The 72,089-nt window shown below is 26.5% G+C and overlaps 3 protein-coding genes across 3 annotated transcripts in view; 2 read left to right on the top strand and 1 right to left on the bottom strand.

The window, feature by feature from the left end:
- Nucleotides 1-3,512, top strand: part of LOC135923682 (cleavage and polyadenylation specificity factor subunit 5-like) — an 11,626-nt gene extending 8,114 nt beyond the window's left edge. Inside the window, exon 7 of the mRNA XM_065458570.1 lies at nt 3,406-3,512. Within this exon, the coding sequence (XP_065314642.1) occupies nt 3,406-3,427 (22 nt within the window). The 3' untranslated portion in view covers nt 3,428-3,512. The remainder of the gene's footprint in view (nt 1-3,405) is intronic.
- A 21,477-nt stretch (nt 3,513-24,989) lies between these two features.
- LOC135924670 (BCL7-like protein) lies at nt 24,990-25,833 on the top strand. Its single transcript, XM_065459764.1, has 2 exons — nt 24,990-25,443; nt 25,483-25,833. The coding sequence occupies exons 1-2, from the start codon at nt 25,080-25,082 to the stop codon at nt 25,794-25,796; spliced, it is 678 nt and encodes a 225-aa protein (XP_065315836.1). The 5' UTR covers nt 24,990-25,079; the 3' UTR covers nt 25,797-25,833.
- Nucleotides 25,834-45,400: 19,567 nt separating this feature from the next.
- On the bottom strand, nt 45,401-63,305 carry LOC135923260 (uncharacterized). The gene is made up of 5 exons (XM_065457915.1): nt 62,134-63,305; nt 61,976-62,089; nt 61,135-61,329; nt 56,989-57,157; nt 45,401-46,547 (listed from the first exon to the last, which is right to left on the bottom strand). Exons 1-5 carry the CDS (start codon nt 63,236-63,238, stop codon nt 46,010-46,012), a joined length of 2,121 nt encoding a protein of 706 aa, XP_065313987.1. The 5' UTR covers nt 63,239-63,305; the 3' UTR covers nt 45,401-46,009.
- Nucleotides 63,306-72,089: the final 8,784 nt, after the last annotated feature.

The following is a 72,089-nucleotide window of genomic DNA, read 5'->3' as shown; positions in this document are numbered from 1 at the left end:
CGATATTAACTTCGCTATAAAATTTTCGCGATTATTGATTCGCGATAAAAATTTCGCTCTAATGTATTCGCTTTAAAAGATTCGCGATAAGAGTTTCGCTATAAAAAATTCACGATATTTGTTTCGCTATATTGTTTTCGCGGAAAAATATTTGTTAATGTGGATTCGCGATAAAAGTTACGCTATAAAATTCATTCGCGATAAAAGTTTCGCTGAATTGACATGGAACCCCATATAATAACTATATATATGTATGAAATTTTGACCTATATACAAATTTTATTTTTATTTATTAAATTAAAAATATTCATCCCTGCAACTCTTTTAATTCGAGTTAAATTCAGTTTACAACTATCATTTCCATGACAATTGTCTTTTTTATTACAAATATTTCAATGGTTTTTATTGAATATCATCATGGAAGCGATAGATCCGTCACCCCATTGGAGCCAGCCCTACTGAACATATATTTATGACTAAACTAAACCAATCTATTATGAAACCAAAATTAAGAGTTATACAATGTTACTATTAATTATACAACCCTGAATTTTATGATTGCAATTTATTAAATAGGATATTTTATCCAAAATAAAATGCATTAAAATTTCGTTCATACATACGAGTTGGATTAGCGATTTTAATATTAAGTTCATTTACGATTTTTTCTATTAACATTCAACTATTTGGATTAGTTTAAGCTCACTAGCATGTTGATGCCTTTTACAAATATTTATTAAAGAATATATATTAGGAGGTGCATATAGTTTGATGGTATGATGATATCCCTCTAAGTGATTGTTTGTCCTGGGGCCATCATATTGATATCTAAATTCTAAAATTATTTTGTATATATATACATTATTTTTTAATACTTAGTCCATATGCTATGGATAAGGCATTAATGGAAAGTCATAAGATTTTTGAGCTAAGGATTTTTAAATGACATGGCAAAGGCACGATAATCTAGCTTGTGACACATCTTCCTCTCGGCAAAAGGGTAAAGTGGTCATTGTTTGACCACTTTGCCACCAAGAATTGCCTCTATTGTTTATTGTTAACCCTAACATCTGACATTTTCGCTATATGGCTTAAGAATAGTGAGAAACTATAAAACTTACAATACCATTGCAGAGAAAACAAATTTTAGAGCTTATTTTGCAGCTGTCTCATAATCAGTCTACCCATATTTAGGATATTGTTTTCTTTACTACACACTATCCTATAATTATTTAAGTGAATTCTATATATATGGTTCTGGCTTTAAAAAGAAGTGCATAACGTGGCACAACATAAAGTGTGCTCTCCATATATATTATATCGGCATCCCATGTTTCTATGAGCTTTAACATGCTACATGTCCCAAATACCATAATATTATTACTCATAAAATAATGATCACCTCTATTTTAGGTCAGAGGACTTTCGGCTATAAATTCTTAGAATTCCTGATTGGGATGTTCAATTATCATATTTTATTTAACTCTGCATTCAGTTTTAATTGTTTCTTCCACTATTCGCAAGCCATATGGCGAAAGCGTTAAGGGTTATCGATAGACTAGAGTTAATTCTACTGATCATCAAATTGTCAGGCGTTTGACCACTTTACCCTTTTACTGAGGGAAAGATGTCTCACACGTTAGATTATGGTGCTTTGACAGGCCATTTGAAGTATCTTTTGCTCACAAATTTTATGCAATATATGGATCTGAGATGACTTTCCACTAATTCCTTATTTCCTCATAGTATATGGACTAGGTATAAATAAAATAATTTTAAAATTTCGATATCAAGTTTATGGTCATAGTATAAACAATAACTTAGAGAGATATCATCATAGTTACAAATGAAAAACTCTATGGCACATCCTAATATTTATGTAAGAATTTTAAAAAGATATCGAATTGAGAATAGCGGGTTGGATGTTGATAAAAAAACATAAATATTATGAACGAAATTTTGATGTTTTTTTGGATAAAATTTAGGGTCGCGTAAATAAAGTAACATTATAAAAAAAAAGCTAATTTCATTTCATAGTAGATTGGTTTGGTTATTAATATATCCAGTGGCTCCGACATCAGGGAGATGGCGGATCTGTCGCCTCCATTGAGATATTCTATGAAATAATATTATTTAACCATTAGTATCATGAATATTAAATTTTCTAAAAAAAATTAAGCTTCCATAGAAATTTTTGTAAGTTGTCACAAAGAAACAAAAACAATTAAGATATATAGATAGATCTTACGCATAGGTTATAAATCGTGCACAATGTACGTATAAATACCCGAGATAAACCCTTTAATTTAGATTTTTTAATAAGGCTGGACATTAATCGATGTCTACTATTCACAAATAAGCATAAACAATTAAAAAATAGCGAATCTTACGCGTAAGTTACAAATCATGAAAGTATAGATTAATTACCCGAAATAAACGTTTTAATTCGGTTAGTAAGATTGGCATTCATAAATGTCTATTTTTTTATAACCCAGATGTATAGATAAATTTTATATTTTCAATCATTAAATATCTCGCTATTTTAATCATCACTATTTGGAGGTGGAACTCAAAACTCTGCTTTCTTTACCATGTTAAATATTTAATAATTTTTTTTAAAATATGGGTCTTATGGCCTGTAGAAAATTTAAAATTAATATTTCGTTCAAAAGGAGCTCTAATTTTTCAATTTTTTTTCTTTCTATTATTCATTTACTATTTTTCTAATAATTAAATATTTGGAATAACGGCTAAATTATAAAAAATGTCTCCTTTTACCTTTACCTATTATCATTTAATTAATTAGCTATTAACAAAGAATTATAATAATTATTCTAATACCATAATTCATTTTTAAACAATATCTTAATTTTTTTAGTTGTGGCTTATTCCTCATTTTAAATCTTAAATCCTTGTAAAAAGTTCTCCGATTTTTATATAATTTTAAGCAATATTACTTAAGAAAATATATTTATATAAAGTGGAATGGCAAGCTTTCACTTTCATGGTTAAAATCAATAAAAATACTAAAAAAAACACTTTTTTTGCATAATATGTAATTAATTGTTCTAATAATATTTAAAATGTTTATATATGATATTCTTATTATAGTAAAGACTCTACAACATAATTTATGCAATATTTTAATTTTTATTGGCTTGAAAATATTTAAAAATAGCAAATTACATAATTATATATAAACCATATTTACCAAAAAATTCTAACCATCAAACTTTAGAATTTTTTATAATTTTTTTTTTAAATTTCGCATAAATAAATGTTGTAGATTCCTATTTAACATAAAAAACTTTTTTATTTATTTTCCTCATGAAAGCGAAATTCCAATTTTTTTTAGCTATTTATTCTGCTTGGATTTTATATTACTATTTATATTCATATTAAAAGAATCAATTTCGATTACGTTTAAAAACCTCAAGAAACAAAAAGGAAGAGATTATATCCTATTTATTTTGATTATGTATATGTTGTAAATCCAATATTTGTTTATAAATGTATAATTTTTTTTTATTAATATGTTTACATATTATTTTAGAAGTTATATTCAATAAATAGATTTATATATATCATAAATGTTTCAAGATTTTCTTTTATAAATTAAAAAAAAATTCTAAGTTCATTAAAAAGTATTATAATATTGTATTATAAATGTTTAAATACATCTTAATTTATGCTAGTATTTTTTTCAACAAAACTCAGGTATGGGCTAGATTTAAAGATCTGCAAAATCATTTTTTCAGCCCAACCCTGCCCAAATTTTTTTAGGCCTCTAGAATGGTTTATAATTTTGAATATTAATTACGCATTTACAAATTACTAAGTTTTTTCATAATCTCATTCCCAGAGAATAGTCAATTCCAATTATTGTTTTTGTTCAAAAGATAAGACATCTATTTTTTAAGTTTGGCCCCGATCTATCCATATTTTAGGTTCGAACTCTTCCCGATATTTTTATTTTTACTGAACCGGGTTACGGACCTTCAGGGCTCTTAGCTAGAGTCAGAAGTTTTCACGAAGGGTTATATTTATTTTAGGGGGGTGCTTAAAAGTTGTTTTATACAATAAAAATTATATTTAAAAAAAAACTTCAATAGCCTTTTAGTATCTAAATTTTTTAAATAAAATTGGGCGTTCTCAAAGATAAAAATAAAATAAGGGTTTAACTTTTACTTCTCCTCTCCCCACCTTCTGACGCCAATGGCTAGTTAAAAAAATTATGGATTTATCGCTAGTTTTATACTGAGTTCTCCACCTGTTGATTCAAACTGATAACTAAGGAATGCTGACATAGATTAAGGTATCTGCTTGATTTCTCCAAAATGTAGATATAGACTAATATTAAGTTTTTGAAAAGAAATTGTAAAGGTTTAGGCTGAAAACAAATTATTAGGGGTGTATCGATACCACTTTTTGGAGGCCCATCCGATTCGATATTCCCGATATTAAATTGATATCGGCAGATTATCGATCCGATATCATATCTAATTTTGTATTCTGTAAAGATACCAATGGTTTTAATATACTTTTTATTAATATAACATCTACAATTTAACTACACCATAACTTATGTCATTTAAATATATTATAATGATCAGTCATAGTTTATATTCAATTCAATTACAATTTTAAAAGTATATAAAATATTTTTATTGTTAAATTAATATTATATAAAAGTAATAACATTAATCTATATACATAATAAATAAACAATTATATTATGAAATTTGAAATAAATATTTAAATATTTAACATTAATATATTGAAGATTTCTTTTTAGAAATACCAATATTTCCAATTTATCAGAGGTCAGCCTTCGGCGTTGGTAACTGTCAATATCGCCAGCTTCACTAAAAACAAATTCTGAAAAGATTATCGCACAATTCTGAAAAGATTATCGCACATTTTACAAACAAAATGCGCAAAAAAAAATAACAATATGGCAGAAATTAATTAATTATTATTATTAAAAAAATATACATAAAAATGGATTTTTAGATATAACTTTTTTAAAAAATTTTATAACATTTTATTTTTGTTAAAGACGCCATTTTATATCGGATTGAAAAATTTTATAATATTAGCTGATAACCGATATTTTAAAATGGGTGAAATATCGGTCCGATCCGATAAAAATATCGGTACATCCCTACAAATAATTCAAAAAATTTTAGAAAATAATAATAAACTCATATTTTAAATGAAGCCATATTCTCTCTAATCCAAGAAAATGAGAATGTTTGTATCGTGTATCAAATACGAGTCATTTTATGATAGGCCTAGCTAAACGCGCTAAATGAATTTTTAAATTCACTTTATTCTTTAAAAAGAATTAATTTGCATTATTATTACAATCTTTCTTTAGCAAAGTATTTATAATCATATAAAAATTCATTTTTAATAAGAATAATTTATTCATCACTTTACCATTTAACTTTTCCATCTTTATATAAAGCTTCCAGTTCATTATTAAAACCATTTAGCATATCCATTGTTCGAACAATTTCATGAATCCATTTATCTTCTTGGCATCTAAAACGGTCGACCAATCGTTTTCGTTGGATATAATTCCTTTTAAACATGCCTTCTTTTTTGTCCAAACTATTTCTCAGATAAGTAATTTCTTTTTGCATTCCTTTGAGCCACGCATTTTGATTTTCACAGATGTCCCTATAAAATTTGATAGATGCTAGCCGCGATTTCCGATCATAACAAATTTCCCTAGATAAAAATGATATGTTCAAGGATAATTTACCAATTTTACGGTCAAGATTATCCAACTTTTTTGAAATAAGTGGGAAAAATTGGTTGTTTTCTATAAAATTTAATTCATTATTAGGAGATTTATAAATTTCCTCTATCATAGTCATTTGTTTTTCGACTCGTTTTTGTACAATTGCTAACCCATCAACAATATCCTCATCGATTTTTTTCAATTTTTTATTCATTTTATTTTCGCTATTACCATTTTGTACAGACGAGGAAAGATGATCACCATTTACTAAAAAAATAAATTATTTTATATAATGGAAATGTATCCCAAACTTGTTTCACTCAATATTAGGTTACTGTCAATCTTGATTGTCCCTAGCGAGTGTTTGATTTTTCTATTTAATTTATCCTTTTTACCAGAAGACATTTGTGTAAAAATTCCAGTCATCTGTTCATCCTGGGTAATTTCATTTTTATGAATAAAATATTTTTTATTTATTTTGCAACGGATAAAATCTACAATTTTTCTGCTTTTAAATTTAGGTTGTTTAATAATATCATTCATAATTGGTTTGAAAAGGAAATAATTATATAAAATGCTTTAGTTCTAGAATTGTTTATGTAATAACATGAATACATCTGAAGCAAATATTTATAAATATTGTAATTTTAAAAATATAAAATTTCCGACATATTTTTTCTTCCTTGTTAAATTTACTCGTTTTTAATCATTTTAAACTAATAAAAATCACTTCCTACCCCCGTCCCCCCTACCCCTCCTCCTCCCTCTTTTCAATCAATGAGTACAATATGTTATATTACAATGAGGAAAGATATTTTTCAAAATTAATGTTATTTTACGATATAAATGATATTCTTTTTTTCTTTGTGTTTGGTTTTCTATTGATTGTAGCCATCGCAGATTTTCAAAATCTATATTGAAAGATCTGAAAAGATATTTTGTTGACCTATTTTTTACGAATATTGGGTTTTTTTATCCCCCACCACCAAATAAATATGATATTTACCCATACACCAGAGTTGTTAATCGCTACTTTTAAAAGTAGCGCGCTATGGCTATTTGTTAAAAAAAAGTAGCAGCTCCTATTTTTAAAAGTAGCTTTAGCTAATTTATAAAAAAAATAGAGAAACAAATTTGTTTTATTTTTTGCTTATAATGTAATTGTATAGTAAATAATATATAAAAATCAACATTTATAAATATTAAAATATAGTTAGTTTTGATTATAAAAAATTTATGTAATAAAAATAAATATTTATGATAATTTGTTGCATTTTATAAGTTTTTACCTAGTGTTATGTTGCAACTATCTGCCGTGGTACATATATATGATATCTCTGATAACTCTAGAGTATCTTTCATCTAAAGTTATCTGCTATTTTATTCATTAGTGTCTGGCGTCATAAAATTGTTGGACCAGGGGATAGAGTTTAATCATAATGTTAAATGATGGATTATCAACCAAGGATATTGGCTGAACTGTATCAATTATAATATCAACTCAGCTTTATCAGCCAATTTCTGAGAAATATTGGCATTTGTATTATTAATAAATTTGATTTGAATTGAATTAGTCTTTTTGGATGTAGAGTCGCCTATACCAAAATTATTTAGATGTTTCTTTATTTCCTAACTATTGGCATTGTCAAAACGACAAGATTGTCATTGTGCATCAAAACCTAAATATAAAAATAGAAAACAAATATATATATAAAAGGAAATTAATAATAATTAGGAATCACGAAATCATAAAATCAACTTTAATTCTTTATTCAAAATTATAATAGTAAAAATCATAAAAAAAATAAAATATAATTAAAAAAGTTAATAATTTAAAAAAACATCAAAGATTCTTTGTATCGTAAAAATTTGCCTTTTTATACTCTTTTCAATCTTCTTATAACTAATCATAACTATCCAAATATAATCTTTTTATCACGCGTTATAACAATAAATCCACAAGAATTCTTTATGCAAATTACATATAAAGTACAACAAAATCCAAAAGAAATCTTTATGCAAATTAATTCTAACATTCACAACACCTCCCTACTTAAATTAGACCCAACATTCTGCGAATGATCAATCTTCTTTCGATCTCGACTTATTCTTCTTAATTTTTGCTGTCTTCTAAGTTCTAACGAAGGCTTTGTCGCTTGAAATTTTTGAATTCTATCTGTGCTTGTCACCCTGGGAAATGATCAGCTTTTTATCTCTGTAGGCCACTGACGAACTTGATAAACGCTTGTTTTCCACGATCCACGCTTGATGAACGATTATCGATGCCATCCAGTTTCATCGTAACTTGTTTTCTATCATTCTCTTGTAATCCACGATTAGCTTTTTATCTCGATAAACGATTGGTCTGCGATAAACGATGGTTTTCACGAATTCTTGTTCCTATGATTGTCGATTTCCGTATCTTAGACTCAAGTCTCGATAATAATTGGCTATTATTGATCCGCGATTAACTATTGTAGCATAACGTCTTGACCCTCTTTTCTATCAATTTGCTTGTTTTCCCCCTTTCTCTTGTAATTGATTGGTTGTTGCCTCTAATTCTTGTAATCGTATCTATCTTTCAGACTTTCGGGTCTTCTACGACAGTTTGCCCTTGCTGAGATATCGGGTAATCACATCTAATCTACTTCTACCTAAAATAATCTATTTACATATCTACATTTATCTCCTCTAAAATAATTCTGCCTTTAATAAATGGCGTAAATTATACTAAATCTTAAATTTTATAATACGTAGCAAAATATAATAAATTATATAAATATATCACATTCTATCACCCCTCTCCCCTTAATGAAGCCTAGACCCATATTTTCATTGAAAAATTTACTTGTACTCATCCTTTAGCTATTGATCTATCTTCTTTTCAGCCATGTCTAAATTTATATCTAAAAATCCTATTCTAAATATATATATCAAAACCTATCTTTTTAAAAAAATTATCATTGTGTATTTATTTCCTCATGTACTCTTTGACACTCAGTCTTTAAAAAAAACTGCTGAAATATATAAATCTCTTTTCATACATACGTTGTTGAGAAATCAATGACATAATCATAAAAGTTTTCATACTTACGTTTATGAACAACCTCTTAATTCTAATCACTATGGTTTTCACCCCACGTCTTTGAAGAACTTATGAAATCTAATCATTATAATTTTTCGCACAACCGTTGTTGAAAACTGATATGTATATTTCTAAAGCATGTTTTTCCTTTTGTATTATTAGAATAATATTGTATGATTCTTCTTAAATCTTATTCATGATTCAAAATAAAAATCCGATCTCAAATTGAGCTCGATTGCGGCATAAATTTTCTAATGACGAAAAGCCGATTCTCTCTATGAAGATTTTTTGGTTAATCTACAACCTAATATACTAATTCACATTAATCCTTGAGGCTGTTTTATCTCTCGCAGCCCTTAAAATAAAAGTTAAACGTAAATCTTCAATAAGAATTTAATCAACTATTTCCTAACAATAAAGTTATATTCTAATCTTATTCACCGAATTTTTTAATTATTATATCTCAGCAACCTATTAGTTAAATATTAACTTTCGCAATTTATGTTTCTATTTCTTTGTCAAAGTTATTTCTAGTGATCACTTGATAATAATTCTAAAATCTAAAATATCATAGTCTTTATTAGTTTCAAAATTCCATTGGTTTTTAGTTTACCAGTAACTTCTAAATATAAAATTCCTAATTATCACCTTTAAATAACTAAACACAATTATCTCTATCTACTATGAATGTTACCTTTGTCTTTAATTTTAGATTTTATATTCCTACATAAACATAATCTTAACAACATAATTTTTCCTTTTCATCTTTATTTACATATTTTTCTTACGTTCTTCTGGAATTTTTTTTTTTTTGTATTAGAATACAGTTTGACACATCTCCTTGTTGTCCCACCGGTCACAGACTGAAGGTTGTAAAGGGCCGGTCTCCTCCGCTCTCCAACACCACTGTCACAACGACAAATTGTCATTGTGCATCAAAACCTAAATATAAAAATAGAAAAAAACAAATATATATATGTATAAAGGAAATTAATAATAATTAGGAATCACGAAATCATAAAATCAACTTTAATTCTTTATTCAAAATTATAATAGTAAAAATCATAAAAAAAAAATAAAATAAAATATAAAAGTTAATAATTTAAAAAAACATCAAAGATTCTTTGTATCGTAAAAATTTGCCTTTTTATACTCTTTTCAATCTTCTTATAACTAATCATAACTATCCAAATATAATCTTTTTATCACGCGTTATAACAATAAATCCACAAGAATTCTTTATGCAAATTACATATAAAGTACAACAAAATCCAAAAGAAATCTTTATGCAAATTAATTCTAACATTCACAACAGGCATGAACAGTCTTATAAAATAAATACTATTAGAATGTAAAAATGACAATTTACCTTTAGGTGTTTCTTGAGGTTATAACTGGATTGATTTGAGGATTACATTTTAAATTTAAACAAATAAACTTGATGCCAGTTTTGGATAAATTTTTAAATCTAGGGAATGGGAAATTTGTATTATAGCTATTAAGAACATTTTCTTCCCTGGTATCATTCATTTCATTAAATAATTGTTTGAATCACTTTCAACGATTTGGATATCCATAGGCGATGGCATTTTAAATTATTAACACGTGATTTAGGTTTATAATCCAAATGGAAATATAAATTACAAATTAAAAATATATTTCATTTTCAAAATTAAATAATAAATCATAAAAATTATAATTAATTATGATATTTTATTTAAATATTCATATTTATACCAAGATATAGTTTTAGATAGAAATTTAAACGATTTGTTCCAAAAAATATAATTCTTCTTCAGTAGGTAGACTATTCATTATCCGAGATTTTCTAATTTTTATTTATTCAAATATAAAGAATATTATTTATTTTAATTAGAACCAAATTTTGCAAATATCAGGAATTAATGGATGATACTTAGATTTAGAAATTTTAAAATTTCTTTTAACTTGGTATGTTTATGTTTTAGAGAGGGATTTACACCCAGTGATTTTTGTCATTAAGATGTTGTACCCAAAGTTATATAAGAATTCAAGAGTCATCGAATAATAAGAAAATTTTATATCGCATAGATCAATAAATATCTTTATAAAAAAGTCATTGATTATAAATATGATTTTTTGAGGGGGCTATTCAACTTCAATGAATATGTTATGATTAAATTTTTCTATGATTGTTACATTATAATTGCATATCATAATTGGTTAATTATTATTTTTAATTAAATCTTTTTCTTTTGATATTCTCTCAAGTCATATTAGTATAAACTGACGGTGTCAGATTATTAATCATTTTATTTTATAATAAAAATATAAGAATGTCTCATGCAACTAGAGCTGAAACTCGAATCAAAGCTAAAGAGGATTATGAGAGATTTATAAATTCTATTGAAAAAATGCGTAAATTGGAAAAAGAAAGGGTTATAATTGGACATGCCAGAGTTTTTAAATGGATACCTATTTTAGATTATAATACTGGTAGTAAATCTCAATCAATAAAAGTCTCATTAAATTAAAAATTTCTGACCAAAATAATTTCAATTATCCTGTGCAAAACAGTTTTAAACCATATATCCAGTACAACAATTAGTTATAATATTTATGGTGATTATTTAAATGAAAGATAATATAATAAATAGATTGTATAAAAAGTTATTAAATATTACAAATACTGAAATCATGACCTGTGTATGTCTACTGTAGAGAATAGAAAAATAATTACTCTAAATCACAAAAGGTAACTTGATGCATATTAAATTGAACTCCAAAAATATACTCAAAATGATAATAAAACAAGACAGATTGTTAAAATATCAAATGACAAAACAAGTTTTTATACCATCAACAATGACATAAAGATTGAATAAAATTTATGCAAAAAAAATTTAACTAAAGAAAATATTAATATAACTGAGGATATAATGAAAATACTTTATTTTTTGTAAATAATCTAAAATTTTTTTAATAAACATAGAATTTTAAATATGATAAATTCTATATTTTTTTAAAATTATATTAAAATTAGAGTTTAGAACCTAGACTGAAAAGGGTTTTGACTGAATATTTTTTTAAAAAGTGGTTTCTAAAATTTTAAAAATTGGGTTCTGGTTAATAAATTTGACATGGTTTAAGGTTCTGGTACCAAACACTGAAAGCAAAAAAATTATAAACAATACTTATAAATTTAAGTACTAATAGAACCAATTCTGGAGCTGGTTCATTAAAATTTTAAAGTGCGTTTAGGTTCCTATTAATTTTATAAGGGGATTCTGTTTCCTAAATTTAATCAGTTCCAAACTGATTAATATATATAAAAAATGTGAATTTAAAATAAAATTTACAAAATCATTTTTTATTTATATAAGAAAATATTTATTAAGCATTTTCCTTACCCAGCCCCAAAGAAATTTCCAACCAAACCCAGCCAGTGGCATCACAGGAGACTCGTTTTTTTAAATTACCTAAATTTTCTTAGCTAATAGTCAACTAAATTATTCATTGATAGACCAAACTAGTCAACTAATTAAGTTGCTTGAGATTTTGGTCAAGTTTCTTGACTACAACTTTTAGTTAGTGGTCTGTTAGTCAACTAAATTTAGTCGATTAACAACGATAACAATTGTAAAATAATATAACATTGGATATCACTGAATAATTAAAATAATAAAAGTTATATTTTTAAACCAAACGAACCTGAAAATTTTTTCCCATGACTCATTCCAAAATAAAATTAATTACAAAATCAACACATGTGTCACATCAGAGGTCTGCAATAGGCTGGGTTTTAGCCTTCCTGTCCATTCTATGGGCGGATATAGGCGGACTTTCTAAAATATTTTAAACATTGGGTGGGCTAGTTAAACAAAAGTTATTACGAATATGAAGGATAATTTTTATATTTGCACATAAAAATTATTTTTAAAAATTAATCAATATACAATTTTAGTTGGAGCAGACTATGGTTGTTAAAAATCTGATTCGGATCGATTTTTAAAAACGACCGGATTAAAACTTTAATCAAAATAATATCATATAAATCTCGAGATTTGGTAAATTCATGCTTATATAATATTAATTTGGCTAAAATCGTAATTTGGTCGTTTTAAAAAACCAACCTGAATAGGGATTTTTAACACCCTACAGGAGATATATAAATTAACATTTTTATTTTTATTATGATGTAATTATTATAATTTGAAAAATATTAAGTTATTATTATGTAAATTATGTGAAGAGAAAAGATTATAAAAAGCGATGAATAATTATATTTATGATTATTTTATTTATTTTTTTGACTTGAAATAATAAATTCTAAAATTAGATTTAACTTAATTCTAACTAATACTACAAATTATAAAAGAAAATTCTTCAAATATTTAGTTTCTTTTAAAGGCTATTTTTGAGATTTTAAAATTAATCTAAAATATAAGAAAATTAATTTTCATTATGGTTTTTAAAGATTGCATACCTCTTCATTTTCATTTTTTAAAATTTTGTTGCAATATGAAAATAAGATATTAAATGAATGACATTTGAAATGTTCTCTTGAATGGAAAACGCAATTGCAGGGATCCAAACCGAACCTGAACCGAACCATTAAACCGCTAAAAACAGGTTTTTTATCGAACCTAAACCGCTAAAAAAATTTCTAGCAGAACCTAAACCGAACTGCTAAAATGCCTCTGAACCGGTTTGCATCTCATAATTTTATGCTTATAAAACAATGTATAAGTTAATATATTGCAAGATTTTTAATTATATTCGAATTGTTTAAAGATTATGATCAATCACATTTGATAGATAAGTGTCAGTCATAATTTTTATAAACTTTAGTATATTGGCATTTTACAACATTTTTATATTTTAAGCTTATAAATTATAATGCCAAGAGAAAAATTAAATCCAATATCTAAATTATTTATATAGTATTATAAATGACACATCAGATCTGATATTTTACTGGCAGTCCGGCTACCCAAGTTAGTGTGGAAAGATGTTTTTCAACAATTAAATTTATATTATCTCCTTATAGATGTAATTTGAGTGAGACGAATTTTGAAAATATATTAATTGTGATAAATATAATCTTTAGGTGTTGTTTTTTTTATCTATCTACCTTATATGAGTTGTAAATTTTCCAGTTAATTTTGGTTGTCATTATATATAAAATATGGTGAAAAATAAATAAGGAAATTAATATAAGATTCTCGAAGAAAATTAGATATATACTGTTATATGTAAAATTTTAAACATGAATATTAAAAAGAATCTGTATCTGTATCTTTTGTCAAGTAAATCAAAATGAAAAAGATACAAGATTCTTTTCAGAATAAAGGATTTTAGATACAGATACTAGTATATTATTAAAAATGTCAAAAAGATACTGTGTACAAGATACACAAGAATCTTGTATCTTAGGTAAAAGTATTCGCGGTACTGCCCAACTCTGACTGCAATACATTCATCATATTTCGAAAATCGATTATCTTAAAAATAATCTACTTTAAATACTCTTTTGCAAATTAATATTTCAACTCCCATTAAAAATACTAGTTTCCTTTCTTTGTCTATGCCATGAATGGTCTATAACTAATATTAATAGACCCGATTATTAAAAAGCTCATCATTAAATATTTTATTAATTATTGTAAATATTCATTCTTATTATATGAACATGTTATGTTCTTCACCCATAAATAATAAAAATTGTATTATTCTAATTTAATTGGTAATGATAATTTTATAAAAGTATCTTATATTTAAGATACTCTCATTCAGCAAAAGATACATGTATTTGTTATTTTGTATCTTTTCGATATTTTGAATTAGATACTAGTATTTTAATAAAGAATCTGTTTCCGGAGGACCTCCCTTCTGATTCTCTAAGGGAAAATGGGAAAATATGTTATTATTTAAATAAAGTAAATTCATGTTAATTAGCATATTATCATATTTGAATAAACTATCGTGTTATATTATCATATTAACGTAAAATATTATTATATATTTAAATTATGGTTTATCTAAGTTTATTATATTGTACATACAGATACACATTATAATTTGAATAGTTGTTTTACTTGATTATATATAAGTCGAGAAAATTTAAAATAAAAATAGTATTTCAATTCTAATTCTGTGTAGTTTAATTTTAAATAACAAATTCAGTTTCCAGTTTAATCATATAACATAAACTTTGAATAATTATCTCCAGAATACTCCTCACTATAAAATTTGTGAAAAAGAAATCGATAGTAAAATTCATCGAAGAAACAAGAAATGGGATGATAAGGAATTCCCAATTTATAAAATTATTAAAATTTTACTTATTTTAAGTATCTAAAAGTATCAAACTTTTTTTTATTTCAAATTAAGGAGTATTTCAGCTGATTGAGATACCTTATAATTTATTTTGAATGATATTCTTTTCTCTTTTTTTTTACTCTTTAAATAAAAGTAAATCAAAAAAATTTACTAATCAAAAAAATTTACTAATCAAATAAAATAAATGCGAGTGCATAAAGTAAATACAACACCCCCCCCCCCCCCTCCCCCCATTACTAAACCTAAATTTTAAGGGGGGGATTGATAATACATGATTACGAAATATAAATGCAAATGGAATTCCAGTTATCTTGTTTAGAATAAATTGTAATACCTCGAACGACTTTATAATAAGAATTAAAAAATTATCTTTTTGTCCATAGGAAGAATGCTGTTTGATTTATCTCACGAATAAGAATATAATATAATTTGTAGTACAATTACCACGTAATAAAGCGAAGTTGATATTTATCCATTTAGAATAAAGAATAGAATATATTATTTTAATTCATCAAGATTTCCACCGGCTATTATAATTTCCATGTAATACCGTAAATTATATATTTCTCCAATTAGAATCAGAATAGAATATAAACAATTTATACAAAATTCTCATGCCCAACCCCCTTCACATAATTATTAAATCATCTATTATGATACCAAACTTTCGAATATGATCTGCTAAAATTGATTTGAATATCCCGTAATAATTCCTTTAAAAAAATTACCTCTAAAGAATATCAGCGATAGTATTAAGATATTCTTGAATAATTTTATATAGATTTAATATTTTCCGGAAATATTAATGAATCGTAACAAATATAATGTAGTAGTGATTGAAAAATTATTTTGATATGAATTTAATTTCTTTCCAATAATTTCTTTAGATAATTTAATAATATATTTGATCTTAAAGGGCTGGTTATTAGAGTTTTCTCAGTTGCTTTTTATAACGCTAAAATATTTCTAACGATTTATGAAAAATTATAATAACCTACAATAAAAATTAATCGTTGGCAGCAAAATATTATGGAACTTATTCAACTATTTTAGATGTCAAAAACGTGATTTACATTTTGATCTAAAAACATATGAGTGATTATTTGTGAAGCTAACTAATTTTTTGATGTATTGACTGGCCTATATTCATACTTTCACACAGTTATATTGAAATGAACTCGCGAATTAAACGAAACTTTACGATAAAGTGTCCACACGATCACAAATAAGGAAATCAAAATCATTAAAATATCATATTATAGTTCATTGAATATATTCCAATTCGAAATCGACCGATTTTGGAAGACTCAACAAGATTATTAATTAAAGAATATATATATTTTCTAGATCATTATACTAATGGTATAAAGTTATTTTGCTCAGTATTAAAAGCTACTCCTTTAACATAGATGTATTTGTTTGATTAATTTTTTAAAAAATCAAATTTATAAAACCGGACCGAATCGAAAATAACCGTTATAAATTCTTAGCCGAACCAATATGAATTTCTTCAAAAAAAGCCAAAATGGAACAAAACCTTAATAAAATTTTAAACCGAAAGGAACCGAAAGCTATACCTAACGGTTTGAAGTTATGAATTTAACGCTTTTTTATCTTAAAAATAAAAATATTTGGATGTAGAATTCATTTTATCTCACATGACATGAGCATAAAATTTAAATAAATATATATTAACAAATATTAAGACTAATAAAATAATTTAAAAAATATATATATATTACAAAATATTAAAACTTATATAAATAAAACCAACCCTAGTGACGAAATCCTCGTCAAAATTGATTTCTCTAACGCCTTCAACTCTATTCGCCGTTCCCACTTTCTTCCACAAATATACCACTCATTTCCCACCTTCTCCCAATTTTTCCACTCCTGCTATTCCAAGCCATCCATCCCAACAACAACTACTTACTTTCATCATCTGAAGGGATCCAGCAAGGCGATCCTCTAGGCTCGATACTTTTCTGCATTGGAATCAACGAAATGGTCAAAAACATTTCTACCAACTGCAATCTTCCACTCCACACTTGGTACATCGACGACGGAATATTCTGCGGCTCCCCTCACGAGGTCGCCAAGGCCCTCGCCATCATTAATACACATTCCGCCGCAATTGGACTTTCACTTAATGAACAAAAAACCGAGATCTGTCCACTTCATTGTTCCATCCCATTCACCCATAACTTCCTTACAACCGAGCTATCATCCCTCACTCATCTCGGCTCACCTGTCGGTGGCTTGCAATCTATTAATCACTTCTTCACTAACGCATCATCTAGCTTACTTCATTTCAAAAACATCTCTAAATTTCTCCCTCGCCATCAAGCTTTTTTTCTCCTCAAAAACTTTTACTACATTCCTAAAATTCTTTACGCTCTTCGATCCACCTCAATCTTTAAATTTCCCGACTCACTAAAATCATTTGAAACTTCCGTCAAATCTCTTGCCGAAGAGATCCTTAATCTTCGCTTCAACCATAATTCATGGCTACAAGCATCACTTCCATGCAAGCTCGGGGGCATCGGCTTACGCTCACCTCTAACTCTTTCCATCAGTGGATTCATCGCCTCCCGCCTCTCATCTGACTCACACATTAGCCAGCTTTCTCACTTTCCTGACCCATTATTAGCTGAAGCCCAGACCATTTGGGACAATTCCGTTGTCCCAAACACTCCTCGACCCTCCTCCTGTTTACAGAGAGACTGGGATACTCCACTCAATGAAGGCTCCGTCGCTTACCTAAAATCGAGCCTTCATGACGACGATCTCACAGTCTTTCACCAATTAAACCAAGGATCGGGTTACGAGTTTCTGGAAACTATACCCTCCAACAACCGCTGACGAGCTAAGATTTGCCATTGGATTACGGCTCAATTGCGAAATTGTTCTACCGTACCAATGCAAACATTGCGAAACCAGCGTCGATCGCAAGGGCAGACATTGCCTCCATTGCCGCTTTTGCCGAGGCCGTTTTCCACGGCACACCAATTGCAATGACATCATATTGCGCGCTCTCAAATCCGCAGGCATTCCATCAAGACTTGAACCGACCGGCATTTTTAGATCCGACGGAAAACGTCCTGATGGAATGTCCTTGATTCCTTGGTCAAGGGGCCAGCTACTAGTCTGGGACTTCACCTGCATTGACCCAAATGCACCATCCAACCACAACGTCGATGCCCTCGCTCTAGCAGAAACTCGTAAAACTATCAAATATAGTTCCATAGACCCCTCTTTCTTATTCATACCTATCGCCTGCTCTACTCTTACCACCTTCGGTAGCAAAGCTCTAAGTTTTTTTAAAGAATTAGGCAAACGGATTCGGGAAAAAACCGATCAGCCAAAAGAGTCCCTTTTTTTACGACAAAGACTTGCTACCGCCATCATTCGCTCTAATTACCTAAGTTTCATCTCTTCCATTGAATAATCTCCTATGTCTATGCTCTCTCTCTCCCTTCTCTTTCCTAGTTTCCATTCTTTTATCCCTTACCCTTTCGCAAATTATATTTTTATATTTCTTTACCTTTATTAATTTTACCATATAAAAAAAATTTATTATTTGCTATAAACTCTTGATAACATATTATATCAGCAACTATTGAAATAAATATTCATTAAATATAATTTTTTTATCATTTAAATCTAAAAATATTAGTTCAAGATTGTGAAAGCTATTTTTATCATGTAAAGGAATATATAAATTGATTATATATGACGCCCATTAATAAATAAAAACAATACCATTGCACATTATTTTTTCAAGTAAATAAATATGTTTATAATTTGTTAAAATAATTTTATAGATATTCCGCTAACTTTTAATGAATAAATTTTAAATTTGATGCAAATTTAAAAAAAATAATAAATGCTCGTTTTAAATGAGAATTTGCTCAAAGGAAAGATAAAAATAGTGGTATTGACATTTTATTATTATTTTTTTATAAAATATTAAAATGTTGTTTACATATTTTGTGCTCTCATATTAAAAGTTTCAGTTCGAAAGCACCGGCGAACCCTGTATATAAGTATAATAAAAATTGTTTCTGTATTTAGATATATCCTCATAATTGTATCAGTATATAGAAACATTATTAAAATTGTATCTGTATATAGACCTTATTATAATTGTATCTGCATATATATACGCTTTTAGATGATGTATATGGATCTAGATCGATTTTAAGCGATGTATCTATATCTAAATCCATTAAAAAGTAACAACTCTGGTTTTTAGAACAAGCATTGTTTAGTCCAAAATGAAAATTTATTTTTTTAAATATGTTTTTTTTCGAAAGGTTTTTCCAAAAAAAACGTTGTTTTTGAACATACTGTTTTTTCAAAAAATATTGAATATTTGAAATAAAAGGTATTTTTTCCTTAAAACAAAATATGTCTTTTAAATAAACTGCACATGACTAATTTTCCTTACTATATGAATACCATATATTTATTGACGAGTTTATAAATAATTTGGAAAATCCTAAATTTTAATCATGACAACGCTCAAGATTATAAAATTAAAAATTACTATCTTTTAAAAATATTGATGTACCCCCATTTTGCAAATTAAATATATACTTATATTTTCTGGTCCTTTTGATGAGTTTTAAATAATTTGTAATATCAAAAATTATGATTAGGACATTAACTATATAAAATATATTTATGTAAATAATGCATTTGGTGACATTAATTATAAAATATTCTTTCCGATTTTTTTAAAATTTTTTTTAGAGGAAATGGTAATAATTAAGGCAGATATCGTATGATACTCATGTCATTTATTTTTAAATTAAAAATATATATAGAAATAAATTAATATTAAAATTAACATATCTAATATAAAATAAAATAAAGCAATATTATATAAAAACGAATAAGGGACTACAAGTTCCCAAAAAACATGAGTAATTATATTTTAAAATAGTGATTTGTAGGTTTTGTTTTAAAAAATAGAATTCTTTTGGTTCTGATGTAAGGGCTCTTGTCTTATCGCCTATATTTTTTAAGAACTTTAAAGGAAGAGATAACGATCGGTGTAAAAATATAATTTGTGAATTTGGAATATTTCATTGTTTTTTTTTCTTGGCTATATCAACCCGATTAGAATTTAAATTTTTTTGGAAAGAAGATACGCATGTGAAGTCTCAAATTAAGGATTTCCCTAAAGACCAAGGCAAGGAAGTTTAGCCATCTGGTCTTAAACCATCATCTAATGATAAATTTGTAGGCTCCAGGATGTTTGGTATTCGAGCCCTGGTAAGAGAACGGCTAATAGCTAAATTAATTGCTGCATGCCTTGCATGCTTGCCTTGACTATTGATTGATAAATCATCATTCAACACTATATGGCACCAGGGTTGCCATGTCTCCCCCCCCCCATCAGCGGGATACTCCCGCAATTTTTTAGTTTACACGCAGACATTTCTCTCCCGCAAAACTACCGCAATTGGAAATCTCCAGCAAAAATCTACCGCAATTTTTTAATTTCTCCCGCAATTTTTTTTAAATGTATTTTAACATTTTTAATATATAAATAATAATTTTGAGAGACATTAATTGATGATTTTTATATTTTTAAAATAATTTTAAATATTTATTCAAAAACACGTCTAATTTGTAAATTTCTTTCTATCCTGTTTTATTTTTATCCAATAATAAATCAACATCATTTCATTCATATAAGTCAGTACAGGGGAGTATATCAAAATACAAAAATATTCTCAAATAATAAATAATACAGATGCAACTACATTTGCGGAAATCTTTTATATCAATCATGTAGTTCAACATTCACAGAGCTATATCATCACAATGTGGGTCGAATATTTTTCTCATGATATTTAACGACTCCAATATAAGTGCAAACCTTACTTGTGGCAGAAAATGAGTAAGGCTATCACAAGTGTTTTAGTACCTGAATCCTAGAGGTCAATTCTAGACGATTTGAAAGATGGGCATCCATATTCAATTCTAACAGATACATCTAATAAGGGAAATATTAAAACATTTCCCTTGATCCTTCGCTATCAAGAATAATAACACTTCCATAAAACTGTTAAAATTTTTTCCTCGGATAGTGAAAAATCCAACGATGTAGCTAGCCACATAATGGTAAATATAGCTGATTCAGGGTTATCAATGATTTGCATGTCAGTTTTCTACGCTGATAATGCCTCTGTAAATTTTGGCCAAAACCAAAGTTACCGAATTGAGGCAGCACAATAATGAATTAATACCAATTGGCTGTATATGCCATATACTACATAATTCTTGCAAGGCAATAAATGTACTAACTGTGGATGTCGAAATAATTGTGATGAAATGTTTTAACGAATTTAGTCATCAACTAAAAGAGTTAATGAATTAAAAGAGTTGGTGAAGTGGTCTGACTTGGAATGGTGTGAGTTGTTGCGATATATACCTATCAGGTGGTTGTCATTAATACCTGCCTTCGATAGAATTTTAAATTTTACAAACCCTTAAAAAAATACTTTTATTAAATAAAGATTTAAAAGCTGTCCTAAAATTTTGAAAATTTTTTTCGAGTATGAAATGGCAGAAGCATATTTGGGATTCATTTCACATGTAGGAAATCTACTTCATGCAGTTAATATTCAGTTGCAATCAGAATATTCTTTATAAAAAAGATTCACAAAATCATGCTACAGCTCTGTTCATCTCTACAGTTAAAAATTGATAATAAATTTTATGGCGCTATTGCTAAAAATATTATATTAAAATGTTCAAATAATACTCTAATTAATACATTTTTAAATGAAGCAGATATTTTTATTAAGACAATTTTAGAATATTTCAGAAACCATCAATTGATGGTTTTTATAATTAATAAATATATTAAAAATACCGAAAGACATTGATTTCTTGTTTGAGGAGATTGTAATTCTCTCTATTTTTTATGATTCATACTTAGAGTTAGATGGTCTAAAAGCAGAGGAGAAATGGATAGAATTTTTTCTTAATAACGATAAATCCCCATACTTGGAAAAAATATACGAGTATGCCTTCTCCTTACCTCTTTTGCCTCATCCGAGCGCATTTTTAGCCTGATAAGGACTGTCTGGAAAAAGGAGAGAAATCGTATTGCTTTAACAACATTTGAAGCCGAGGTAATGGTTAAACAAATATATAATATGTCATGCCAGGAATTTTATAAATATCTCAATAACGACGGTAAACATTTATTATTTAAATCTCAAATAATAAAATATAATTAAGTTTTAGCAATGGCGCCATAAAATTTATTGTCAATTTTTAACTGTAAAGATGAACACATCTGCAGCATAATTTTGTAAATCTTTGTTAAGATTCTTCTGATTGCAACTACACATTAACAGCATGTACATATAGTAGATTTTCTACATGTGAAATCATTCCTAAATATACCTCTGCCATTCATTATTGAAAAAGATTTTAAAAATATTAGGACAGCTTTTATAATCTTTATTTAAGAAATATTTTTTTAAAGGTTTATAAAATTTTAAAATTCCGATGGCGGGTATTAGGAACATATCGCAACCAACATTGTGCTGACTCAATTCTGTAAATACACTCTGTTTTTTACCAAATTCACTGAGGCATTATTAGATCAGAAAGCTGACATGTAATATATTGATAATCTCGAATCTGCTATATTTACCTTTATATGATTAGCTATGTCTTTGGATTTTTCACTATTTGAGGGGAAAAAATTTAATAGTTTTATTGAAACGACCTTAATTTTGATGAAATAGCGGAGGATCAAAGGGAATATTTTAATACTTTCCTTATTAGATGCATCTGTTAGAATTGCATATGTAAGCCCATTATTCAAATCGTCAAGAATTGACCTCCTGGATTTAGGTCCTAAAACATTGATAGCCTTGCTCATTTTTGTTCTACAAGTATGGTTTTCATTTATATTAGAGTCGTTAAATATTATGGGAAAAAGATTCTACCAACATTGTGATGATAAGTATCTCTGTGAATGTTGTACTACAAGATAAGTTATTATAATTGCCGCAACTTTAGTTTCATCTGTATTATTTTTTATTTTTGGAGTACCTTATTATGTATTTAAACGTGACACGTGATAATTAAGCGCCCGTCCCTATAATACACACACACGTTAGATTTTCAATTGCGGTTGTTTTGCGGGACATTCGAATAAAATATATTTTTAATTGTAAAATTAAAATCGTTTTTTTAAATAAAATTTTATCTTGTTTACATTCTTTTATATTTAAAAAAGATCGTTGGTTTTTTTTATAAATGAATATATTTTAATAAATCAAGATGTTATTTTATTTTGAAAAATAGTTACCGACTTTGTATTTATATAAACTAAATAAAAAATAATAAGCGGATAATTAAATCAATTCAATTTCCCGGCCGAAGGCCGAGTTTGCGAGCCTTCTGCCCGCAAGAATTTTTTTTTAGCAATTTTTATATTTCTACCGCAATTTTTATATTTCTCCCTCATGATATCAAATTTCTCCCGCAATTTGAAAATTTTGACCTGGCAACCCTGTATGGCACCCATGGCATAGCCATGGTTCTATTATTTTATTTCTATATAAATTTTCAAGTTGTTTCCAAACTTCCAGTGTAAGATACTTTGGGATATCGATATCTAAATCATCATTTTTTAGGCATTGCTTATCTATTTTCAAACCCAGTATATTACCGCAGCAAACTAATACATCGTTTCTGTTTAATTCCCTCAAAGATTATTAACAATATCTGATATATTTTGCGAGGACTCTTGTAATTTAATTATCTATATATAAATATAGTGAATGAATAGAAAATAAATATAAAAACCTGAATTTATTTCTTTATTAAGAAATCCTTTTTGTAAATTTTTTATCTGATATTAAATAAAATAGTGAAAAATGATTTTCCATATCCCTATCTTCTAAGTTTCACATTTTTTTTCTCAGATTTTTTCTTGATAATACTATTACTCTAAGATCCGATTTTTATGTATTCCTTGTCTTTTCATTCTGGCCTGCAATTTGATATTCAATATTTTCATCTCCATATTTTCTTTATCTAATTTAATAAAAAAAATGGATATAGAATATTGTAAATCTTCACATTTTCTCCCTCTTATAATAATTCATTTTCTCAATTCCAAACTCGTCAACTTTGTTTTAAACAAAGGAATTCCAACCCATGCCCCAGAACGAAAAATATTGTCATGATATTAGATAAAATTAAATATAATGTAAATCTACAACAGTATGACAAACATATAAAATTTATAGTGGAAATTGCAAATAAGATATTAATTCTCCTCTTTTTGTGGTTCATCTTTATCATTTATTACATCTCAATTTAATTAGATTTAACCATGTCATAAAATTAAAATCTGTCAATGGCTATTAATTAATGTGTCAAATATGAATCATACGTGAACCCTGGATTTTCTAATCGTAGGAGCACGCCAACATTGTAAAATTTATGAGAAAGAAAACGATTATAAAATTTGTTGAAGAAACGAGAAATGTGATGATAAAGAATTCCATATAAAATTATTAAAATCTTACTTATTTCAAATATTTAAAAGCAAGCAAATATTATTTTTCTCTTCTTATTATTCTTTTAAAAATAGTAAAGCAAAAATAATTTACGAATCAAAAAAATGAATGATCATTCTGTTCTTTCGAAATTAGTATATCTGTTTAGAGAAATTATTTCATCTAAATACGAGTACATAAAAAATATATGTAAAAAGTAGCTCGCAATGAGAAACAAAAAATATATAAATTTACTTTAAAATTTGACACCATACACAATATAACTCTCAAATGACAGTTCACTTGACAAGTGATTTGTTAACTATTTTTTATAGCCAGTATATAAAATAAATTTTCCTTTTATTCTATTAAAAATATAAGAATGTCTCGTGCAACTAGGGCTGAAACTAGGAGCAAGGCTAAAGAGGATATCAAGAGATTTATGCATTCTATTGAAAAAGTTCGCAAATGGGAAAAAAGATGGGTTACCATTGGAGATACCACAATGAGAGTTTTTAAATGGGTACCTATTATAAATTATAATAATCCTCTTAATAAATCTCAATTAATCAATGCTAAAGGGCATGTTAACAAAAGGAATTCACTCATTAAATTAGAAAATTGTGATCAAAATATTGATAATTTGACTAATCCTACACAAAACATTAAAATTTTAACCCAAATATCCAAAACGCCAATTAATTCTCATATTGATATTGATGGTAATTATGTAAATGAAAGAGATAGTATAATAAATAAATTGTATAAAAACTTATCAAATATAGAAAATGCTGAAACCACTGCACCTATTGATACTTCTATTGAAGAAAATAAAAAAAATAATATTCCAAATCAAATGAAGGCACTTGAAACAAAACAAATGGAACTTCCAAAATCTATTCAAAATGATAATAAAGTAAGACATATTGATAAAATGTTAGTTGAAGAACAAACATTTATATCATCAACTATGACATATAAAGATGAAGAAATTTCAAATATACATTCTACTGAATCTTTAAACACAGACATTTTTGTATCTAATGAAAACATTAATATAAATGAGGATGTAACATCTACAGAGGATGATAATGCTTAATGTGATTATATTATAACTTTTAAATTTTGTAAATATTATTATCAAATATTTATTAGAGCAATATTTTAATACAATAAAAAAAAGAGTTTATCATATATAAAAAATTATGGATTAGTACAATTATTTTTTGTTATAAGAAATATTTATTGAAATTAATTTAATATAATGCTACATTTCCATCAGCACCTGTAGAAAGACTATTTGCACTACAACTTTGCTAAATAAGTATTATAGAATACTTTTAAATAAAAAAGTGTTTGAAAATATTTTTTTTTTTAAAAAAAGTCATGTATATTTCAGTGTTTTTAAAATAGCACGCTACAAGTAGTGCACTACTTTTTTCAGTAGTGGTAGCTTTAGCTGGCTACTTTTTTTTAGAAGATAGTGATAGCTCACTACTAATTTAGAAAGTAGCGAAGTAGTGCTAAATTTTACATAATAAATACATCTAAAAATTATTAAAATATATTTTTTATTAAATCTAAAATTATAATCTTTTTATATAATTTAATTTTGAAATTTATATTTAAAAATATACATTATAAATCTAGCTACTAAAAATGTATGAGATATTTGAAGATAGCAAAATTTCTTTGGGAAATGAGAAAAATATAGATTATCCTTTCCCAAAATTCCAAAAATACTTTAATCTTGAAGAAAAAATTACTACTGGATATCGGTTTAGATGCAAGAAAATTTTGCCAACTACTGGTAGAGTGAGAGTCTATGCTAAAAGGCATTGAGAAAAGATCAAAACTTTATTTTTATTTTCTATTATACAATTATATAAATGAATGATTTATTGCTTGATTAGCCATAATTTAAATTGGCTTAATTTACAACACAATCTATAATATTAATATATAGTATTAATATAAAATTCAAAATTAATATATTATTAATTACCTTGTGTATAATAATTATATTTTTAAAATCTTTATTTACCATAATTTAATGCTATTTTAATATTTTTTTATAAATGACTCTAAATCTCAGATAAATTTAAATTTTGAAAATTAAAAAGGTATTCTTTTATAATTAATACAATCGTTTTATATAAATTAGATTTCCAGATCTGTATGTTCATCCTAGTTTCAAATTAAATTGACCATACATTAATTTGACTGAATCTAAATGGCAACTTGATAGGATGATGGTAACGTTAAAAAATGCCATGCCTAACCACGATACTTATACTATACCAAGATCGAAACCGCGGCCTTCCATAGACGATTTTTTTGAAATAAATAATAAAAATAATAAATTGAACCTCTAGATTTTTTTAAATCTAAAAATACTCATTTAAATATCTTTGATGATTTTTTTCATATAAAAAGTGTGTTAATAAATTTAACTGTGTTGCCCTCAAGTGCTTGTGCGGAACGATTATTTAGTATGGCAAAACTTATACTTGATGATCGTCGCTCTAGACTTGGGGATGACAGTATCAAAATGTTATTATTATTAAAGTGCAATATTAAATAAATTATATATATATGTAACAAATTATAGTCATGTTTTATACCAATATTTTATTTGTAGAAATAAAGTTATGTAAAAAATATTTTAAAAAATAATCAAAATAGCGTAAAAAGTAGCTAATAGCGCGCTACTCATTTTAAAACGATAGCGGTATCGATAGCGCGTTATTTTTTTTTATAAAATAGCGGTAGCGATAGCGCGCTACTTTTAAAGTAGCGTTTAACAACAATGGTCTATTTAAAATAGACGTTAAAAATTATTCAATACATTTGTTGATTATGTTAAGTCCCATATAATATATTTAGATATAAATTATATTCCATTCTGTAACACAGAATTTGATTTTATTTCTTAAAATAAAATTAATATCATAATTTATAAATGTCTTATGCTGTCCATTTTATCGTTATAAAGGTAAGCTCAGGGGCCCCTACAACGGGGGGGGGGGTCCGAAGCAACTGCTTCAGTAAATTTGAGTGGGGGTACTTCTTTTTTTTAAAATTTTTTTATTTAAATTTTTTTTAAATTTAAAAAAATTTTTTTTTTTTACATCCATCATGATCATGTGATTTCTGGTTTGTAAATGTAATAATAAGACCCCCCTCCCACCACTTAATATTTAATTTAAAATATTGACGGAAATTTTGGTCGATGTTTAGTAAATTTTATTTAATATCTCGTAACCAAGCCTTCTGGGAGAACAGGCAACAAGAAGGCAATATGATGGCCCTTATTAAGCTTATTGCAGATTCTGAACCTATACCAAAAATGTATATACAGCAAAATGAAGAAAGAAAAAAGGATAAAAAAAATAAGGGATTAAAAACGAAATTATTTTCAAACCTATTATCATATAATAACATAAACATTCTCATTGAAACCATGAAAAATATGGTTATAAAAAAAATTCAAAATGAGATTACATTTAACAGATGCTTTTCAATCATAGTTGATGGCACATACGATGTTTCGAAATCAGAAGCAATAGCTTTGATAGTAAGATATGTTGAAAATAGTGAGACGCCGAAGCCTGTTGAAAGACTGATTGACATATATTGTACGGGAAATACCACAGGTCTCGATATAAAGCATAATATAATATCCAAACTTGGCTCGATGAATTTACCCCTTGAATATCTAGTTGGGCAAAGTTATTATGGCGCCTCAAACATGAGTGGAAGAATCAATGGTGTGCAAGCCTTGATTAGAGCAGAGGCGCCAAAGGCAGCTTTTATTTGGTGTTATTGTCATCGATTAAATTTAATCGTTGTTCAATTATGCCAATCAATTAAAAAACTTCGAAATGTTCTAGGAATACTAGATGAGATTAATGTCTATTTTAATGGTGTAAAAAGATATGAGATACTCAAAAAATTTCAGTGTAATGATCTGAAAAAATCGCAACGATTTCTACGCGTCAAGAATACCACTCGGTAATAGTTCCTTATTTATTTAAATTTTAAATATTTTTTTTATTTAGAAGCTGGCTATCGTCATATAAAGCTATTGTAAATTTTTTTCAACTTTATGATGCCTTGAGGGCAGCTTTAACAAATTTAAAGGATTCTGAAGATCCTGCCACTTCCACTATGGCTAGTGCTATAGTCTTTAGAATAGAAAAATTTGATTTTATCTTATCACTTTGTATTTTGGATAAAATATTGTTGATAACAAGTTTGGCTTGTACAAAATTGCAAACCATTTCGAAGGATATAGGGTATGCAATAAATCAAATTCAATTGACAAAAGATTGCTTGATTAATTTGAGAAGTATAATATAAATTATTGTCTTAATTATTTTTTAATCTAATAGATAATAACACTGAATTATTTTGATGTTTTTTCAAAGGCGCAAGATTTTATGAAGGAGAGAAATCTACCTTTTGATTTTGAAAGTTCTAGACTTCAAACATTACAATCCAAAAAGGAGAGGTATATATACTTTCATCATTAAATATAGAAATTTTTTTTAGCTTTAAAATAGGTGTGTTTTATGCTGCACTCGATTTAATTATTATGCAGTTTAACGAAAGATTTAAAGATGATTCAATGAAATTTTTACATCAAACATCATTTTTTACGCCAATAGGAATGGCAGAAAAATCAATTATTAAAGAAGATATCGAGGATATCTGTGAATTTTACAATTTAAATTCAAGTCAAATTTTCGAAAAAATGTTGAAGTTTAGAAATATTTATAAGATGGCCAAAATGGGGAATGTAATTATTACTCATGACCTAGAGGTTCAAGAATCTAAAGATTTGTCAGATTTTGAGAATTGTAAATTTATTTAATTAAAATATTTTTACCAATACATTATTTAGCTTCTTCTGATGATGATGATTACGATTCAGATTGGAAAAACTATTCATTTATTTTACCTTATCGTTTACTTTTAAATTTTTCTGCTTTCCCTAATTTAAGAATTTTATATAAATATTTATTAACCATTCCCACAACCTCATGTACTGCCGAAAGAGTCATGAGTAAAATTAAATTAATTAAAACAGACTGCGCAATACCATGAAAGATTCTTTTCTCAATAATTTAACCATATTATCAATGGAAATTTTTTTATTTAAACAATTAAATACTGATGAAATTATAAATTCTTTCGCTTTCTCTTCACCTAATTTATCTAAATTATTAATTTAAAAATAATATTTATAAAGTTATATTTTTTGCATTTTATTTATATTATATATTAAAAATTGATGCAATAAAAATTTATTTTTGAAATTTATGGGTGTCATAATTATCATTTTTTCGAAGGGGGGGGATACTTTTCAAGGGGGTACTTTTCATGGGGGTATTCTGCTTCATTCGCTCAAAAAGTGTAGGGGCCACTGGGTAAGCTCCCCTGGATCACCAAAATTTGATGATTATAAGGGATGCCAAATTTTGTTTCTTGTTTGATTTTATAGAAAAAATGCAAATTTATTTAATATTTCAGAGACCTGCAGAGGTATCATATGCACAGCCTGGCTGGATTTTTTTTAAGAAATTTTTGGCCTTGTCCACATTATTTTTTTGGCCTGGGTTTTATATTTTTAGGCCCCGTTTTTTTTAATAAAAATTTTTAGGCCTGGCCCAGATTTTTAAAAATATTTTATATTTGTTTTTAATTTTCATATCTAATAATCGCTATTTAAAATATATGGCCTGGCCTGGGTATTTTTTTAAAAAAAATTTTGGGCTGGGCCTTCAAGTCTGATATTTTTATGAAATTAACGTTGACCACTAAAATAGTCGAAGAAAAAAAATGGCCATATTTGTCAGAAATTCAGATTAAAGTTTTAGTACATTGTAGAAATATAATTTAATTTGTACAAAGTCCATAATGGTAAAATTGCATTAGTTTCTTATATGCCAAAATAAAAAATAATTTATAATTTGTTTAATAATTTTATGATTTTTTAATTAAACAATATATATTCAAGATCAAAAACCTGCAGGATGGGCCCTAAGCATGACCTAGGTACTTGGGCTAAGTGGTGATTTAATTTTTTTGAATATACCTGGACTGGCTTAAAAAATTTTTTTTTGAAATACGTGGGCTGGGTCATATATTTTTACCATTACTACTTATTAAAATTATTAAAAAAATCCGAGCTGGGCCTGAAGATATAAAACCCTGACTGGGCCCCATGCAAAAGGTACCTCTGCAGGTCTCTATTCAAGTTGCAAGGTAAATTATAGGTAAAAAATATGAAATATTTTGTCAACGAATCATCGTTGGAAGGCGATATTAATGTTTTAGATCTATTATCTGAATTGAAATTTTTATTAAATGACCATAAATGTTTTTTAGAAATCTTGTGGTATATTTGCACTATTGGGTATACGAAGCCCTACCAAGTATACCCATTGTTTTGAAGATTATTCTAATAATTTCAATTAACGTTGCATCGGCTGAAAGTTTCTTAAAGCTCAACCCTAATAATACTTAGATATAGCATATCGCAAGACCGCCGTTTTAAACCTACCCATAATCTAAATCGAAAATGATATTATATGGTGGTTAGATTGTACTGACATAATATCTTATTTTGCAAATAAAAAAGCAAGGAGGATAAATTTTTAAACTACAATTTTTTAGTTTTTGAAGATTATGATATATCTATACGGTACATGCACTATTAATTTTTTTTAATATGCGTTACTCATATTATTATTAATATTCAATAAATATAGCTTAGATAACTCAATCTGCTCTGGATGTAGAAACAGGCAGATCGTGTAACGGCCGAATCCTCAGACATACAATGCAATTTTGATCCAACGAGCTTTAAAAGGGCCCAAATTCCTACAATACTTGAACCGCCAGGACTTTTTAGACCCGATGAAAGGCGGCCTGACGAAATCACCTTGATCCCATGGAAACGGGGCCAATTTCTCGTTCGGGGCTATTTTTTGTATAGATCCATTAGCCCTATCTAACCAAACTCCAACATATTCGAGCAAAAAGAACAACTCAAAATTTCCAAATGACGTAATTTCAGAAGATTATATATTTATTCCAATAATATCCACAACCTTAAATTCCTTTGATAATTTGCATTATTCTTCTTCAAAGATTTAGGATCTCACAATTGCAAGCTTACTGGCGATCCTTGAGAAGGCTTCTTCTTAAGACAGAGGCTGGTCGTAGCCATCCTTAAAGGGATTTACCTAAGCTTCAATCGTAGTTTTCTCTCCAAAGAAATTTGCTAGACTTACTCTTCCTCCCATATTCTTCATTGTATATTTACGCGATCTATAGCGCTTATGCCATATCGTTGAAGGTTCAACAGAACTACGCTAGGTATTCCTCATTTTCATCAAACTAGATTAAATTAAGTTGGGCGAATAATTAAAAATGAGGAGTCCTCTACACGTTTATGCGCAAGCCACGTACCAATACGCACAACAGTCCGAAAACTGTTATTTAAACGTCGTTAGGATAAGAAAAGGAGTTGGGCAAAGCAAAAACCTATACACGTGATCTTCAGTATAATTTAATTACTTTAAGAGTAGGAGGTGGCTGATTTTAAGTTTAAATTCCTTAGTGTAATTCTTAAATAATTCCTATCGATGTTGAGAAATTTAATGTTAATATCTATTGAATTGCGATTTATCCTAAAAGAACAAAATTTAATATATATTTAACTTTTGGTAAAATAAGGTGTTTATTTTCTAGTTCGATTAATATGGTTTTTAATTTTGATTTTCTATTGTTTGCATTTGTAGCATCCACTTGTACCGGAAAACCCAGAATTCAAATTTAAAATCGATTTAGAACACAAAATAAAAATTAATATTCATTTTTAATAAAAAAAAATTCTCCACATCATATTCAAATTGATTGGAATTATGTTTATTTTATTATATTTTTGCTTGATAAGAAAGGATGTACAAAACAGGATCAACAAGCTAAATTAAACAAATTCAGGGCAAAGTACACGTCATTGATGAAAATTTGGTCATCACAACAACTATCTATTCCCTTGAAGATTAGATTATTTAAAGGTCTAATAATGGCTTCCCTCTATTATAGCGTGGAAACTTAGAAGGATTCCAAGTTAAATAATAGCAAGACGCAGACATTTATAAATAAATGCCTAAGATATATTACCAGGACCTTTTACCCACTAAATACGATATTATTCCTCTCCATAAAACGATCGAATATAGGAAAATTGAGACGGTGGGTCATATATTAAGACATCCCTCTAACAACTTAATTCGTCAGGCACTTATTAACAAATCCCCGGAAGACACTGCTCTTATGTCCTTTTTATCTTATAAAGGCAGTTGGTTTAGCAGAATTATAAGGTCCTTGGGGGAGCTAAATCTCTTTTGGGAATTTTTAAAAAGAGATTCGGCGGTTAGAAAAATCTTCACAAATATATTCTGAGACTTATTTATGAGAATATGACAAATACCTGCTAAGCGAGGTAAAAAATTAATAAACTACATTCATTACCAAGTATTTTAAATTATTAAGACAGGGAGCTATTTTTTTTGAAAAGGAGGTTCTTTAAAGGGAATTTCTATTATGACAAATATCTGTTAAGCGAGGTAAAAAATTAATAAACTATATTCATTACCAAGTATTTTAAATTATTAAGACAGCTATTTTCTTGAAAATGAGGTTCCTTAAAGGGAATTTATATTATGATTTATATTGAATTTATTATTACTAACTATCCATAACGTATCCCAATCGTATCTTAATTGCCAGGCTATGTTTATCTATTTGATACCTATTAAAAGAACTGATCAAACTTTTATATTTTAAAGTAATAATTTAAATTTAATCAATTGTGATTTTTTAGTAATAAATTAAATTTAAGCAATCGCGATACTCTATTGGATATCTGTAAATATTTAAACATCAGGAGATACAATTGGTTATCGGTAAAATGATAATGACTCCCTTAAAGTCCTTTAAAAAAACTAAATTAAATCTTAAATTAACATTAGACAGTTGTATTTGGAAGACTCTAAACAGTATTTTTTTTGTACATCTATACTTTTTCTCCTTATAATATATTTTTCTATCTTCCGCCAAATCAAATTATTCACTATATTGGAAGAGGGTTAGTTCCACTCATAAATTAGTTTCATGTGGGTACAAGTTTGTCGGTATCCTGATAAAAAAATCGGCATAATTATATGAAAGATAGGCCTTCATATAATTCACGTTCATTTTGGGCAGGTCTATGACCAACGTGCAAGATAAGATAAGATAAGATAAGATAAATAAAAATAATATTTATAATAAAAATTTATCATATTGTAATTTTTTAATTGAATAAAAATCTCTCTTCTTAAATTGATTTTATAGAGCCGCCGAATTAGTTTTTGCCTGGCCTCTAAATGCCTCTACACGACGCTGGTTTTACAATAATGAACACTTTATATTGAACGAGTAAAGCCTTTGTATTTTTCAAAGTCAAACATACAAAAATTGATATCATGATTATATTATATGCTATTTAAAAGTTTCTCGCCATTTTTTATGATTTTCAATCAAATTTTACTTTAATATTACTATAAAAGGAATTCTAAATTATGTAACTATAATTACCCTAGAAAATCACTAAAATTTTTGTATTATAATTACTAATTACTTTTCTAAAAACGATAATTAATTGATATGTTGTAATTAGGAATTAATTACAATTTTTGAGTAATTTTGCCACAATTTTTGAGAAATTATGCCCATTAATAATAATTTGATAAATGGAATTAAAATTCGATAATGGTATTGCTAAAAAAATTAAATTGTTTTAAAAAATGGAGTAGCGGAAACATTTATTTTTTTGCTATATTTGTAAAAAAAGAAATAATTTAAAATATAAATAAAAATTCATATTAAGCTGGTGCTAAACGGCTTGATTTAGCCGATTTTTAAAAACTGCTGGTTCAAGTTTTTAGCCAAGAGTAAATTATTCAAATACGGATATTTTGTCATATTTGACAGAAAAGTTGGACCATCTATTGAAATTTTGAGGCGTAGGCATTAATATTGGTTAAAATCTTGATAGAAATTTTTTAAATTGGCTTAATTGAACCGTTTAACAACACTACATTCTGCCATAAACATTGCCCTATAGGCGTATCTAAGATTTTGGTAAGAGGGGAGGGGGGCACTTTTAGGTGGGTTTTTTTTCATATATTTTATTGGAGGATCTTTAGGTCAATTTATTGTAGGCCTTTGGCGATTTTAGATTTTTATAAAAATAATTTTAGGGTGTCACTTTTAAAAAAATAAAATAGTTTTTTTCTAAAAATTTAATTATAGCCGATATTTAAAAAAGTTATTTACCTTTATTTATTTTTCTTTCAAATTCTTCTTTATAGTGATATATTGTATTCATTTTTGAGAGAGTGGTGGAGGGTGTGTATTAGAATTTTTTTTATTAGATTAAAGTGCTATTTACAAAAATAGACATATTTGCAAGGGGAGGGGTTTTCCCCCTGGTTACGCGCCTGCACTGCCTATATTTATATGAGATAATTCACTTTTTAAGAATAGTAAACAAAATATACTTAATGTGGTAGACGAAAAGCTTATAATACTCCCATTTATCTGTCGATAACATTTTCACCCCTAGGTTTATCAACTTTAATTTCGAAAAGAGGCGAAATTTCTCTTCAAACTTATAAGTCTAGGGCATTTAAAATTAGACCAAAAATAAGCTATAAAATAATCCGTTTTAATTCAAAATTATCCAAATATTCATGGCCATTTCCCCTCTGACGATAAAAACTTATAATTAATCTTCTATTTTTTTAAAAAATTTATATACATTTTAAATGCCCTTTTTAAAGCCTATTAGTATTTTAACGTTATAATTTTCTTATATATTTGACATAAATAAATATGTTTTAATTAAAATAAGAGAACTTAGATTTCTGTAGGATGATAATGTGAAATGAGGTAGAATATTTAAATATTGATCAAATGTCAACATCAAGCTCGTAGAGAGAACTTTTCCAACCTTGTTCATTAAGGGAACTGACAAGTGTCAAGCCCCTCCTAATTCAATTTTTTCTTAACAAAGAAATTAGTCCGTTTGGGCTAATATTTATAGAAAGAACCGAAACCGGAAAATTATCTGTATAAGATTAATTAGAAATATAAAATAAAACATAATAACACAGTTGAATCGGAAATTTGCCAAAGAAAACAAAAAAAAGATTTCTAGAATGATCAAAATTAGAATTTAATTTTTGCATTCATTTATGAACATATATTATACATTTTTTTAATACCAAATAAAGTTAATATTGTCATAAGAAACGTATGATTGAATTTAAACATATTTGACTGGCAATAGACTGGATTGTTTTTGACCTCAATAGCAATCCCTTCCAAGATTAGCATATCTGAAATAAGTCTCATTTAAGGTTAAATTAAGAGTTAAAGTCTCATTTAAGATTAAATTAAGAGTTAGAATTTTTCTAGTATGGTATATTTGGGGTGCGTCATGTCTTTCAAAAACACCCTTAAGGACCAAATAATTTTATTAACATATATAAAACATTTGATATCAAGTTTAATTTTAAAAAATGTGAATTTCTTAAAAATAAAAATTACTACATGTCATTGGTAACAATCATTTATTAATATATATTTTTATATATCTTCATGGGTTTGTATGTAAATTATAGAATATGGGTCTTTTACAAGTCAAACTTAAAAATAAATCCAAAATAGGGACGGTGTTGACGCGTTTTGTCCAAGTAGAGCGTCTTTGGTATACATCCCGTCCTAGAAATTAAAGAGGCGGGACGAACATTTAATCAGCACTACTGGTAAAACCCTGAATATGATACAGTGATAATAAACCATAAAGCTTAGAAACTAGTGTTGTTAAACGGCTTGATTTGAGTCGATTTTTAAAAATGGCTATTTCAATATTTTAGCCAAAAAATATTGCTAATCCTAGAGATTTCGCTAATAGGTGTCCAACCCTTTGTACCATCTACAACCAAAATTAGGCTTACGTGATATTTTTCCGTATTGAATTAACCGTTTTTAAAAATCGGTTCAAATTGAGTCGTTTAACAACACTATTAGGAAAGATTTGATTGCTATTAAATTTAGTTTTCCTGAAATTCATCTTTATAAATAATTATATCTATCGCACCAAAGACGTAGACAGAGGAAGAGATGACTAAAACATTGATATTGTAGCATAAATATATATATAACGACTCCATATATTTCTTTATTGCAATCAAATAAACCAATTATACAAATTATATTAATCATAATTAATCCGATAACAACATCATAATAATACAATCATAAACATCCAATATAAACATTCATTTCATTCCATAATTTCCGGTAATCATTCTCGAACTTTCCTTAATCTCCAAAACCATATGTTGGGGATTGATAATTCTTGTCTCTCCATTCCCGTGTTCGATAGCTAATCACTACAAATATTATTAAAAAATTTGTTTTCATTCAAGGGTGCATTTTTCTTCTTTTTTCTAGTGGTGCATGCTCAGGGATTATATGAGATTGTAATTGAGAATTTTATTTCTCTTGCTAGAAATAGTATATATTTTTTTGAGAAACCCTGCTAAGTAAAACAAGTGATAAGAAAAACTAAGCAAGCTACGTGATTTTTTTATATCATATATTCATAAAAACTAACAAAATTATAATAAGTATATAATTTTATGAAAGACAATTTTTATAGTTTCACCATAAACAACAAGGTCATGTGATTTCTATTTTTTATTATCAACAAAAAATTATATATTATTGATACCATTTTATAAAATACACTTTATCATGATCAAACAAATCAAATATATGTTGCGAAAAGACTGATCATAAATTAAACAATATTTACTAATAACCTTGAACTTGAATATATTTATTTTATATAAAGCTATATAAAATAAGAGACATTGTTGATAAATATTTTTAAGATAAATAAGTTTTTAATCTGTGATCACATTAGGTAAGATTAAAAGCATAGGTTTATTTTTATAACAAACACGGTGTCCTACGAATCGGATAGGGATTATTCGTATTCAATTCGTTTAAACGAATTAACCTACTCTTCCTATTCAAATAATTCAAATTTTTGGCAAAATAAAATTATATTAATATAGAAAACCTGAGAGAACCTATCCTGTTTAATTTTATTGGTTATACCAAGTGGCGAAAAGAAGCAAACCGAATAACCCTGAGGAGTTTTTATAACTTTTATAAAAGTTATTTCTATTTTCGAATTTCGATAATCCAATATTTCGCTGCACGTATTTTATAGTTAAAATTAAATTTATTCGTATATAAAAATTTTTTTACTTTTGTAAAATTAAAATATGAGAAATCATCTTTGTAGTTAACTCGGATATAGTTAATTTTCATTATTGTTAATTATTTTTAAAGTCCCACCAGACTATTTCACGCAATGTTAAATAATTCGGCTATAGTTAACTTTATCTAGTTCTCCCAAGGAAAGATCCAATATTTATAATATACATTCAAGTAGTCATTTAAAACATTTTTAATATAAAAAAAATAATGATATTCAAAGGAACACAATGATAAAATTGGTCATTTATTAGGTTTTATCTTATATGGTTCAGAAACATACGATTTTATCATTATGGTCAGAATATAAATAATAAAACTCGATATAAAGCAAATCAAAGATATCATTTAAAAGTCAGTAACAATAAGATTAAATTTACTAAAAAAATGATCTTTTCTATAGACTATTCTGACCATAATGACAATTTTATCTTGTTGATCAAACATTATGAACTTGTAAATCATAAAAATGATACCCCAATTCATTAACTATCTCTCCATAATTGTTACAGGTGTCTTTTTTCTAATTCATTAGGTTACCGTCCATTTATATAACCTTCCAAGTTTGGTAATAATTAGGGCTGTGCCGATATTAAATATCGGATCGGCACCGATATTTAACGTTTTCTTAAAATATCGGGTAGGGCCGATACCTGTAAAAAAGCTAGCCGATCTTTTTACTTTTATTTTTTTTGTTATTTTATGTATATTTATTTTACATTAATTAGGCTGCGTACAAATGTTTTGAAAAAATCCTTAAAATTTTGAAATTTTTACAAATTAATAACAAAACACTTTGGACACATTTAAGTTTTAAAAAAATTAAAATAGTCAAAATGCTTGATATGATTCAATTATTAGTTATTTATTAAAAGATATGTAAATATTTAATTGTATTTATTATTTTATATTACCTTTCAGTTATTAAACTTTGTATGAACCTATTATTTGATAATAGCTATATTTAAATTTTATTTATATACTTAATAAATAATATATGATGTAAATATTTGTATCAATATTTAATAAACAGTTGGAAAACCAATGATAACTTTTATTTTTAAAGATAATTTTTCCATAAAATATATAAAAATTATTATATTTGTATATAATAAAATTTAAATAGAAATAATATAATATCTTTTAAAAGTAGGAATAGGGTTTTCATTTTCTTTGTTGGCATTATCTTGATCTAGCTATTATTCAATAATAAATATCAAATAATAGTAATATATTGTACATAAATTAGCACTATCAAAAGAAACAATAGACATATTTTACCCAATATTTATATCATTAAGTGGGTTAGCAATTTCATTAAGGTATGATGCAGCCTATTAAAATATATTAATTTTATATACAAATATAAAATAATACTGTTCCCAGATGTCAATTTTCAGATTCCTAAAATAAAAAACTATTTTATATTTTTGTCTTAATATTTTACATTTTTCTGTGTCAATTTAAAACTTGACTCAGAATATTTGGAAATATCATCAATATTTTTTCATATATATTGTTCAATATATAGTAGATCCTTATTTTATAGCACCTTTTAAATTAAATTATAATATAATTTTTTATTTTTACATTTTTGTTAGGTGAGAGAATATAATTTATTAAATTTAGCCTTTTTCTTTTTCACTTGATCATAATTCAAGTTATATGTTTTTTCATTTCCTCCCAAATTTTCCTATTTTCTACAGAATCTCTAAATTTTAAGTCATTTTGCACCAGAGGTTCTGTGCACTCTTATGCTTTCCATAAAATTATTTTCTGACACTAAAATAATAGTATAAAAGGCTATAATCGTTTAGATTAGTAATTTTATAAAAATTAACAGCATTAAAAATTTTACTTACTTTTTTATAAAAATTTAATAAATAAATTTTGAATAAATTTTTATTCGAATTTTTTTTATTACTCTTTAAAATTTTTTTTTATTATAAATACCGAAAAATGAAATTGACACTATTTTATTTTTACATTAAAAATAGCTTATGTTATTGTTTTCTTCAAAATTTATTTATTTATATTTTTAAGATTTTGGCCGCAGCCTTAATAATATTTTCTAAATAATTTTTTTTTAAACAATGCAAATGCACAACACCCCTTTAATTTGATTTATTTTTAAAAATAGATTTATAGTATTTTAAAAGCTCCGTGAAGTTGGCCGAACAATTGGAAGCAATGCAAAAAAAGTTATAAGCAAAAATAAAAACTTGTGTCAACTTCACGCTTAAAAGTCGATTGGAAACACTAACGATGAAATATATATCATTCTTTAGTGTTTTTTTGTTAGTAGAGGTTAATGCTTTAATCACTTTTGTAGCCGAATTTGAGAATAAAAAGTTATTGGCGAAAAAAACAAAAATAAACAAATAATGGCGACGTGCCAAAACAAAGACTATAGTACTACTAAAAATCCGGTTTTCGCCTTATTTAGTGCTTAATTAATATATTTAAATTCCGTTATTAATTTAGTTAACCGCCATATGAAAAAAAAAGTTATAAGCTAAATAAAAATTATTACGTCACGTGAAGCTGGCCAAACGATTGAAAGCACTAACGATGAAACTTATTTTATTCTTTAGTGCTTCGTAAAAGTTTTTTTTTATAAAATAGAAAGGAACACCCCAAGTTTTTATTTATTTTAAATCTTTTTAAATAATAACGCCAATTTTATTATTTATACTAAAAGAGTTTTTTTAAATATGGTAGCTGAATTGTGGAAATATTTTACAAAAGGCAAAGATTATTTTGCAAAATGCGTTATCTGCGGAATTCTAATTTCACGGGGAGGAATAATGAAAAATTCATTTAATACTACCAATATTCGTAAACTTTTTTAAATTATTGTAGAAATAAAAAAAATTCAATTAAATGCATAATTCGATTTTTTTTATAAAAAATATAGATTTCTTCATTTGGTTCAAAAGGGGGGTGGTGAAAAATCAATATAAATATCCGATCGGTTTTGAATCATATCGGAAAATATAGGATCGGTGAAAAATATAGCCCTAGTAATAATTAAATAAATAAAATTAACCATTTAGCGGATTTAATTTATTTTTATTTATAAATTTATTTTAAACATTACTTATTATTCGTAATAACACATACTTAAAAATATTTTAATACTTTTTTCTATTTTTAAAATTAATTTTTCCCTCTAAAACATCTTTTATAATTTTAAACATCCATTTTTGCTTCAATTTGGGAAAAATAATTATTAATAATTTTACTATAACACATTCTTACGATCTTAAATTTAACGCGATATTTAAGCTGAATAATCAGACTTGCCTATATTATGCAATATCATTTTTATATTTTATAAAAATTTACGTGTTCATATATCATGAGAAAGAAAAAATAAAGTACAGAGGGGAATACTTGATTCACAATAGAGATGCGCCGATATTTTTATCGGATCAAGCCTATTCTTCGTGTTTTTTAAAATATCGGTTACAGGCAGGGTTGCCAGATATTCTTCACTTGAAAACGTGAGTTTTTATTTTATAATAATTAATGGGGGACTTCGCCCCCCCCATACCCCCCAATCCCAGCCTTCGGCCGGGGTAATTGATGTAGCATACTCATCTAAGTTAATATGTTATTTAATATAACAAGATTTTAAAGACAATAAAAATTCTTTATTGATTTACTAATAACAATTATGATATATAATTTTCTCATGTTTATAAATATAGCATAATATTAATTATTATATTTTATGGATGATTTTAAAAGAGGCAATAAAGATTTCCCATCGGTACTGTGGAGATAGGCTAAAAACCCTTTGCATGAATAGTTATATTTTGTTTAACCATAAGTTCAGCTTCCAATGATTACGTTCTTTTAGCCAAGCAGTAGTCATTAGACTGAATATTCTCTATGAAGCATTTGAATGCGGAATAGAAAATATAAAATTGCATATTTTCTCTATCAATGGTGAGTTTTTCTTAGAAAGAAAATTTATCCATTTTTCTTGGGTATTCATGTGATAGTTTTTTGATAATTTTTCTTCATAATAGGAATAAAATTGTAAATATTCCTCAAAGAGAATTTCTCTATCTATGTTTGGTATTTTATAATTACTAATAATTTTTTGTAATTGTTCGAATTCTGGACATTATTTTAATGTCATAGGACTAAGATATTTCCATATATTATCTATAATATCATAACGTTTTTCTACATATTCTATAATATTTTTTATAAATATCTTTGATTCATTTTTGAAATTTCTTGCCTTTTCTACATCATTATTATGTTGTAAAATATTTTTAGAAATGCTCCCATAAAATTTTTTTAAATTTAATGAATTCTTTAGTTTTAGGATATGATCATGTATATATATTGCTAATACATCTTCAGATTGCAATTGTATATTTATGTTATTGACTAAAGTGCCAACGTTAAGGACAACACCTAAATATGCCTCTGCAAAATCATCTCAAAATTTTATTTTCAAAATTGGTGGGGTTGCTGATAATGATAAAAAATATTCTTTAAGGGGTTAAAAATACTTAAGCATCCGCTTAATCGCTGGGATTAATGTAAGCCAGCGTGTTGGAACATGGCGAAGTGATTCTGACCATTCTAAATTGCACCATTCTACCAATTCTTTTAAAATTGTAACTTGTCGAGTTGCTAAATTCATTATAGCATTTAATTACTATACTCTCAATATCATATTTAAGAAAAATTATGACCTTTTTAAACGAATTGTGAAGAATGTGGCATATACAACCCATTGGTATAATATTATTACTATGACTTTTCAATTCTCTCCAAATACTTTAATTTTTCCTAAAGTTTACAGATGCGTTATCTGCACAATAGGTCGTTACATTTGCAATATCAAGTTCAGCGAATTTTAAATTTTCTAGCACATCCTAGACATGTCTTTAGGGGTTTCACTGTCAGACGAAAAAATTAATTAAACATTTATTCCATTCTTTTTGTTGAAGTATCTAAGTAATAAAGGAAATGTTTTTATATTACCTTTATTCTATGCATCCGTTAGTATTGAAAACGGATGATTGTTTTTTAGATCTTTTATAATATTTGCCCTTAATTTATTTCATTTAAAATTTTACGAGTTTTATTATAAGATTTATAAAATCCATAAAAGAAATGTATAGTTATTTAAATTCATATTATAATTATACTTGATAGATAAACTTTCTAAAAATGGAATTTCTGTTGTGGGTAATTGATCAATGAATATGATTGGTTAGTTGGACTATTAACAAATACTACAATTTTTTAAAATAAAATTAATTTAAAATTTTTGAGAAAAAGTGTGAGACTAAGTGTGATTATTTTAATTTACTCAAAAAAAGTGAGAAAAACGTGAAGTATGAGAAAACGTGGGTAAGTAAAAAAATAAGTATGAAATCGTGACAATCACGGCTAAATCGTGACATCTGGCAACCCTGGTTACAGGCTGATATTATTAAATTTCTTATAAAATAGCGTCTTAATTCAAATTTATTAATAAATATAAATTAAGAACATTCTTATATAATTGAAATGATATTTTAAAAAAAACTACTAAATAATTGAAAATATGCTAAGAATATAATAACATTAGCTATTTTCAAAAGGTTTATGATTTTAAAACTTAAAGTTTTTTAAACAATATATCGTCGGTCTTGAATTGGAGTGCTCCACTCGACATTTTCAAAATTTTTGGGTTAAAGTGGATAATAACTTATTTATTCCCAATATATATAAAAATATATACTAGATTAAAAAATATTAATTTTTGCCAAAGTTATAGCCCTATCAAAATTGATCAATAAACTTTTCCTATATTTGATTTTAAACTTTAATGTTGATTTTCTCATTTTAAACATTTGCGTTAGTAGAATAGTCCAATTCTAGGCCGACGATATATTGATTATAAATAGACTAGATTTGATTCTAATTTCTACATGATAGAAATACCTAAGGAATAAAAAAAGATTACAACGATTTTATAAATAAATGATTTATTTATATTAAGCCTAAAATGATAAATTAACTAAAATTTGCTAAGACTATGTTTTTTAAAATGACTTTATGCTATGGTATAATAAATAGATAATAATTATGTATAACGATTAACGAACAAAATCATATTAATATCGAATCGATAATCGGCCGATATCAATATAATATCGAGAATATCGTATCTACCTCCAAAAAGTGGTAGCCGTACACCGTTAATTCACAGTATTAATTACATTTCAGAACTAGAAAACAAGTATGTGGAATTTATTTAAGATTATAATGAAAGAAAGTTGCAATGGAGAATCTTCAACCAAATACAATACATATAGTGTTAGCAATTAATGATATCGGGTCTAATATTTCAAGCTCAGCGTGAATTTTTTTAAAAAAATTTGTCCAGCCCGATCCTGACAAAGTTTTCTTATTTGTCCCGAAAAGCCCGATTTGAAATAAAAATATTCCCGGCCCGAATATAGTTTATTTAATTTTTATTCTTAATTGTAAAAAAAAATATTTTACAAATAAAAAATATTAGCATCATGTTTCTTGCGAAAATTTTAAAATCACTTTATTTGACAAAATGTAATAATTATAAGAATTTAAGCCCGGCCCTAAATTTTTACAAAATATTAAGCCCGACCCGACCCAGCAGAACCGAATTATTTTTTGGGGTTGATCGGTACGGGCTGTGATTTGCAGATCTCTACTAGCAATTATGCCTTTATAAGATGATATCTTGGCATACATGTAATTATACATCTGAATATTATACACACTTATATAGAGTATATCGAATATCTTTTATTATTTTTTTGATGAGTGAACGAATTTTCTAATAAATTAAAAATAGTCTGTGAGCAAATGTTGGGAAAAATTATCTATAGACCTTTTTGATGATGTCAGCAGAGTATTATTGGAACGAATCGAATTTTGAGAGTCTTGTTACGCAGGCGCTTTCTAATAATTCGATGTTCAGTAAATAAAATTTGAATCTCAATCACAACTTTAGCAAATCCTCTTTATTTTTCTGTTTCAGAAGCCTTTAGTGTTCCCTATTCATTCCTCAAGCAGCTACTCACTTCAATATCAGATGCAAATTTGATAATCCCTCTTCTTCGAGGGCCTTAAAACCTCCGTACATCTTTAATAATTCCTTTACATTTCTCAAAAGCGGGAATAAAGCTCGGGGCCTTTCCTTTCCATGAACCCTAGCTCAAAAAAAGTCAATTAGATACTATATTCATAATATTATATTAGATTTAAGTTTTTATTGTTAAGATCATTTATCTAATTATATTAATATATATTATTTTTAAGAAAACATTACAATTTATATATGATAGTTATAATTATAATAATATATTAATATTTATAATCAAGATGAGGTTTTTATAATTGCGCATAAAAGAAGAAGAGATCTATCTAAAAAGAAGTGCTTTCATTTTGGATGAAAATAAAAGGAAATCTAAATTGAAAGGGGGGAGGGGTGAGCTCATAAAAATATAAATTGCTTGTTAGCAGGAATTATATTAAAATTTTCTATTTATGTTTTTTTTTTATAAAAAAACTGTTTTATGTTTTAAAATATTAAATAAATTAATAAAAAAAATTTCTACTTTTCTAATTAAATTTTGCTAAAACTGTCAAAAAAAACGTCACACATTATTAATAATTTAATTTCTTATAAATTAAGATTTTAATTTAAAAAAAAATTTTTTTTAAGGTTGACTTGACTATTACCAAACTATAATAATTAAGTCAAGAATAAATAAATAATACAAACAGATGAAAAATAATTATAATTTTTTTGTTTTGTTTCAAAAGTTTTCAATGCAAAAAAAGGTTTAAACGAATTTTTTTTAAAAAATTTGATATAAATGACAATAAATTTAGTTATCACGGTATTTTAATGGATGACAATATCTTGCTAGATGTGTAATCGTTCAAATCTTTAAACAAGTAGCTAAGCTTTTTATCTGAATTTAAGGAACCCTCAAAGCACACTATTTGGTATTGAGACGCGGTGAGCGAGCTAATATTTTTGACGAACAATCGATCAAACAATTTCGTGGCAGATTCTTCCGATAGTGTATCTTTCGAATTTTTGGAGATTTTCAAAAAAATTCGCAATTTTTCAATATCTAGTGAAGGATCTAGCACCAATAATTTGTTCCCTTCATTTGCCGACTTACTATTATTTCCAAGCTGAAAGCCGATAATTAACCTGCTATGGCCTTGGTGTTGTAAAAGCAAAGGAAGCCGATCAGTTCTGTATTTGCATTGTTTAACAGGAAGGTTATCGTGAGCTAATAAAGGAGATGTATTATTAAGTAGTAATTTTAGCGGTTTGGTAAAATAGGCTTGAACCCACTTCATTAAACGAGGGTGGTAACCATTTGAATCAGTGGGCTCGTGAAAATCGAATAATTTGCACCTTTTAGAATGAATATAGAAATATATTAATATAAACATATTTAGGAAAAAATAATGTAAAATATCAAAGTCGTGCCAACAAAACATTATCATTTGAAAAGAAAATGGGAAACTCCAAATCCACAGAAGGGAATTTAGGATTTATTATAAATTTTAAAATCGAAATTAATATCTTTTTTTAAAAAAAAAATCTCATGACAAAAATTATATTATTATATTTTTTGATGAAAAACTAAATTCACAATTTAGCATAGTGCTAAGGCCAATATTAACATTATAAAATTTAACAATTATATCCAATATAAAAAAAATCCCCGACTTTACTATATGTATATATTAATTTAGAAGCTTTTTAAATTAAAACGTCCGCATTAAATTATATTGATATTGTACTATTATTAAACAAGGCTACTACAGCTGGTAAAATTTAAAACGAAGTTCCGCTTCGTCATTATAACGATTTGTTCCCAATAGATATTTATTTAAGAAAAGTATTTATAATAAAAAACAACACATGTTACATTTTAAGTATATTTCCTTATCTGCAAACCTAGAGGGGTAAGATAAATAATACGTCATTACCAGTCCTCCGCCCTCCCTTTCCAACTAGTGTTGTTAAATAGCTCGATTTAAGCCGATTTTTAAAAATGGCTCACTCAATACTTTAGCTAGAAAAATATTGCCTAGATTTCGTTAATAGATACCCTGTGCCATCTATGAGAAGAATATTCAGGCTTGCATAATATTTTTCTGTGTAAAATATTGAGATGGTCCGGCTCAAATTCCAACTATGAATATATGATTTTTATTTTTACAACAAAAAAAATTATTTATAGATTAACTCTTAATTGTCATGAGTCATTATTTAAACAAAATATTATATATTTTTTTCGTAGAATTTTACAAAATACGTACATATTTTATTTTTTCTGTGTAATAAAAAACATTTAGTTAGTCGATAATGAAAAAGATATGATAATAAAATATTTTATAACCCCCCCCCCCCCCACCCTCACTTCATTCTTACCTTCTGTCCAAATATTTCATTAAATTCTCAGAATTAGAAAATAATTGTTTCGAAAAATTTTATGTAAATTATTGAAAATGATATAATACTGATAAAAAGATGATAGATATATTTCTTTTTTTTTATAAAAGTTAATATTTATTATTAAATGTAATTAATACTCCTTCAAAAATTGTAATGCTGGAATTAAATTCCTTATACAATTACCAAATATCAGCTTAATCGATCCTTTTAAAAGGGTTTTTTTTAAAAAATGAATTATATATTAAACAAAATGATCACGATCCTCGATTTAAGAGAAAATCATAAATCCGGGTAAATCGCCAAAGGATCGAATCCAGGATCGTTGATCGTTTAACAATCCCTAACTACAATTATAAAGTACAATTATTTTTTTTTTGTAATTGATAAATCAAAAAAAAAACCTAAATTTTTCTATATTTAAATAAATTAGGGTAGGACCAACAAATAATTTATATTTGTGGTCCTGCTTTTTGGGACAAATAAAAAAAATATTTGTTCGGGATCGGTCCGGGCAGGACAAATTTGTTTAAAAAAATTATCGGGCCGGGCTTAAAAAATTAGGCCCGATGTGGATCACTAGTTTATACTACTTATAAGTAAATGTAATATTTGTGATTGCCCAATCCTGTTTTTTTAATATACTCAGTCATTTTCAATTTATCACTCTTACCCAAAATTTTACTAATCATTTCTCTCGGGGCTCTACCATCTATTATAATGAAATATAAAAAAAAAATTATATTTAACATAAACTATATCATATAATGAGAATGACTAATTATAAATAAGATGATAAAAGCTAATAATAAATTATTTTTTTTTTAAAAAAAAGAAGCATTTATTTAACAATAAAAAAGAATTCCCAAAAGATTTTTTTTCAAATGTTATTCAAATTAAAATTTCTTAAATCTCATTCTCACTCCAAAACATGCAAAAATAAATTATGCTCAATGATGTTCACTTTATATTTTATTAAGAGAATTATTGTTAAAAAATATTATGTTAAACCAGGGGCATGGAATATTACAGCGTTCTTTCTTTCGTTTTTTTTTCAACTTGGCAAAATTTATGGAAGAAGGGAACGAAAATATGAAATGAATGCTAGTTTGCTTCACATTAATCCCCATTATTTGAAGCCTACGCGGACTGGTTCTGGTCCGAATCCAATTCCATCAAGCTTAAATCGGCCGGACCGAGATTTTCTCGGACGTGGTAAGAATTGGACCAATTTATTTCGGACTGATTTTTTTTCTTTTAGACGAATAGGGTAAGACCTGATAAAAAATAGGCCCAATAACCGGCATTAAATTTTATATAACAGGTTATGAAAGGTGTTTTTCGACACCCAAATTTTTGGCTAAAACCACCATGTAAATATATGATAATTTAGAGAATATTTTTACGAATACTTAGATCATAAGTAATAATTGATTATTTTATAAAGATGAAAGAATAAAAATTTGTAATTTTCAGAAACGCATTCAGACTGAATATATTTTTTGGTCGGAGTAAAGCAAAAATGCATGTTCCAGATCCCTTTTGAAAACTTATTATTTTATGAATTGAACGCAGACTAGAGATCTGTACGGCCCTGCCAACTCGTAAAAAATATTTATTATGCTGGGAAATTTGTGCTAAAATATCTTTATCGGGGGTGGGGGCGGACAAAAATTTTTTTACACCTTGAATAATGCAAATTTATCATTTTACTATCATAAGAACCGGCTAGAAACTTGCACAGAGAGAGATCTAGAGCTTTATAATTTACAGACAAACTCTCAACGCCTAGCATATTTACCATACACCTCAAAGTTATGGCCCTGGGTGAATGACATAATTTATTGATGTAAGATAATTACGAAACCCCGCATATAAAGGGGTATAAAGTTGGACTATTCGATGCGATCACATTTATCTTTATAATAATAATCTATAAATAATATCTCATCATCATTATAAAGATCAATAGAAGAGGCAAGACAAGCATACATAATTTAATAATTTACAATGTAAAAGGTCACATTACTTTATTATTCATCTTTTTTTTAAAAAAGGCCAGGTGAACAGTATTTAAAATAAATCAAATTGTATACTAATTAAAATTACTTTACTTATAGTAAATGTTATAATATATATATTTTATACATATACTTAAATATATAACCTTATATTTTTGAGAGAATATTATTAAATGAAATCGTATAGAATTTAATTTTATAATCCTCTTAATTTTATAAAAAATAATCTTAGATAACACCTTGATAATTATTTAATAACCGTAAGTCTTGTTAAACGGCTCGATTTTGAGCCGATTTTTAAAAATGGTTAATTCAATATTTTGGCCGGAAAAATATTGCTTAAACTTCGAGATTTCTAGATGTCCGAACATTTGTGTCATCTATAACCAAAATTTTTAGGCTTACGTAATATTTTTATGGATAAAATACTGAGTTAGCCGTTTTTAAATATCGGCTCAAATCGAACCATTGTAACCGTTAAGAAAATTATAATTTCAGGCAGAGAATATCTCTAAAAATATCTAACTCCATATCTATCTAGGGATTACTATGATATCACATTAGTTTTTTTTTTAATTGTAAAAAGTTTTGCATTTCAATGTTTTTTTTAGCAATCTAGATTTTTTTAAGAGTAAATTTGTCCTTATTTTGAAAAAATAGTAATAAAAGTATAAATAAAATAATTTGATAATTAAAAAATAAATAATTATGAATATGATTTCCATTTTAAAGATGAAAAGTGGATTCTTCCTCGAGTCCGATGGCATTTCTTTTTTTTAAAAAATTATATAGAAAAAAGTCTAAAACTAAAATACCCTAAAAAAATTGGGAAATTAATAATATTGTAATGTAATTTAATTTGTAATCAATTATTATTTCTATTCAAAATTTAATTCAAGATATAAAGAAATATATTATATTCCGGGGTTATTGAAGAATGAAATTTTAACTAGGTTCCAAAACATAAAAGGCTTCCTACTTTTTAACAGGACTGCGAACTAGTGTTGTAAAAAGCCCGATATGGGTTAATTTTGGACAATGGGCCGATTAAGATTTTAGTAAAAATAAGCTCATAGATGGCAGAAAGGTTTATACGTCTACTTGCCAAACTCGAGGTTTACATAATATTATTATAGTTAAAATCTTGATCAGGACGTTTTTAAAAATCGACCCAAATCGAGCTTTTTAACAACACTACTGTGAACCCGCCTCCTAATAAAAATAGTTTATGTTCTGGTTTAGTGAAATATCTCTGAACCCGGTTCGGGTTAATCTTCAGAAAATAGACTCATAAAATTTAGTAAAAATAACAGAAGCATCAGTTTTTTAAAATTTATTTTACCATATTTAACATTCAGATTCACCATAAAAATAAATTATCTCATAATTATAATAAAAAATAATATTTGCTTTTTAAAAAAATTTTACAAGCGAATTATCATGATATCTTCCAAAGTCAAAAATAATTTATATATCATAATTATAATAAAAGATAAAAAAATAATATTCTAGTTTTTTTAGATTTTATAAGCGAATTATCATGATATCTTCCAAAAATCTGTTAAAATTAAACTATTGATTTTTTTATGTATATCTTTGACAGTGCATTGCAACTTGCATCTAATATGACTATTTTACTTTGTGATTTTGTTCTTTTCTTTGATCTTTGTCTTACTTTAAATTTAATAATCCAACAATAAATATGTGCTGGTAAAATTTTCACATAAAATGGAGTAATCTAAAATATCCAAGAAAAAAAAAATGATTTTCACAAAAAATGTTTTCATATTAAAGATCAGAGTGCAAAGGTACCATTTATACGGCCTAGCCCGGATTTTTTTTTTAAAAAATTTTCGGCCTGGTCCGACTTTTATATTTTCAAACCCGTCTCGGATTTTTTAACAATATTTACAAATTAATTTTATAGCTAGTAATGGCTATTTAAAATATTAGGTATTAAAATATAAGGCCCGGCCCGGCCCTGCCCGTGTACATTTCAAAAAATTGATGTTTTAACTTTAGATGATTTTTATATTTTAATATAGTTTTATATATGTGTTATTTTAATATAATTTTTAAAATAAATAAAAATTTAATATTAAAAAAAAAAATACTATGAACCCAAATTTACGGGTTTGGGTTCAGTATCAAGCCTTGCTTTTTAACCTATGGGGAAGGGGAGGGGGGGGGAAGGCAAATTATATTTTATATTACATAATCTTTTTTATTTATTTAGGAGTATTGTAAAATAATAAAGCTGGAAATATTTTGAACTATCTAAAAAAAGATTCGATTTTTGACAGTGCCTTCAACAAAACTATCTATTTTTTTATTGAGGGGAGGGCACTGGGGGATATAGCAATTTTTTGCCAAATACATTAGGAAATTGCATATTTCATTCACTTTTGCATTCATTTTTAAAATGAGATTAATGAATACGAAAATATCGAATAGGAAAATAGGAATTAGAAACAAAAATATATCAATATTGTAAAATATAAAATAATTGGCTAAATGACTAAATTAATATGTAATGTTAATCATAATTTGTTAAATAAATCGCACAACATTTTTAAGCTATAAATAAATTACTTACAGTTTTTATTTAAAATCTATTATGGAATTGATTTCTAAAATTTTTACACTATCTGGATTTCCGGTTCTGATTCCCATAAATACTAAAAGAGGGTTCTAGGTTCTGGCTACGATTCCTAGATTTGCCCCAGTTCTGAGGACTCTGATTCAAATTCCTATATCTGGCGATAACAATATAGTGTCGTTAAACGGCTCGATTTGAAAATATTACACTAATCTGAAGATTTTGTCCATAGGTGGCACAAAGGTATGGACATCTATTTACGAAAATTTCGAGGTTTTAGAAAATATTTTTGAGTTAGCAGCTGTTTTTAAAAATTCGGCAACACTAACACAATACAGTTTGGCCAAAAAATAAAAAGGTTAAATTTTTATACAATTATATAAATTTCATCTTTGATTATTTAAATTAAATAATTGAAAAAAATAAACATTGTCTAAAACCGTTGTCCTTCAATTTAAAAAAAATTAATTAATGAGTTCATTGAACAAGAATGGCTAAATGTGAAAGACATCAATTTTAGATTGAAATGTTAGCTTATAAATTTTAATTTAGGCATGAACAAAAAAACATTTAATAATTTTTAGCCCGAACCGGTTCCTAATTTTTAAACGGGTTCGGATTTTTATATTCATGCCACTTTTCGGTCCATTCTGAACTAGGTGCCGGATTTTTAAAAAATGGCTAACACAATATTCGGCAAAGAATAATTAGGCAAGTCTGGAAATTGCGTAATATTATTTAGGCAAATTGACCAAAGAGCCCCGATTAATAACACAACTTGCAGGTTCTCTGAAGAAGAAAAAATTAAGATAATTACCTATTCGAAACTACCCCTTTCCACGCTTCAATCAAGCACACCATTTTTTTTGTCAATGAATTTCAAAATAAATTCTTAACTAATTTTGATATTCAATCATAGTGTTGTTTGAACTAGAGGTCCAAAATTGGCCTAAAAAATTAGGTTTTCTTGCTCAATTTCAAAATAATTTGATTAGGGTCGGGCTTGCGGCATGTTTTGCAAGCCTTTGAATTGAACAACAAAATTAAAATATTTTTTGAAGTTATTTTATTGTAAAAAAAAACCAATATTTAATTAACAAATAATAAAAATTTTCCGCTTGTCTAATTAACCCAAATTATTCCTTCAATTATTATTATTTTTTTTTATCGAGGAATAAATTGAAAAATAAAAAAACATATATTTATATATTTTTTTCTTTTAAATTGTAAAAGATTTCCTTTCCCTCGATAATTTAAATGATGTTCTGACGTGTCTTCCATTATACAGTAAAACCTGTCTAATTTGGAAACCGTTAGACCAAGATTTTTGAATAAACTTAAGTTACCCAATTAAAGACTTTTTATATCCAAATAGTTAGTTAATAGGAATTTAAATTGAAACTTAAAATTTTAATAAAATTAAGGCAGTTTCCTTAATTATCAAGAACCCAAATCAACAAGTTTACTGTATATCACATCCTATCATAATGTCTTGTAGCATGAAAAAGGCGTTTTATTTAACTTATCAGTAATATAATAACTATAGTTGGGTATTGGCTAAACGTCGTCTAATTCGGCTCAATCAACTGACGGGTCCCGGAGAAAATCCATTAAAAATTAAGGCGTTTTAATTTTATGAGTTTCTTTCAAATTTGACCCGTTTTATTTTTAAGAAACACCCCGATTCGCAGCTAAAAATTGGTTTAAAAGACTAAAAATACAGTAATTAGCCAACTATATAAAAACATAATATATTTCATTTTCAATTTAGGGCCTTTTTTAAACAATTAATAAATAAATATATTATTTTAAATGATTACTATAATTTAATATTGATTTGAGTTAATGTATTGAATTAATACGCTAAGAATGTAAAGCAATACACAATATCGAGAAGATCTATAATATCGAAATCATTTTTTAAAAACAAACATAATTGAATATAGGGGAAAAAACCATAATTTTGTAATGATAAGTAGGCGGCATATAAATATGTATTCCTTAAAGTTATAAACTGTAAAGCAACATATTAAATTACGTATTCTCATGATATACGATGAGGTTTGGTAAATATTTTAATTTTAGAAATTAGACCCCTTTGGTATTTCTTCAAATATCTGCTCTTTTTTTCCCTTAAAGTTTGAATAAAATTTTCAAAATTTGTGATTCCATATATAAAAATTACAAAATATTTGTTTATAAAAGATTTTATAAATATTTGGCATTTTTAAGGTAAAATTTGATCAAAAAATCTTTCTCTAAAAAAAATAGGCTTCCAAAAGAATATCAAAATAATAAGATTTCTTTTTCTGTATTTGAACTGGATCGAATATTTGCCTATTTCTTGTACATTTTCAAAATAATTTTTGAATGGACAAAAATGATTTTAAAATAAATTATTAATAAAATATTTACGAATAAAATAAACATATAAAATTCAAAATGTCAACGAATCCAAAAATAAAAAAATTATCAAATTTTTTGTAAAAATATTATTACTTCACACAATATAATAAGGTATCCCTTAAAGGCATTAAAAAAAAATAAATGAATGCACTGATGTACTCATTTTTTTTCTATGGCCATTGTGGTATCGTGTTCTCTTTCATAAGGTACTATAAAATCATTATCTATTAGATTTAAAAGGATATTATTAAAAAAAAATTGTGAACGGAAATATCCGAAAACAAAATATCGGGGTAATAATTTGAAAACAAAAATGTCTAGTAAATAGGTGGGGGGGGGCAGTGCAAGCAAATCACTTAGCAGAGGTAAATAGCTTGCCCTAATAAAATTATATGGATTGAAATTGCTTGATATTACCCAAGCCTAAAGATTTTGCTCATTCATAGATGGCACAAAGGTTTTAGAGATGTATTAACCAAATCTCGAAACTTGGGCGCAACATTTTTTCTGGTCAAAATATTGAGTTATCCGTTTTTTAAAAAAATGCTCAGATTGAACCGTTTAACAACACTAATAAAGTTAAAAAATTAATGGATAATTTTGCCACCAAGTTAAGTCTCTTTTACAGTAAGCGCGTATTGCTCAATCGATGCGACACGTATCGCTGGGTAAAGCAAGCAAATAATAGGTAAGTGTAGTGTTGTTAAATGATCCGATTTGGGTCGATTTTTTAAAAAGGCCCGATTAAGATTTCACCCAAAATAATATTATATAAGCCTGGTTTTTTTGCTCATAGATGATAGAAAGGTTTAGAGCTCAATTTGCCAAATCTCAAGGCTTACATATTATTATTTTGGCTAAAATATTAATCGAACAGTTTTTAAAAATCGACCAAAATCAAGTCGTTTAACAAACCTAGGTAAGTGTAATACATTTTATCGCAACGCGGAATATCATTATAATTTAACCGATTATTTGCCTTCTTTTGAATTGAAAAATACCCAGCGCGCTTGCTATAAAAGAGGCATTAATGTTGAAAGGCGTTTTTCGCAAAAATCCGAATCAGGGTGTGAAAAATTAAAAAGTTTATGACCTAGCTGCGGTTCAGCTGCTTAATGTTCGTTTACGAGTTTAGAAAATTTATAAAAGTTTTTCTTCAGGTTTTGTTAAAAAAGGACACGCAAAAAGTGAAATTAATTTTATTGAGACAAAAAAAAGAAATTATAATTTCATACTATAACAAAGTATAAAAAAAATTTGGGTTTACATGATTAAATCAAATTGATTCAAATCGCGATTTAAATCACAATCAAAATAAATAATTTTTTTGGATAAAATCATAACTTATAATTTTTTTTTGTTTTATATTAATGTTATTAATTACTAAGTTTTTCTTTTTAAATAAAAACATTATATTAATACCTCATTTTACTAAATTTCGCATGCAAGTTCTAATTATTTGCTAAATTTAATTTATCAAAAATGATTTTATACAGGGTGCAGAAGTCGCTGTCATGTGCTAAATATTCATATTTTAGAAAAATAAAGGCCCGACCCCCATTCAACCCAGAATTACTTAGGGCGAATACACACAAGGTATACAAAAACAATATATTTTGTATACTTCACCGCGATTTGGCGCTATGGATTATTAGTTTCCACGTTGGGCTAGGCTTATTAATATTTACTTTTTATAACGCGAAAGAATGTTATTAATTTCTGTTTTTAAAAAAATATATATATCCATCCTGAGAGTTTTTACTCGTTGTTGTACTTGCATTTTATTAAAATAATAATAATATTAATTACATTTACCAAACAAACTTAGCTTTCATTTTTTTAAGTAATTATAATTTAAATGAGCCAGAAGAAATGAATACATTAATTCATAAATTAAATTTTTATTTTATACAATTTATATTTATATAAATCTAGTTTAAATTTAATATAATTAACTATTTATTACTATATTTATTAATAATATCGTGTTTTGTGTTTCCACCTTAAAGTTAATCGTTCGTAATTCCATGCATAATTAACAGTAAAGAGAGAACTATTATTTTTTTTTGGAAAGAAACAAACTTCGCCTATTTATATTATTGAAAACAAAATTTAATTAATTACCTTTTTCCATGTAAATATAAAAATTATAAATTAGGACAACAACATTAAAAAAAATTAGTTTGAATCGAAAAGAAAGTGTCAATTAACAGAGTGAATGAGATTTGTTTTACGCGATAAAGAGAAAATAATCAATAGTTGAAAATATTGATTTAAAAAAAAATAGTAATGAAATAAAAATTTGTCTTAAAATTAGTAGGAACCGCTGTCGGCTTTAAAAAAAAATGAGAATAAGGAACTAACTAACTTTATTCCGAGGTACGAGAAAAAGACAACCATTTCGGTAGCACCGATCCATTTTCTAGTGCTAGTTAATGCGTGATTAAAATGTTTAGCACCATCTAGATCCCATCCACAATTCCAAGCCTCTTCCGTCAATTTTTGAATTCTCATAATAGAAGGAATCTTTTCCGTCTCTTAAAAAATATGATTAAAATTATAATATAAAATTTTGTATATTAGGGACATCATTAAATTAATTGGGTGGTAAAATATTTATAAATAATCTCTGAACTTTTTAACAAATTTTTATAAGTCTTTGTGGGTTTCTAAATTTGAAAGCAAAAATATCTCAAATTATAAATGGTTGATTTGCTATCGGAAAGAATTATTTTTTGTAAACAACTCAGTGGTGGTCAGCATTGTATAATATGGTAGAAACATTACTATTTTATAGGGTTATCACATTTTCACATAAATAACTCTTTGTAAGAACAACAAATGGCAAGAGGAATAATTGTTCTAAGACTTATTGTTAAAAATTGTTTTTATGGGAATCACGATTTTTTTAAAAATTTAAATCAAATTTAATAATAAAATAAAAATATTCCCTGGCGAAAAATAACTCCTAAGGCAGTTATTAATGGAAGATGCATTCATGTTATTACATTACATCTCCTATGAATTTATTAATAGGCAATTATTAAATTAGTAATATAAAATCAAAGTATTTTAGAATAATGCTATGTCATCAATATTTATTATTTGCCCATTTATGATGCGTTACATTCTGCTTAAATAATTTTAAAAGTATCGTTAAGAGTCGACTAAATTAAATGATCTTGTAAAGCTTTAAATTGTTGGCATGCTATGTGTCATGTGTTATCGTATTCCCTTTTGATTAGAACTCTAACCTTTTTAGAACTTCAAGCGGGCTAAAAATCTAATAAGTATATGTCTGCGTTAAATTCCAGTGTTGTGATGATTTAATGAAACATATTGACGATTAAATTAAAACCCTTCCATATAAAATTATAATCTTTGCAAAAATAATTAAAATAACAAAAGGAATAAATAAAAGAAATTTCAATAATGCTTTGTCTATATTTTAATTGTTTTGCAAAGATTATAATTTTATATGGATGGGTTTTAATTTAATCGTCAATATGTTTCATTAAATCATCACAACACTGTCTTTCCTCTTCATCTTTAAGTGTCAGCTCCCCAATCAATAAAATGTGAAGAAGTGGGGAAAACGAAACTCTTTTTTTTAAAACAAACAACTCAACTCGAGAGATTCTAAGAGGGAAATCCAAGTACTTCTTTGAAACATTTCCTTATCCCTCTAAGCCTCTTTTTTCTCTATAACGTATTGCATTTATTTTTATCTTGTTCGCTCTTATTCTTCTTTAAGCTATCCAATATCCTTTTTTTTTTAAATTCGAAAAGTTTAAAAACTTTCGCAAACTTTAAAATTTCTAGTTATGTTTTGGACATGTTTTTATTTTTATATTTAAAATAGCGTATTTATTTATTCCCATTAAAGTTTCGAAATTAATTTTTTGATATGTTGAAAAAATAAGTAAAATGATGTTTATATATACTACTAGATTGGTGATTCATTAATTTGCCCATGCATAGGAGTCATGTAGCGCTATTTTGTGATTTGCACGCTTATCATTTAATCGATGTACAAACCATAAACCATAAAATGATGCTAAAGTTTACTTTTTCCTATGTATGGACACTTAAATTCATTTTAAATGAATCATCAATTTAGTAGTATACATATATACATCATTGGAAATGCCTTATTTCTCATACAGTTATTTTATTCCCAAGTTTCCGCATTTTTATTAAAAAATATATCATTTAATTATCTACGCAATTATTGTTTTAGACTGTGCAATCTTATATATTTGTATATAGCAATATATTAATACATATAATATATCATTTTAAAATATTATCGAGATTCGATTTATACAATTTATTATAGCGATTGATTACTAACTACATTAAATAAAGTAATATTTATAAACTATATTTGTTAATTAATCTTAATATCAGACCTGCAGAGAAGTACCATTTGTAAAGCCCATCCCGGATTTTTTTTAATTTTTATAGCTAACAATGGCGATTTAAAATATACTGCCCGGCTCTGGTATTTTTTTGTAAAAATATTTTTAAGCGCGGCCATTTAAAATTTTTTTTTTAGGCTCGACCCAGGTATATTTAAAAAAATTAAAATATGCCCCGGCCCGTATCAACAAAATATTGAATAAAAATTGATTTATTAAGCTAGGCAAAAATAAATATAAATATTTTTTGACAATTTTAACATTAAAATAATTTTTATAGGAGTTTATTAATATGTTATATCCAAAAAAAATCAGAATTAATGCAACATATAAAATCATAATAGCAATTAATTAAAACTTATTATTCAAAAACAATAGAAAAATGAGGCATGATAAAATGTTTTATTTTAAAGTAAAACATATTAAAATTTAAAAATAAAAGAATTGATTTAAATCATGATTTATTTCATGAAAATAATAAACCAATACTATAAATAAATTAAAGTTTTCTATGCAAAAAAGCAACTAACTGTTATAGGGTAAAACAAAAAAACTACGAATCTCGAATAGAAATGGCCAGAAAAAAATTTAAATGTCTACCTTTTTAAACGTGTCCAGTGCCTTTTCATCCAGGACATTTCTGTCCTTCATTATTATTTATTTTTTATAAAAGTTAATCCTCTCATTCAAAATTTGGACAATATTTATTGCGCAATGTGACTCGTTAAATATTTTTGAATCCTTTTTTTGTTACAGATAATATAAAATTTTTTTTGTTTCAAGTGTAGTAATAAATGTAATCTTGGTTCCTTTCAATTTTATTCATCATGTATCATATTATGATTTAGGAAATTATGTATAAAATCAAAAACAATGATAATATCGGATCGGCTTTTTGTAAAATATCGACCCAATAGGGTCTCTAAACAGCAAATATCGTTCCGATTCGATATTTAATATTGTGCTTGTTTCCTTCTCGATCCGATATTTAACACGCGGGCATGGCCGCTAATTAAAAATAATTTGATGTAATCATTGTCAAACCTAGTTTTTATTTAAAAATATATTTATTTTAGCAGATAGGGTTATATATTTTTAGGCCTTTCCTTTTTATATTTTAAAAAAATCAATATTTAAAGCCTTATACAATAAAAGTCAAAATATAACTCTTTTTGGGAATATTTTTGGTATAAAGTGTTTCCCATTTTTTAAAATAAGTTATTATATTGCCTTCGAACAATATTTATTTAGATACCTTTTGTTTTGACTTTCATTGTGAGGTTAGCTTAGCCTTACTAACTCTATCTAATATATTTGAATACTCATATTTCCACTATTTTTAAACAAATTTGTTAAAAATTTGGAAAAAATGAGATACAGTCACAAGTTACATTTTTATAAGAGTAACTAGTTAAATTTTAAAAAGCTATAGTAACTATTTACATTGGAATATAAATTATCAACTTGATAACAATGAAACGGAAGGGGTATTATCGGCCTTTAAAAAGCGCACACTACTAGAAGACACAAACACGGGTGGTGAATTAGGCTTATTATCCATATTTAGCAACCATGTCAAAAGCAGATATATTACTTATTTAGGTGGCTAAATTGAGGGCAATAAAAAATTTCTCATGTTTTGGGCTAACTAGAATATTCATTCAATATCATAACATACACACAAGGTCATATAAAACTTTTTTTACAGAGAAATATAAAGATCTGACAGAAAAAAATAGTTCATGTAACATGTGTAAAAGAAGAAAAAGAAGGTTGCCTAGATTATGTATTAATTTACAATATATATTTTATTTTTATTTTAGAAGATTCTTTCATTTAAAATAATTATGACATTTCTTGGTCATAATTTTAGCCAGAATAAAGATTTTTTTAATATTTATGATAAAAAAGTTTTGCCATGGTTTAAGTAATAATAGTTTCTCTTAAAAAAATTTTTTGTAAGACTTTTATGATTCATATTAATTAAAATATATACCAGGTGCAAAACAAAAATTTCAAAATAACAATTAAATCATGATTGAAAAGGTTAAAACTTATTAAAAGAGAAATTTTAAGTAATATAAATTTTTTACTTTTAAAGACCACATCAAATATTTGAGGTATTTTCATGATCGCTGAACATAACATTTGAATATTTTTGTAGCCGCACGACCAGCTTTTTTGTGATGGCGAAGTTTGTATAAAATCCAAGGGGGAACATAACCCTACACATCCTCTTAAAGTGGAATTGTTAGTCTTTGCATAATTTAATAATGTTTCGTAAATCTCTGTTTGTAAAATAAAAGAAATTTCAAAATCAAAGCCCATTCATTAATATTTTTTTTCCCCTGTAATTTTTATTACACTTAAAATGTGTAAATTAAAAAATTAGCGGGTGATTTTACAATCGCACTAAATGATTTTTTTTAACCCTTCGTAAAGCAAATTGTAAAATATGGATAATCCCTCATCACAGTTAGTGCGCGTGGCAAAATAAAGGGATCTAATTAGGCAAATAAAATATATATTTTAAGGTTAAAATTTTAAAGGATTATAGAAAGTGGATTATTTATTTTATTTGCATATTTTTTTTTGTGAATCACAATTTATTTTATTAATTCATTTTGTATTTTTTTTTAATATATGATTAATAAAAAGGTTTTTTAAGAAATTTAATTAAAATTGATAGTGAGCTATTTTAACACGATCAATTGATATACAAGTTGGTGCTGCCAAACCCAAAGTTACCAGACAAAATATTTTTATAGGACAAGCAAAAATTTTTATGTTTTTATTAGGCAAATTTATGCTTCTTTAAAAAATTATTATGGGCTGGGACAGAAAATTGGTACAAAATATAAATAAGGTATTAGTCTAACATTAAATATAAAATATAAAGAAGGTATTAATTTATAAGATAAAAAAATGATTAACCTGAAACAATACATTTTGAGTCTACATATTCAGAAGGATTAGGTATTGGTGTAAAAATATTTGGAAATGCTTGGGATAAAGTTGAGAGGTTTGGACTTTTTCTAATTAAAACACCTAAATTACAATGTGGTTAAAATGAGGTTATGAAAAAAATAAACTTTGTTTTGATTGATCATTGCCTAAATTAAAATGTTGAGTCAAATGAATCCTTAAATCAAATTGATGTTTAAATGATAAACCACAAGTGGGACAGGTAAGAAGGATTAGATCTTTCAAGATTTCACTATATTGATTTTCATCATCGGATTGATGATCATTGTTTATGTGATAATTTAATATTGATTCTGTCCTATAAATTTCTTGACATTGGGGACAATGATACTCATAATTATTATTTTTATAAGGTAATTTTTCAGTTCCAATATCACTTACACATTTAGATAAAATATTATTTGATTTAATCTCATTACTATATAAATTCTGATCACATTTAATTTTATTTGGTTTTATCTTAGTATCATGTTCCTGGCTATATTTTGAAAATTCATGATCAAGTTGTTTTAATTCTTCCTTTTCCTCATCAACATAATTTTCCATATGGTCTTCAAGAATTTTGGTTAATGACACAGCTTTTGGTTGTAAAATCTTTTTGGATTTATCTAAATTATTTGAAATTTTGTTAAAATTTGGCAAAATTTCATTTTCCTTCTCCTCAAGCATATCTAAATCATTTGAATCTTCTGAAATATATGAGGCTTCAGATTTCAGTGAAGGTGAAAGAGAATCATCTTGGATATCTGAATCGTTTTCATATTTATCACTCTGATTAATAGGAGGGAATAAAAACATTTGCTCATCTTTTTTAACACTAGACTCAAAATTTGGCAAAGATCGTCTTTTAATATTTTTAAGGTCAGAAATGGGTCTGATTTTAGCATCTGAAGGAATTGGGGATGGTGGTCTATTGACTGTTGGAGGACTATGTGATGAGCGATGTCTGAGATATTTTGGTGCCAAATTTTTTAAATAGCATGTGACATCCCCAGGAGTTTCTTCAATTCTGTGCAATCCTGATTTGCTATTTAAGGTGGATATTAAAGAAATTCTTTGTGATTTTCTATGAGGACTAGGAGTTCTTAAAGGTGAGCGGGGTAAAGTACCAAAATTAAAAGTTGGGGACAGCGAATTACTGGTATTTGGGATGTGTAATATATTATTTAACTTATTATTTTGCATTATTTGTAAAGGCAGCATATTTGCCATATCCAGATTTACACTTTGCCCGAACTGAGAAAAATAATTAGTTACAAAATCATATGTATAAATTTGAAATTATAGATGAATAATAAACTACGGAGGTAAGTATATTTTTAATAGTTTAATTTATCTAATGTTATTTTGATAATTTTGGATATCACATGAACAAAGAATGCATTAAGATTTTATAATATTTTATTTTAAATTTAATTTAATCCATTTTTCTGGTTTACAATTCAAAATATACTTTTAAATAGAAATAAAAACATGTGTATTATTTAAAAGATGCTTAAAAAAATATAAAGCAATAGCTATGGAGGGAGGGGTTAAGATAATTTCTAGACCCCTAAACCTGACTGCAAAGAATAAGGATGGAGATGATATGGCGCGAGGTTCGAGTCAGTAAAAATATATTTTATTAACTAACTTCTTTTGCTTTTCTTAAGGTATTTATACCTTTTCTAAAATATAAATTAGAATATAAAACGAAATACAAAAAAGTAAAATAATATATAAAAAAGTAAGGTTACGCCGTTTATAAAATAAAATTAGATTATAACAAAAATAATAAAAGTTCAAATGCAAAAAAACAAAAAATAAGATAAAGGAATAACGCAACATTCTCCCTCTTCTGATAATTTCATCGGAGAAGTCATAGAGAGTTTGTTGTTCAAGTGGTTTATAATTTTGGTAATCAAGTTGTATCACAAATCATCATAACGTTGGCTTGTCCAATCGTTGGTTTGTATAAATCGATTTTGCACGTTGGTTTGTTTAATCACAAGCTTGATATCCATATAATTGTCTCCATTAATCATAGCTTGTTTGATCGTACTCAATTGTTAATTATCATTTTTCCAGTTGAATATTGGAATTTGGAATAAATCAGAATATGTAATTTGGAATAGTTGATCAAATCAAATATATGAATAATATGCACGAATAAAATTTTGAATTTCGGAACAATAAAATATGTAATAAGGAATGATAAAATATGTAATAAGGAATGATAATTTATGTAATAAGGAATGATAAATTATAATGATTATTATATTATTTTTTAAGTATTAAGTTAATCATAACGTTTTATACTTTTAGCGTTTTATATTTTTAGCGTTTTATATATTTAATTAGTAGCGTTTTAATATTTAATTAGTAGCGTTTTAATATTTAATTTATTTTTATTTATTTTCAATCTCCGAGGTTAAAATATGCAAATATTATGCACATTTCCCTCTCTTAAAAAAATTTAAATTTCACACAATATTTTTCTAAAATAATGATGTTTAATTTTTACATAACCTTTTGTCTTCAAAAGCTTTATTTCAAAAACATTTTTATCATATTAAGTATTACTTTAAGGGTTATTTAAATCAATCCCTTTTAATTCATATGTTTTAATTACATTTTAAATATTTTAAATCAATCCCTTTTAATTCATATGTTTTAATTACATTTTAACATATTTAAAATTAAGTTTTATCTTCTTGTTTAGGATTTTTAATGGTTTATTTTTAATTATATCTAAGAATTCATCTTTAGGTTTTGTTAATTAACAACAATTCGTCATCATTCAAGAAATCAAAAAATATCAATATTATCCATTATGATTTTACATTTTAGTAATTTTAAAAATTTATAACATGCCTTTATCCTGGCATAAAATTTTAATTTATAATACTTCTTACGTGGATTAGAATAATAAGTAACCATCATTGGTCTCACAAAATAGAATTCATAACCTATCGTTCAACTTCCATATCAGTTCTTCCTAGGTTGTCACATTAGGTTAGGTGCTGGCTATTATATTCCAGTCCAACATCCAGAGCCGGGACACCATAAAGAAAGAAGCTTTTTGCATGAAAGAACGTGCTAAGGTTTGATTCTTGGTCATCTCAGTAGTTTAGGTAGTCACAATAGATAAGGTAGTCATAACATCACAATAGATAAGGTAGTCATAATAGGTAGTCATCTCCATAGGTTAAGCACAAGGTAGAGTCATAATAGGTAGTCATCTCCATAGGTTAAGCAATCAACACAATAGGTATTCATATAAATAGAGTCATCTCAATGGATTAAACAATCGTCACAATAGGTAGTCTAAATAGAGTCATCTCAATGGATTAAGCAATCATCACAATAGGTAGTCATATAAATAGAGTCATTTCAATGGATTAAGCAATCGTCATAGATTAGATACACAATAGGTAGTCATATCAATAGATAAGGTAGTCATTTCAATAGGTAAAGCAGTCTCTATAGGTTAGATAGTCGTCACAATAGGTAGTCATCTTTTTCTAGTCCACCACCCAAAGGGCACCATGCAAAGAATAAGGATGGAGACGATATGGCGCGAGGTTCGAGTCAGTAAAAATATATTTTATTAACTAACTTCTTTTGCTTTTCTTAAGGTATTTATACCTTTTCTAAAATATAAATTAGAATATAAAACGAAATACAAAAAAGTAAAATAATATATAAAAAAGTAAGGTTACGCCGTTTATAAAATAAAATTAGATTATAACAAAAATAATAAAAGTTCAAATGCAAAAAAACAAAAAATAAGATAAAGGAATAACGCAACACTGACTTCCAATTTTTTTGTCCCACAGAAATGGTCTCCAGAAATATTTCTACCCACGAAATTTAAAAAAAATATATTAATCAAATTTTCATTCGCCTTAATCTTTAATTTTAAAAAATATTTATCAAATTTTCATCCGCCTTAATCTTTAATTTTTAAAAAAATAATAATATCTGTCATTTTTAATATATATATATAATAAATTTGCCTTAAGTCATAAAAAAAAAATTGAATAATAAAACAAAAAATTTCTTAAAAATAAATATCGACCATAGGCGTAGCCAGGGGGGGGCATGGGGAAATCCCCCCCCCCCTTCAGAAATTTATCACTTTTTGTAAATTTAATTTTTAGCTAATAAAAAATATCCCCCTTAGTTTTTCCCCCACTCCCTGACCCTCAAATATGTATGCATATATCTTAAATAATAATTTAAAAGAAAGAATGTAAAAGTTGATATTTTTTTATAAAACTATTCATCATAATTTATAGATTTTTGTGAAAATAAATTTATAAATATGTAAAATGAACCAAAAATGTTTTTTAATAAATGGAATATAAGCCAAAGATAAGTCTTAAGACAGAAGTGAAATGTATTATAATTATTAATAATAGATCCATAAAATTACTAAATAATTTAATATATCAAATATAATTTTTTATAAAGTGAGTAATTTTAATTTATTTATCTTAATAAAAGTAAAATATAATTATAAAACTATTGATAAAATTAAATCATAAATTAAAAAAATATTAAAGCAGAATACAAACAGTGGAATATTATATGTCGTAGATTTATAGTATATCTAATTATCAAATGACAATCAAGTAATTTTTACCAATATAGCGAATTATATATTTTACAGAAAACTATAAAATATTGATAAGGACATCAGAAAATATCTTTTAAAGACATTGTGGGATGAATAATATGAAGATTAAATTTAAATATCATTTTTACTTAAGATAAATAGATGGCGTTAAATAATTGAATGCATATTGTTGCTATATTTAATATCAAGAGCATTGATTAGTAAAATTTGTTAAATTATTAATTGTATTCTCTAACTGTCAAATATGTAAAAGTGGAATTTTACCTAGTATTTTATAACTAATTCTATATAATAGAGTAAAATCAACTATATGTCTACTTACTTTTTATAAATAAATTTCTTATAATTGTTTGGATAAAATTATTACCATGCCTTTATATTAAGGTATATACAATACAAGTAATTTATTATATTTTTATTTTATATAAACTAATAAAAATATATTTCATATTTGTTCCAGGCTTATTTTTTTTATTAAAAGTTGTAAAAATATTTTATGACTAATATAAACTAAAATAACCCGTCCGAAGGCCGGGGGAAAGCGGGCCAAAAGGGGGTCTGGGGACGAAGCCCCCAGTAATTTTTCAATCCCCCCCCCCTTATGAAAATCCTGGCTACGCCTATGATATCGACAATTTTGGTGAATCTTTAAAGTGAGTGTAATAGATATTATTTGATATCGATATTAGATTTGATACTTCACACAATACAAGAGGTCGCTTTTTTGTGGGTCATGTTCCGCTATAATAACCAATTCTGTAATAAAATAATTTATTCTTCAGCAGGGAGGTGGCTAGATTTAGGTGCTATAGCACCTATTTCGAAAATAGATTTTAACCTTTTTAAAAACAGAGATTAGTGCTCTTTTATAAAAGCATACATTAAATACAATCTTACGATAATTTTATGACGTATTTTAAATAATTTTCCTTGTGACATTAATTATTTTATTTCAATTTTTTTCCTCTCTCCTTAAGGTAAAAATAAAAAGACATTACATTATATGAAAAAAAGGATATATAATCTATTCATTATTTTATAAAATGATCCTATAAATCAATATGAAATTAAACCTTGTACATAGAATACGTTAAGGTCGAGTTGTTGAAATTTAATGTATTTATTCTGCGCTGATTTTGAGTATACAAAAGTTATGATTTTTTTGATAATTTAATGTTCATTTTTGAATTAGCCTTATTTTAAGTCATATCTATTATGACAGAAATAATGTTGATCTGTCTCAATAGATTATAGTGAGATTCTGTTTTGTTGTCTTAGGGTGGATGAGAGCAGCAGGTTGTAAAATTTTTAGTTTAATTATTTGGTAAATTTTTTTGTGGAAAAATTCAAAAGAATTGATTTAGAAGGTTTTTCCGCTGAAAGCATTTCAAATTGCATTTTAAAACAATTAAGTGATTTAACGATTAATTTATTGTTTAGGCTAGCCAAGGGGAACCCTCCCTTCTAAAATTTGTAAGTTCTCGTTAATATCATTTTAAGCGAATAAAAATATCCCCCCCCCCCCTCACGGTTTCAAAAAATGTATAAAATAAATCACTATAGTGTGTGTGTGTGATTTGTTATTTCCATATATTAACTTTCTTTTAAAATTGTTTGACTTGCTATGATTAACATATTGATAACATTAAAAAATAATATATACCGTTAAACAATTTATAAGAAATTTATTAAAAATATATAGAAATGTTTTAAAATAAATTTTATTGATACTGTAAAAAGAAAAATTTGAAAAAAAAATTAGTATTGATGATAGGGCGACAATTAAAAATATTTAGAAAAGAAGCATTTTTTATAAAAAAGGTGAAAACCAAAAATAATTTTATAAAAATCTAAAAGAGTCAAAGTCCTACAATAGGTAAACCGAAAGACCTCCAATACAATATCTGAGATAAAATCCACCTAATGGTCCCCTTAGCAAAATCTTCGCACGTAAAAATGTTATATCTGGTCAAAATATTAGAGTACTCCTCCTAAAAAATAAACATTGCCTTATACATATTTTTCAATCACAAACAATTGGTAATTTCAATAATACTTCTGGGCTTTTCAACATATCCTGTAATCATACTGGCCATATTCAAGAGACTTTTAAACGAGATTGGCTGGTCATTTGGAAACATCTCGTATGGTTTATGAGAATTTTGAACCTACTGATGAATGATTATTTCATTTTCCAATAGAACTCTTAATTAGGAATTTTCACTCATGATTTTGTCCAAAGTTACTGATTATTTGTCTCAATGCATAAATAATATTATATTTATCATTGTAATGTACTTGATCCAAATTATTTTCTTGCAGATAAAATTACCCCAATAGCATCCTTATTAAACTTTGATATCAGAACACTGCATCATAAAATGAAAACGCAAAGGGATTATTAAAATAAAATTTATATAATGTGTAAATGGTATCATATTGCATTTGATAATTTCGAATTTTTAGTTTTTTCAAAGGCATTTAATGAAGAGAAGAAATCTACCTTTTTATTTTGAAAGTTCTAGGCATCACATTACAATCCAAAAAGGACAGGTTCATATATATTTTCATTATTAAATATAATATTTTAATATAGCTATAAATCTTTGTTTTATGCTGCACTTAATTTGATTATATTGCAATTTAATGAAAGACTTAATGATGTATCAACAAAATATTTTAATCAAACGTCATTTTTTTTACACCAAAGGGAATGGTGAAAAAGGCATTTGTTAAAGATGATATGGATATCTGTGAATTTTACCATTTAAATTCGAATCAAAGCTTTTGAAGAAATGTCTAAGTTTAGAAATATTTATAAGATGGCTGAAAAGGGGATGTAATAATGAAATATTAATTTGGAGGTTAAAGAATCGAAGGGCTTGTCAAATTCTGAGAATTGTAAATTTATTTTATTAAAATATTTATATTGCATTATTTAGCTTCTTATTCTGATGGATTCTAAAACATGATTCAAACTGGGAAAACTATTCGTTTATTTATATCGTTTACTTTTTAATTTTCCTGTTTTCCCTTAACATTTCCCTTACATATCATCATTATAATCATATTCTGAAAAAAACATTGAGTGTTTGATAATCAAATTCCTTAAAAAATATATCTCTATCAAATATTATAAATAGCTATCAAACTTTTTATAGTTTATAAGAGCTCTATATCCAACCTGTATTAGACAATTTGGTATGTCCAAAATGTTTACATTTCATTTGTTCGCCTAGTCGATCTTTTAAAAAATAGTTCTGATATCAGCACAGTTCGATTTTTAACTCCCGATTTGTCCGCGCTGAGCAGTAGTTTAGGTCAGAATAAATTTCACTTCAATAAATATTTTTTTACAACTTAATTTTTAGCAATTACGATTTTTCTTACACATAAAAAATTTCTATTGCTCTTTTTTTATTAGCAAAATTTAGATAAAAATTAACTTGGAGATTTGAAAATTTTTATTCTTTAATTAGATTTATTGTTTGGATTATTATTTGGATTATTATTTTGTTGTGGGAAGGTTGGGTCATCGTTATGAAAATTTGAATGAACCCTCGGATATCCAGTTTCTCCATATCCATAAAGGTGAGGAAATTCTGAAGGTGGATGACATCTATAAAACTCTCCCTCCTCAAATTCAACCCAATTATTTTTATTCGTACCAACGTTATCATCAGTTTCGGAATTTTGATGTAGATGTGAATCTTGGGTAAACATGTAAGGCCAATTTTGATAGCTTTCGGAGAATTGTGTTATCGTTGTCGTGTTGCCTAAATTCATATTTTCATTAAATGGTTCAGATATGAGTGATTCATCATTTAGATGAGACGAAGATATATTAGTCGTAAACGGTACTTGACTGATTTGGATATTAGTTGAATTAGCGAAGCGTAAATGATTTTGATCTCGTAAGGCGTTGTTTTGAGCTTTCATTTGTTGCTCGAACATATTTGATACAGAGGCTCCGATTGGTGTATTTCCATTTTTCTGTTGTTGATAATCGAGGAATCTATTGCGTTCTTGAACCTATACTTTGGAAGGATATAATTTAATGAATATTAAATGACTTTAATCAATTAAATAAAAATATTACATTGTAGTATTCATGATCGCTCCCATAATAAGACGAATCTTCATACAAACTTGGCAGGGAAGGAAATGGAGGTCTAGTTATTGGTCTCTGATGGGGTGGGATCCATTGATTTGTCTCAGGGTGCTGTGAAAATCTCGGGACCAAATTTGTATTAACTGAGGATTGCATCATTCCCATATTTTGTGGAGTAGCATCGCCGACCTGTCGGTATTGAGTGGGCGTATATGTCTCGTTTAAAGGGGGTCTATTAACTTGCTGAAATTGATTCGTTATAGTGGGTTTGGGTATTTCCTTCGGTTTCTTACGACAGCACCCACAACAAAAACTCATCGTGCTCTTTATTCGTTACTAATCATTGATATAGATATAAAATAGTTTATATTGTTACTATTATTAAAAAAATTATGGGAATATTTACAAAAAACATCATAGGTAATAATTTAAAATATTGTGTTAATAGGGAGGGGGGAGGAATTGGAAAGTTTTAGAAAAGGTCAAAGCTACTATAAGGGCTAATTAATATATTATCAATTTTTGATAAATTTTTTTGAAAATTTATACAATGTATAAAAAATTTTGTTATATTATAATTTTTAAATTTTTTTTATAAAATCTCTTATAAGACTTTGTTATAATCTTTTTTTTCTCATAAGATTTATCAATAATAACAATTTTGTGCTTTCGATTCACTTTCATCGATTATCTTCTACTCGCTAATACACTTTTAAATGGTGAAAATGATGCTCCACGAGAAAATGTTGATACATTAATATAGCTCTGTTTTTAAGCTGTATTACCATTTTCTTTACATCAAGATTATTTACTTTTCTGATAATTCATCAGCCAAGATCAACTGGCGATTTTCATTTGATAATAAAAGTATCATCCATATTAATATTAGTATTAGTTAAAGGACCAATTAATAAGAATTTTTGATAAAATTTTGGATATAAATTGATAGAAGGATGTTTAAATTCATGAAAATATTTAGTCATCTTCGGAAAATCTTTCGAGAGTTAAACATAAACATCACTAGATTAATTAGATAATATCAATACAGGATAGCAAAATATTAATAGATGTAATAAATGACTGTTATATAATATTTGACAACCTACTTTTAATGTATATAAATTAAATTAAAAGAATTAAGGAAAAGTTCTTCTTTTAAGAGGGAAGCGCAGAAGTATCTCCACATCAACAAAACCCTCTAGATTTTTAAAGTCGATGACTTCCTATTTATGACGAAATATTTAAAGATTTAATTATAAAATGAATACTGGCTGTGGCTAACCTCCCCTCCCCCCCGAGTGAACCTTTTTAATGATATTTTAATGACGCAA

The sequence above is a fragment of the Gordionus sp. m RMFG-2023 genome, chromosome 2 (assembly GCF_954871325.1).
Source record: "Gordionus sp. m RMFG-2023 chromosome 2, tfGorSpeb1-WG-v2, whole genome shotgun sequence".
Lineage (NCBI taxonomy): Eukaryota > Metazoa > Nematomorpha > Gordioida > Chordodea > Parachordodidae > Gordionus > Gordionus sp. m RMFG-2023.
Note: the sequence above shows the minus strand (reverse complement) of the source record. Positions and strands in the feature narration are given on the sequence as shown.

Excerpts from the sequence above, each read along its gene's own strand:
- LOC135924670 (XM_065459764.1), top strand. The coding sequence starts at position 25,080 with ATGTCTCGTGCAACTAGGGCTGAAACTAGGAGCAAGGCTAAAGAGGAT. Across the intron at positions 25,444-25,482 it reads TTATGTAAATGAAAGAGATA|AAAATGCTGAAACCACTGCA; the intron begins GTATAATAAATA and ends TATCAAATATAG.
- LOC135923260 (XM_065457915.1), bottom strand. The coding sequence starts at position 63,238 with ATGGCAAATATGCTGCCTTTACAAATAATGCAAAATAATAAGTTAAAT. Across the intron at positions 61,330-61,975 it reads CTCAAAATGTATTGTTTCAG|AGATTTACGAAACATTATTA; the intron begins GTTAATCATTTT and ends TTTTACAAACAG. Across the intron at positions 46,548-56,988 it reads TTCTCGTACCTCGGAATAAA|GTGCAAATTATTCGATTTTC; the intron begins GTTAGTTAGTTC and ends TCATTCTAAAAG.